The 72089-nt window shown below is 45.8% G+C and overlaps 1 protein-coding gene across 1 annotated transcript; it reads left to right on the forward strand.

The window, feature by feature from the left end:
* The first annotated feature begins 14652 nt into the window (after positions 1-14652).
* On the forward strand, positions 14653-15546 carry LOC137358349 (probable G-protein coupled receptor 139). Its single transcript, XM_068024291.1, has one exon. The coding sequence runs from the start codon at positions 14653-14655 to the stop codon at positions 15544-15546; it is 894 nt and encodes a 297-aa protein (XP_067880392.1).
* The last annotated feature ends 56543 nt before the right edge of the window (positions 15547-72089 follow it).

The raw sequence follows: 72089 nt of genomic DNA on the forward strand, positions 1-72089 counted from the left end.
TGGAAGACAGTGAGAGACAGAAGAGATAGCGAAATGAGAACTTGACGGAACCCCAGTAACAATCCCCATTGTCTGCCCAGTCCGGTATTTGGGGTTTAATGTAAGGGTTTTAGGGATGAGTGTTAGATGAGTGTTTGATATTTTCAAACTGCATTGACATTCCCAACAAAAGCAAGAGTCAAAGATTCAAAATTAACCAAACAAATGGCTCAAAGCATTGCTGTCCATGTATAGAGGGACAGAGGGATGGAGGGAGTGAGACACAGACGGACAGAGACACAGAAAGAGTGGGACAGAGAAAGGGAGAGAGAGAGATACAGAGCTAGCATGATAGAGAAAAAAAGGAGAAACAGAGACAGAGGGAGAAAGACAGAAAGGGAGGCAGGCAGATGCAGAGGGAGAGAGACAGGGAGAAAGTGAGGGAGACAGATACAGAGGGAGAGAGACAGATGCAGAGGGAGAAAGGCACGGAGGGAGAGAGAGAGAGGGAGGGAGACAAACAGAGGGAGAAACAGAGACAGAAGGAGAGACAGACAGAGAGAGAGGGAGTGCGAGATTATAGGAAAAACTTTACATCTAATAATGTTGAAAAAAGATAGAATTAAAAAGTAAAACTGGCTGTGTATAAGAACTAATTTTGAAAGGAATGATCAGGGGTTTAGTGTGAGTGTTTTGGGGGCAAGTGTTGGATCAGTGATAGATATTTTCAAACTGAAGTGACATTTAATATTATTGAAAAAAACAGTATTAAACACTGACAAACTTTAGAAGCAGGGGAAATGAGATACAGTGTGTGAGGGGACTTTGACAGAATCTCAGTAACAATCCCCATTATCTGCACAGTCCTGTATTGGGGGTTTAGTGTGAGAGTTTAGGGAGCGAGTGTTGAACAGTGTTTTGTATTTTCAAACTGCCGTGACGTTCCAAGCAAGGGCAAGATTTACAGGTCCAAAATTAACCAAGAAATGAATAAAAATATTTCTGTCCAAGGAGAGAGAGATGGTGTTACTGTCCCCTCTCACACCATCTCCATCTGCTGGTGTCCCTGTCTCGCTGCAGTTACTGTCCCCTCTCACCATCTCCATCTGCTGGCGTCCCTGTCTCACTGCAGTTACTGTCCCCTCTCACCATCTCCATCTGCTGGTGTCCCTGTCTCACTGCAGTTACTGTCCCCTCTCACCATCTCCATCTGCTGGTGTCCCTGTCTCACTGCAGTTACTGTCCCCTCTCACCATCTCCATCTGCTGGTGTCCCTGTCTCACTGCAGTTACTGTCCCCTCTCACCATCTCCATCTGCTGGTGTCCCTGTCTCACTGCAGTTACTGTCCACTCTCACCAGGCCCACCACTCTCTGGGTGAAGAAATTTCTCTTCATCTCAGTCCTGAAAGGTTTACCCCGAATCCTTAGACTATGACTCCTGGTTCGGTACTCGAACACCATCAGCAACATCCTTCCGGTATCTACCCTATCAAGTCCTGTTAGAATTTTATAGGTTTCTATGAGATTCCCCCCTCACTATTCTGAACTCCAGCGAATATAATCCTAACCGACTCAATCTCTCCTCATACGTCAGTCCCACCATCCCAGGAATCAGTCTGGTAAACCTTCACTGCACTCCCTCGATAGAAAGAACATCCTTCCTCAAATAAGGAAACCAAAACTTCACACAATATTCCAGTTGTGGCCTCACCAAGGCCCTGTATAATTGCAGCAAGAAATCCCTGCTCCTGTACTCGAATCCTCTCGTTATGAAGGCCAACATACCATTTGCATTTTTTTTTACCGCCTGTTGCACCTGCATGCTTACCTTCAGCGACTGGTGTATGAGAACGCCCAGGTCTCGCTGCATATTCCCCTCTCTCAGTTTATCGACGTTCAGATAATAATCTGCCTTCCTGTTTTTTCCAGCAAAGTGGATAACCTCACATTTATCCACATTATACTGCATCTGCCATGCATTAGCCCACTCACTCAACTTGTCCAAATCACCCTGAAGCCTCTCTGCACCCTGCTCACAACTCATCCTCCCACCCAGTTTTTGTATCATCTGCAAATTTGGAGATATTACAGTTAGTTCCTGTGTCTAAATTATTAATGAATATTGTGAATAGCAGGGGTCCTAGGACGGATCCCTGCAATACCCCACCAGTCACTGCCTGCCATTCGGAAAAAGACCCATTTATCCTAGTTATGGGGTTTATCTATTCCAGTTTTTTTTCTGAAAAGGGTTTGACATTGGTAAATCACTGCCTTCTCGTACCCCTTCCATTGCAAAAAGGCGATTGAAAGATTGTCACAGTGTCACTGCAATCTCCAACATTCTTTCCCTCAGCAACCTTCATACATCCCAACCATATTGCATAAAAGTTCGACTGAATAAAATTAAAGAAAAGGTTTTGAATTGAAAGGGGTTAACTAAACCTGTTTGTTCAGTGACTGCAATTAATGTCAATCTCCACGGACAATTCATTGTGTCACTGGAGGATTTCCCACTTCTATTAATAAGGATACACATTTCAATTTATCAGCGTGAACATCACCTCTGGCACTAACAGGGATTGTGGCTCCAGAGAGAGGGAGAGGATAGACTGGAATTTCAAAACAATGGATTGGAATGTTACAATGATGGATCAGAATCTGAGAACCATAGATTGGAATGGAACAACAGTAGGCAGGGATTTATTAAATTGGTTTCACCTGCTTACTGCAGATAATGATGTGCATTCATTAGCTGCACGGATCTATTACGCACTGAGACTGATTCAACACATTTACTATCCCACCCTTGCTATTGTCGGTATCCCTGGTAAGTCTCTCATTTCAGCTATTAATTCTATAAATATGTTTTAACTGTGTTACTGCTCTTGCCATTTATTCTCTCACTTTGTTGCAGTTGGTATTCTTGTTAAGTATATGCAGCTATTAGTGCTATAAATCATTGTTAACTTTATTACTGCAGAGGTAATTTGCTCCCTCATTTTTGCTGTTGCTGGAGTCCCTGGTAATCCTGAAGAATGCATTCAGGGGCAGAGAGACTTCATATACGTTGATCTTTGAAGATGGCAGGAGTTTTTGAAGGAGAAATTCAGAAAATATCTGGGACTTTGGGTTTCATAGATAAGTATTGATCCAAAACCAGGAAAGTTATGCAGAAACTTTATAAAGCACTGGTTCGGCTGCAACACGAGTATTGCATCCAATTCGTAACAGCACACTTTAGGAAGATGTCAGGGTATTTCAAAAGGTGCAGAGGAGATCTAACTGAAGGGTTCCAGGGTTGAGGTATTTTAGCTGTATAGTTAGAACAGAGAAGTCGGTGTTATTCTCTTTGGAACAAAGGAGTTTGAGGGGAGATTTGATAGAGTTATACACGATTCTGGTAGCTTTAGGTAAAGTAGGCAAAGTAAAGCTGCTCCCATTTCCTGATGTTACAATGACTAGGGGAGACAGAATTATGGTTTTGTGCAACAGATACAGGCAGATGGGAGGAAGTACATTTCCTTATGTGGCGAGTGACAATGACCTGGAACTCACTGTCTGCCAGAGTGATAGAGGCTGAGATGGTCAATTACATTGCTGTGGGGCAACTCAATCACCACAGGAAGTGACTCAGGTACAGGTTTTGATCATTTATTCGAGCATATGCAAGGAGCGTCCACCTCGAGCAGTCCCGAGATAGTGCTGTGATTAACACACGGGCGGCACATTGGTGCAGTGGTTAGCACCGCAGCCTCACAGCTCCAGTTCAATTCTGGGTGCTGCCTGTGCGGAGTTTGTAAGTTCTCCCTGTGTCTGCGTGGGTTTCCGCTGGGTGCTCCGGTTCCCTCCCACCTCTAAAGACTTGCAGATTGATAGGTAAATTGGCTGTTATCAATTTCCCCTAGTGTAGGTAGGTGGTAGGAGAATGATGGGGATGCGGTAGAGAATATGGGGTTAATGTAGGATTAGTATGGATGGGTGGTTGTTGGTCGGCACAGACTCAGTGGGCCGAAAGGCCTGTTTCAGTGCTGTATCTCGAAATAAATAAATAAAAATACTTGCATGGGTTTCTCACGCAGTATGGTCAAACAATGAAAGATTGATCGTGAACTTTAATGAATGCACCAAACTAGTCTTTATCAGTGCCCACTCCAGATGTATCCAGCCTGAGTCCATTAACCCTTTGTTTCACATTAGTCAAACATTCCATATTGTGAAGCCTGCAGCGATCCCAGCTCTCAACCTTCATTCCCGAACCCTGCAATTTGTCCTAACAGCGTGTCTGTTTCTTTTCTCACCCTGTCTTAATTATATACTGCTGAGCTGCTTTTCTAATACATTGCTTAATTCTGCTTAACCGCTTCAGTACTTCATTTTGGCGCTTGGCCTTGCCGAAGATGGCCAACAGACCTGAACAGTGAGGTGTTCAGCTCTCATTGCTCTCTGCCACTCATTGATACTGGCCAAGTATCGAGTTTGAGTTGCAAAGACAATTGGCTACATCATATTCATGGGTCTTCACTGCAGTCATGGCTAACAGACAACCTGTTTAGCCCCCACGTTCTCATGTCCCCATTAAGATGGCCTGTCATTGTGTGCCCCCCTGACCCTTTAACTTCGGCACGTCATATACAATAACCACCACTGCTTGGACAATGACGAAGATGTGAGAGTTGATCCTCGACCAGGGGTTTAGCTGTACATTCGAACCCCAGTTCCATTAATGCTCCCACCATGTGGTATCATCGATCTGTTCGACCTCCTGTTCCAATGCTCTACTTTGTTGTTGTAACGTATAATACACCCTATGTACCTGCTGTAATCTGTAACGGATGGCTGTGCGGTGAGTGGGCAGTGGCGAGATAAAATATGAGAACTGCCTCACGTACTGCGAGAGGTTTTCCTTTATACTCTCAGTTACCTGCAAGTTGACTGGCTCACTTTTTTATTTCTCTACCAGCTCCACCTTTCCCATCCTCACTGGTACCTGTGGGTGTAGGCACACTGTGTGATTCATTATTGAACTGGATTGGTTTTGTCCATACTAATACTCTCGTTGTGTCATGGTCAGACAAGATCTTCCTTTTCCCACTTAGGCAACGTGGGTCGGTTCCATTGCTGCCCATATAGCTTCCAGTGTACACTTAACAACTGCATCAAATTTACATGTTGCCTCTTTGGTCATATATATTGGATATGGACACACAATGGCAGAGGCTGCTACAGTACATCCATCTGTGGCAGTACCTATCATTTCCCCCACTATCTCTACAGCATACAGCAGAATATGATGATATGATTAGATTTTAGATTAGATTAGAGATACAGTACTGAAACAGGCCCTTCGGCCCACCGAGTCTGTGCCGACCATCAACCACCCATTTATACTAATCCTACATTCCTACCAAACATTCCCATCTGTCCCTATATTTCCCTACCACCTACCTACACTAGTGACAATTTATAATGGCCAATTTACCTACCAACCTGCAAGTCTTTTGGCTTGTGGGAGGAAACCGGAGCACCCGGAGAAAACCCACGCAGACACAAGGAGAACTTGCAAACTCCACACAGGCAGTGCCCAGAATCGAACCCGGGTCCCTGGAGCTGTGAGGCTGCAGTGCTAACCACTGCACCACTGTGCCTCCCCTAATAACCCCAGTATGTTCTACTTGGAATAACGTATCTCCAGGTGTTGACTGGTATAACTGGGATCACCAAGACCACACCTATCAATAGGTTATTATTAACAATACATTGTTCATCAGCTCTATATGTACATGTTAAACCTCTGAGGTTCCAACCAGTCAGGTGTTGGTTCTGATATCAGGACAATTTAGACAAGTGTATACTGGATATCCACAGTGGAACTTCACCCTCATGGAGTTGTCTCAGGTTTTCCCATGTCTGCTCAAGCAGCCAAGTATTGCAGACAATCGTTCCCAGCCGCGTCCTCTGAAATGATACACCCTTTGCCAATTAGTTCATTCATGGTCCATGCGTGACTCTCAAGGACAGCAACCAAATCCTGAACTGTCCATGTCAGGGATTTTTCCGCAGCGAGCTGTCCACTTTCGATTCTTTGTCCCTGTGTTAGGATGTTGTAAAATTGGGCGCTTAATGTCCGGACCTTTCGGTCCACCATGGCTAGATAGATTGAAGTTACCACTGAAGTTCCAGTGTTAAATACCATGGCGGCATCATTCATCAGGCTACATTTTTACTGGTACTGCAGCTGAACAGGGGGTAGATCCCTTGACCGCCCCCCTGCACAAAACCATGATGCCTGTCTTACTATTTCTTCTTACCAAAGCCCCATACAATGCTTGGATCTCCACCACTGTGGCAATTTAATGCCAGAGGTGTTTATGACAGTGGGTACCAGCTCATGGTGTAGATTATCATACAAGATTTTACTTGTTTTTATCATCACTAGTTCGCTCTCTGGCCCTGGCCTCAACGAAGAGCAAGAGGTATCCGTCAATTGTGTCCTTAGTGGTTTTGTGGGCTGAGGCGGCTTCGAGCGAACTCGCCTTGACCCATGTCCATCGCATTGTAAGAAACAATTGTCCTTATTCTCTGGCTTACCAGGCTACCTGATCCTTTTCTGCATCTAATCCTTACACAGTCTTGCAGTAGAGACCAACAAATACTAGCGGGCCGACCATCCTTGGGGCAGTCCTGCTATCAAAGCTCATAGTCCTCTTCTGGCTTATGTGTTCAGGCAACTGTTAAATTTAGAAATGTGATACAGCCCCACTGGTGGAAAATGACATATCTCATGGAGAGATTGCCCTTGGAGAAGATGACTAGACTGTTGCCCTGTTGAAGGGGACAAAAATCAATCCTCCCACATTACAGTGGAAACGTGTTGTCTGTCTTATGCTAAGCTCCAGGGTATTTGATTTCCCCTTGCATCCTGCAGTTGAGCTGTTGTGATATAATCCAGTCATCGCCTGGCGGTTTGAACCTGAGCTGATTCCCAGTTTTCGGAACAAGAGCATTGTGAACAGATTCTTTAAGATATAATGGGCCTTTCTAGTCGTCACTGGTTAGCTGTGATTAATTCTGCAAGACAAAATCATTCAGTTATATGTTTCAGTTGTGTCCAGTGTTCCCAGCATCCCTCCCCTCTAAATTCCACACTAGCAGAAGTATCGCTGGTCATTATTACCTCGTAGGGCCCTATCCATTTAAGCACAATCCATTTAAGCACAAACCCTGACCTCTCGGAATTTACTTTTACCATTACCCTATCGCCGACGCTATGCACCTTCGCCTGTTTATTTTTCTTGTTTGTTTCCATATCGTGTATCGTTTGCTGATCTCTAACATTCTGTCTTTGCTCATGCAGTTTCCTGCATACTCCTCTCACAAATCATTTATCCCTTTCTCTTGCAGTCCCTACCTCCTCCGTACTTACTACAACATCCCCTAGCAATTTCATCGCGCTTCCTATCATTACTAATATGTTTAATTTATCCTGATTATTGTCAAGTTATTTTCTCTATGGAGTAGGTGCCAATACCTTGGTGAAGTAAATTGTTGTCTCACTCTACTGGTTGCATTAATCAGTCATGCCATTCTGTTTGTCAAGTCGGGAAACATGTTTGAGACCCGTTCTTCAGTGCATTTCACCATGCATTTTGCATATGAGTTGCTCTACGTGTAACAGATTCCACCTGCACACTTCCATCGCTATTGCAATGTCATGGCACACATTGTCAACTCTCAGGTGATCTTATCAAAAGATCAAAATGTCGGGGGCCGGGCGGGAGGAACCGTTGGTGCCTGTCTGAGATCTTTGCTTACCTCCCCTGCATGATCATGATCTCATTGTCAAATTCCATTCATTATAATTCTACCTCATTTTGAGCCCTGGGAAAACTTTACAGCCCAATGTTCCTAATTCTTTCAAACAGTAATCAAACAATCCCATTTGATTCCAGGCGTTACTATATTTTATTTGTTTGTCTTTTTTTCCCTTCTATTTTAGATAATATTTTAATTTCTTAAAAGTAAATTGCTAAATTACACTGGATTTTCGACATCCCGAATTATTCTAGTTCAAATAACACTGTTGCTGGAGTGATAGGTTTCATTAATGATCATTTTAATATCTCCCCAAAAGAAATTGTGATTTTTGTTTATACTTAGGAACAATCTAAACAGTTTTTGCTTTTAGTTTCCTCAAAATCTGATTATCCATTAAATGTCAAATATACTTCCCTTTGCGTGCTTTAAATAACCACTCGGATCAATTTACTTTTGTTCATCGATTCCAATTTCTTATTCTCAAACTTTGTGGTATTGCATTTTTATCATTAAAGACAGAAGTGCCTGCAACTATCTCTCCTTCGCTAACATTCTTCACATCGATAACGGATGCTGTGACTTTTTTTTGTCTGCAGTCATGCTCTTAAATCCTTAAAGCTGCTGGATCTCTTGCTGTGGCATCGGAATCCACTGTGGTTCAGCTCCAAAGTCCAAGGGGCTCATTTTACACTCAGCAATGCAAATGTTGTGCGGTTGAGTAAATGGAAAGAGGAAGAAATAAATTCAGTGGAACCAGAACTGGATGTAGCGATGGGCCTGCCAGGACACTCCAGGTTGTGGATTTTGGGAAGGAGGTAGAAGTGGATTGTTCAGGTTGTGGGAGCTAATCGAGACACATTGTCTGTTTCTTTACTTGTACCATTACCACTGTCTTTGACGATGTACTGTGCAACATTCAGCCATTAAATTTTTCCCATCATCCACCCCATCACAGACTTTCATTGTTTTTCTTCATCCAGCTTTCTCCTTTCACTTGCTTAAATGCTATTAAATGTCGAACGTTTTTATCAGTTCTGATAAAACGCCAGCCAGGTCTGCGACGTTAACTCTTCCTGTTTTCATCTCCAACATTACTGTCTGACCTGCGGAGCATTTCCAACATTTCTGTTGTTATTTCGGATTCCCAACATCAACAATCATTTGTTTTGGTATTTTGAAGAGGAACAAGATCTCAGGCTTCCTGGCCAGCTCTTTCTGCATATCCTTGCACATTATCTTCTTAAAATATTTAGTAATTCCCTGCCAGAATCTAGTATAGAATGGGTATCCACCACCCTACCAGGCAGAGCATGACAAGGAGCCATAGAATCATTCGATGATATTGGTTCATGGGATGTGGCTGTCACTGGCTAGGTCAGCATTTCTTTCCCATCCCTAATTGCCCCTGAGAAGGTGTTGATGGGCTGCCTTCTTGAACCACTGCAGTCCATGTGGGATAGGCGCACCCATAGTGCTGTGAGGTCGGGATCTCCATGATTTTGACCCCGTGGCATTGAAGTCCGGATGGCCAGTGGCTTGGAGGGGAACTTGCAGGTGGTGGTGTTCCCATGCATTTGCTGCTCTTGTCCTTACAGTTGGTAAAGGTCGCTGTCTAAGAAGCCTCGGTGCGTTGCAGTCGTGCATCTTATAGATGGTACATACTGCTGCCACTGTGCGTCGGTGATGGAGGGAGTGAATGTTTTGTCAATGGGGTGCCAATCAAGTGGGCTTCTTTGCCCTGGGTGTTTTTTTTTTGATTAGAGATACAGCACTGAAACAGGCCCTTCGGCCCACCGAGTCCGTGCCGACCATCAATCACCCATTTATACTAATCCGACACTAATCCCATATTCTGACCAAACATCCCCACCTGTCCCTATATTTCCCTACCACCTAGCTATACTAGTGACAATTTATAATGGTCAATTCACCTACCAACCTGCAAGTCTTTTGGTTTGTGGGAGGAAACCGGAGCACCCGGAGGAAACCCACGCAGACACAGGGAAAACTTGCAAACTCCACACAGGCAGTACCCAGAATCGAACCCGGGTCCCTGGAGCTGTGAGGCTGCAGTGCTAACCACTGCGCCACTGTGTCGAGCTTCTTGAGTGTTGTTGGAGCTGCACCCATGCAGGCAAGTGGAATGTGCTTATTCACACTTCTGACATGTACCTTGTAGATGGTGGATAGGCTTTGGAGAGTCAGGAGGTGAGTTACTCGTTGCAGGATTCCTGGCCTCTGACCTGCCCTTGTAGCCACGGTGTTTATATGGCTATTCCAGTTCAGTTTCTGTTCAATGTTAACACCCAGGATGTTGATAATGGGGGATACAGCGATCGGAATGCCATTGAATGTCAAGGGGTGATGGTTGCATCCTCACTTGTTCCAGTTGGCACAGCGAGGCCATTCGGCCCATAGAGCCAATGTCGGCAATCCACGAATGTTTCCAGTCAGTTCCAGCACCACCAACTTGATCCCTGTAGCTCTGCAAGTTTATTTTATTCAAGTGGTCTTCGTATTTCCTTTTAAAGTCATTGATCATCTCTGCTTCTGCCACCCTAGTAAACTTCAACTTCCAGGTCATTACACCCAACTGTTTAAATACTTCTTCACTGGATTCCCCCTGTATCTCAGGCCAAAACGTTCAACTTGTGTCACCTAGTCCTTGCACCATTAGTTATTGGGAACAGTTTTCCCTTATCTAAGCCTTCCATAATCTTGTATACCGCTATTTAATCTCTCTTCAAACTCTTTTGTTCTGAGAACTATCCCAGATTTTACAACCTGCCCTTGCAATTAAAATTCCCTCACCTCGAGAAACATTCTGTTAAATCTCTTTTGCACCCTCCAAAAAACCCTCACATCATTCCTGAAATGGATGACCAGAACTGGAAGCAATACTTCAGTTGGGGCCTATCCATCGATTTTATAAAGTTTCTGAATACCTTCCTTTTGTAATCAGTGCCATACTTATGTAGTTCATGATCCCGTATACTTTACTGACCTCTCTTTCAATCTTTCTGTCCTCTTTCAAAGATCATGGTACATGCGAAGCCATGTCCCTCTGTTCCTGCACACTCTTTGGAACTCTGCTATTAAATATATCTCCCTATTCTTTCCGGCAAATGCTCACACTTGTCAGTATTAAATTCCACCCACCACCTGTCTGCTCATTCTGCTAGCCAATCTATGCCCTGTTGCAGGCTGTTCAAATCATCCTCTCTGTTCACCATCCCTCTACGTTGGATGTCATCGGCAAATTTTGAGATTCTACTTTGTATTCCAAGATCCAAGGCATTGATATAAAGTAAAAACAAACAGTTTTCCTCGCACTGACCTTGGGGAACATCGCTGTGTACCATCCTTCAGTCTGAGCAGAAACGTTTTACTACAACTCACTTTTATCCTGTTCTTGAGTCACATTTGTACCCAACATGATAGTGAGCCTCCTATTCCAACAACCTTAATTTTGTGAACCAGCCTTTCATATGGCACCTTCTCAAAAGCTTCCTTAAAATCCATAAAAACAACATCAACCACATTCCCTTCATCAATCTTCTCTCGTATTTCAACAGAAATTCATTGAAGTCAGTCAAGCATCATCTGTCTTTTACAAATCCTCGCTGGCTATCATCTGGCTGGCGGCACAGTGGCGCAGTGGTTAGCACCGCAGCCTCACAGCTCCAGGGACCCGGGTTCGATTCCGGGTACTGTCTGTGTGGAGTTTGCAAGTTCTCCCTGTGTCTGCGTGGGTTTTCTCCGGGTGCTCCGGTTTCCTCCCACAAGCCAAAAGACTTGCAGGTTGATAGGTAAATTGGCCATTATAAATTGTCACTAGTATAGGTAGGTGGTAGGGAAATATAGGGACAGGTGGGGATGTTTGTTGGGAATATGGGATTAGTGTAGGATTAGTATAAAATGGGTGGTTGATGGTCGGCACAGACTCGGTGGGCCGAAGGGCCTGTTTCAGTGCTGTATCTCTAATTTAATCTAATCTCCAACTGTCTGTTGATTTCTTCCCTTATAATTGTTTCCAATAACTTACTTACCACTAACGTTAAACCTAACTGGCCTGTAGTTGCTGCGACTGTCGCTACACCTTTTCTGGAATAAGATAGTCACATTTTCCAATCTCCAATCACCAGGTACCTCCTCCACATCCAGGAAGATTGGATGGTTATGGCACGCCTTTCTGCTCTCTGCATCTCCAGTTCCTTTTTCAACCTTGGATGCAAGCCATCCAGCCAAGGTGACGTATCTACCATATGCATAGACTGCCGTTTTAGTCCTCCCACCTCCTAATTTTGACCCAATCCAACGCCTCTACCCTCTCTACTTCGACAGATGTTTTGTCAGATGCCACTTCCTCAGTGAAAACTGATACAAAGTACTCATTATGTAAATTAGCCTGGCCCTGCGCCTCTACGCAGATATTAGTCTCCCTGTCCTTAAGCGCTCCAATCCACCTCTTACTACCAACTCTCCATTTACACGCCAGTAGAAGATTGTTCTGCTTTTCTATTCTCACATTCCCTGTTTGACAGTCTGACCTGCCTCGTCATCTTCCCTCTGAATTGATTATATTTGGCCTGCTTCTCACTCATTGTTTCATCATAATCTCTATCACCCGCGTCATTTCAGGAGCCTTGTTGCTGGTCTCCTAACGTCTTGGCCTTATTTGAATGTGCCTAGATTGTAGCTGAAGCCGCTCTTGGTTAAAGACAACACTTTGTCTGCCTGTTAGTTTTTGGTTCCATTTGAGCCTGGTCAGATCCCTTTCATCTCACTGAACGTTGTCCTCTTCCACTCCAGACGTTCTACCTTAATTCGTTCACGGCGCTTCTGCATTAATGGTCAAAATCCTTGCATGTGATAATCACTCTCACCCAAGTTCTCCCCCAAAGACACTTGGTCCACTTGTCCCACTCATTATGCAGCACCAGATCTAACACTGCCTCCTTTCTAGTTGGGTGGAGAACATACTAATCGAGGGACCTCTCCTGAACGCATTTCAGGAATTCCTCCACCTCCTTACCCTTCACTCTCGAATTATCCTAATAGATAGTTGAGTCCCCCAATATCACCATCTATAATTTTTGCGCATCTCTGTGATTTTCCTGCAAATTTAATCCTATCTCAATCTCACTATTTAGACGTCTATCGAGTATCATTATTTGTGTGGTCATACACTTGTGGCTTCTTAATTCTAACCAAATAAAGCCTGTCCTTTCTCCCTCAAGTACAACCTCCTTTTCCAAAACTGCAATGTCTCCCCTAATCACTGCTGCCTCCCCACCTCTCTTTCACTCCTTCCCTAACTTTTTCGAACACTTTATATCCTTGCATATTAAGCGCCTGGTGCTCACCATTTCTAAATTATGTTTCCATTTTTGCCACACAGTCCTATTCCCGAACTGCTTTTTGTGCTTGTAATTGACCAACCTTATTTACCACACGTCTGGCGTTTACAAATTTACATTGTAATCCTGGATTCACATTCCTCATAGTCCTTCTTAGTCCAATCCCATCGAAGACGGGAGCATTTCCTTCTATATTACTGTCCAACAGTCTCACAATATGCACCTTATTCCTCCTTTCTCCATCTACATGTTAGTGCCCATCCCCTGCCAATTTAGTCTAAACAGTCCCCAATCACATGAATGAATCTCCTCACGAGGATGTTGGTCCACTCCAGTTGAGGTGCAACCTGTCCCTTGTGATTAGGTGCCTCCTTTTTTTTTTAAAGAGATACAGCACTGAAACAGGCCCTACCGCCCACCGAGTCTGTGCCGACCATCAACCACCCATTTATACTAATCCTACACAAATTCCATATTCGTACCACATCCCCACCTGTCCCTATATTTCCCTACCACCTACCTATACTAGGGACAATTTATAATGGCCAATTTACCTGTCAACCTGCAAATCTTTGGCATGTGGGAGGAAACCGGAGCACCCGGAGGAAACCCACGCAGACACAGGGAGAACTTGCAAACTCCACACAGGCAGTACCCAGAATTGAACCCGGGTCGCTGGAGCTGTGAGGCTGCGGTGCTAACCACTGCACCACTCCTGCCTCATTACTGGTCCTAATTACCTCAGAGTTTGAAGCCTTCCCTCCTGCACCATCGTCAAGCTTCGCATTGATACACCTAAACTTCTACTTCTACTCTCACTAATATGTGGGACTGGGAGTAAGCCAGTGATGTTTGCCTTCGAGGTCCTCCTCTTTAACTTCCAAACTAGTTCCTGACCTAGGACTTCAATACCTGCTCTCTCAGTGTCATTGGCACCAAAGTGTATCATTACATCTGCCTCATTCCCTTCCCCTTGTAGAAAGTACTGCATGCTTTCTGTACATCCTTGATCCAGGCACCAGGCGTGCAAAATACTCTTTTGAAACCATGCTGACTGTCACGGGTCAGAGAATCTCTCTGTCAGTCTTTTTATACGAGAGCTAAGTGCTGTGTTATCTGCAAATCTGAAATAAATCCAGAAAATGCAGGAAACAATCAACAGGTCCAGCCGCATCTGTGGAGATACAAATAGAGTTAATGTTTCTGGTTGATGACCCTGCGTTAGAACTGGGAGTACATGGAGATGTCACAATTTGTCGGACACGCAGCCAAAGGTGGACGGGAGGATTATGATCAACAGTAAGTTCAACAATTTCAGTATCATTCGTTTGCCATTTAACTTCTCCTGCCGTCCACCAGATCCCTGACTATCCCCTGTGTTCTTCCAGATATAATCATTTCAATACATCAATGGGTAGAATAAAACATTTGCCTAAAGCTGGTTCCCAGCCTGATGTATAACTTCTCTTTTTATTTCCCATCCTCACAGCTAACTTGATGACGATTGTGATCCTGTATCGAGGAAAGTGTGGTCTTTCCAAATGTGTCACTCGCTACCTGGTGACCATGGCAGTGATGGATTTACTGGTTGTTTTCCTCGACCTGATATTAAGGCACATTCCAATTGTTTATCGGGAACATTTTCGTTTCATGAATTACATCCGTGTGTGTAATATCCACGCCGTCTTGCTTTATGCCATTACTGACTGTTCTGTCTGGGCCACTGTCACTTTCACCTTTGATCGTTTTGTAGCCATTTCTTGCCAGAAACTGAAGAGAAAATATTGTACTGAGAGAATAGCGGCTGTGGTTCTGGGAACAGTGATTGTACTGTGTTGTTTAAGCAACATTTTCTGGTATTTTGTGTTCAAAAATTACTATCCATTTATCAATTTCCCCTGGTTTTGTTTTATGCCAATTGTTGTTATGAGATCTTTCTTCTGGTTAATAGTGATAGCCATTCATCATCTTCTAAACCCCGCTCTCCCATTTATTTTGATTCTGCTGCTCAATGTTTTCACTGTCAGGAACATTTTAGTGAGTAGCAGAGCTCGCAGGAGACTCCGGGGGAAAAGCATTGGGGACCGTCCCAAAGACCCAGAGATGGAGAGTCGAAGGAAATCCATTATTTTATTGTTTGTTATCTCGTGGAATTTCATATTGTTATGGGCAGTGTTTGCATTGCATTCAATATGGTACCAAATGTTTGTTTTTGGGTATGATACGATATCGCCACCTGATACATTAAACCAACTGGGGTTCATGCTACAACAGCTGAGTTGCTGCACAAATACTTTTATTTATGCCGTGACGCAAACTAAGATCAGGGAGCAGATGAAGGATGTGGTCAAGTATCCCTTCAAACTAATTGTTAAAGTCATTAAAATGTGAGAAGAATTGAAAATCGTTCAACATCAGAACTCATTCCGACATTATATACTGAGAAAGAGTCCTTTCCCGTGGGCCCATTGATTTACATTAATATTGATACACATACTAACACACCAGTCAAAGATCCAGAATACTCAATGCCCTGGGTCACTGACCCTGAACCTGAATACCCTGAGAATGTAGCCTCGAAACCAGAATGTCCTGTGGCATTAAACCTCAACGCTCACTTCCCTGATCAATGACCCTGCACCAACAAGGCTCTGGGTCAGTGACCTAGCACCTGCAACGTCTGAGTCAGTGACGCTGAATCTGTAAAGCCCTGGGTCAATGACCCTGCATCAACAAGGCCCTGGGTCAATGACCCTGAACCTATAATGCCTGGAGCAGTGACGCTGAACTTGTAATGCATGGGTCAGTGACTCTCTGCCAACAATGCCTCGGTCAGTGATCCTGAAACTAAGCCCTAGGTCAGTGACTCTGACGCGATAATGTCTAGCTCAGTGTCCTTGAACCCCCGATGGCCTGGGTCAATGATTCTGACGGTACAGTGGCCTGGGTCAGTGATTCTGAAGGTACAGTGCCCTGGGTCAGTGACCCTGAGGCCACACTATCCCGTGTCAGTTACAATGAGCTTCAATGCTGTGGATCATTGACCCTGAACCACAAAGCCTGGATCAGTAATCGTGAAAACTCAATGCCCTTCGTCAGTGAGACTAAACTTCAATGATCTGGATCAGTGACCCTCAACCACAATACGTGTAACACTCGATGCCCTTGGCTAGTGACCCTAAACATCTAAGCCCTGAGCCAATGACCCTGAATCCATAATGCCTGGCTCAGTGTTTTGCCTCTTCGATGTTATTACAGCTGTGTACTCAAAGCCGGTGGGTTGTTGATCACCTCAAAGCTCCATGCACTCATCTTACGGATTTGGGAGGACAATAACTCCCTACAACTTCAGGAATGTGATATTGCAACTATCTTCAAGAAGGGATAGAAATCATGCAGTGGAAAGTTTGCAGTATTTCCCTCTTGTGCACAGCAGGGGAAATCCTGACACTCATTCGCCTGAATCATCTACTTCCTGTGATGGAGGAAATCTTCCCAGAGCCAAAATGTTACTCTCGACTTTCCAGAGGAACCTCCAACATGGTCTTTGTTGCCAGGCAAATCCAAGGACTGGGTGCCAGCGATGTACTGTCATAGTCCCCATACTATTTGCAATCTTCTTGACTGTGGCTATTCACCTCAACAAAGATCAGCTGCCCTCTAGTGTGAGTAGTAAATACCACCGAGATGGCAAAATCTTTAACCTGACTCACCTCCGTGCTTAAACTAAAAAGTGACCACCATAGGCATGCAGATCCACAGTTTGTGGATGACTGCAGTGTCGTTGCCCACACTGCACCAAATTTTCAAGCTGCGTTTGATCTCTTCAATACTGTATGCAGGAGGTTTGGCCTATCCTTGAAATTTACCAAAACAAACCTGATTTTTTTTTACCGACACCTGGTCGGCCAAATAATCCACCTCCCATCTAACTTGAAGGAGAGACTTTGGAAAATGTTGAGCACTTCCCATTATCTTTCTCAAAAGGCCACCATTGATGAGGAGATCAAACACCAGATCAGCTGTGCCAGCTCAGCCTTCTCGAAACTATGGCCGGGGGTGTTTGACAGCAAAGGCCTTGCAAGTCAAATAAAGTCCTAGTGCACAGAGCAGTTGTCAGCACACTCGTGTACTGCAGTGAGACTTGGACTATAGATCAGATAAACAGAAGAGTGTTGGAGCAATTCCAGCTGAAATGTCTCTGTCAGACACTCTGGATTCAATGGGAGGACAGTTGGACAAACTCTAGTGTACTTCTTGAAGCCAGATCCACAAGCATTCAGGCAAAATTCCTGAAAAACCAACTTCGATGGACTGGACACTGTAAAGATGACTGAACTGCGTCTCCCCAGCCAGGTTCTGTTTTGCCAACTCTCAAATGGCCAGAGTTTCCAAGGAAGGACAAAAATAACCCTTCAAGGAAAATCTGAAGCTCTCTTTGAAGTGCGGCAGCATTGACATTGATGGCTTGGAGGAGCTTGCTAAGACTGGTTCAATATGGCGACAACCTGTCCATCAAACTGTGTTATTTTTGTGTCCAAACGCTTTAATGATGAGACAGAGAAGCGGCAGAGAAGGAAAGAAAAAGAAGCAAATCCTACATCTAGTCAGCCATTCTTTTTTTCCAATTCAGTAAACGACTGGATATGCAAATACCTACACTCCTGAAGGTTCACTTCCTATGTCACATGCCCTCAGATCCTGCTTATTTGGAATATATATTTAAAATTAGAAGCAACTTTCTTATCATTCCTGACCGGCTCGTCAGTTGTTGGATGTCGGGGTGCGAGAGTCAATTACCCTTCAATTATTCTTTTGCACTATTGTTCCAAATTCTGAAGTGACTCGAATATAACAGTGGTTATATTCTATTCACTACAATTATGACTTCACACATGCAATGAACAGCAATATCAAAGAACAACAGTAATACCATTAAACACTGCGTAGAAGAGTGATTTCCATGTAATACTCGCTGCCCCAGGTACATTATGTCATTCAATGTGATAAATATCGCTACCATGCCTGGGCACACGAAAATTCCTTATATTTTCTTGACACAATAAATGCTATGGAGACCGATTTACCCCAATCACTCTCTCAAACCTATTACTTTTCTATCATTTAACAGCTCTGATGAAAGATCACAGACCTGAAACGTTAACTCTGTTTATCTCTGCACAACTGATGGCAGACCTGCTGAGTATTTCCATCATTCTGTGTTTTTAATTCAGCTTTCCAGAATTTGCAGAATTTTGCTTTTATCTTAAACAATCATTATCTCGTAATTACTTGAATGGCTCAATTACAAACAAACAAAAAAAATTGAACCATCTGTCATCCCGGGTCAGGTCAAACACTCACGGTTTCCCACGCAATGACCCAACTCGTAAATAATCCAATGTTAAGACTCAGGCAACGTAAGAAAAGCATGGCAGAATAGGCACCCAGGATTAGGACGACTGCTCATGTGGAGGATAAGCATCAGTAATCCCTCAGAGAATCAGAACAGACCAGCGAGACTCAGAAAAGGAAACTTGTGTTGAATTTGTGAGTCTCGCCTTCTGGAATGTTTTAGTATTTGGTGAGAATGTTGAGCCAGTGTAATTTTGCCCAAGTGGGATGAATAGATACTATATGACTTCATTACAACAGTAAGGTCCCGTGTGTACTGTAAATATGGACTGAAATCACAATGTAACTGATCAATTTTCAGCTGAATACTATGACTACAGTTATACCTGCTATCCTGTGAGAATATACATAAGACACGATGTGATTAAGTCAAAGTGGACACTGTTGAATTTGCTAGCTTGATCTTTGTGGGAACACAAGGGTTAACTAAGTTAAAAATATTAAATGGTCAATTCACTTGTACAAGTAAACACTCAACAGAAATGGGTCTGGAATGTCCTATGTGCTGCATTCCTGAGACAAGATATGGACAGTAAATGACCAAAGACCTGGAAATTACAAGAAGGCAGGATATGGAGAATAAAATGGAGTCTTTTAATGACAAGAAATTAGTTACGGGTGAGGCTTGGAATGTAGAAACAAGTGCAATGTGTGTGTGGGGTGGTCGAGGCAGTATAGGAAAAGATATTGATCACACACAGTGATTGATCATGCAGGGAAAGACCCTAACACTGAGCCCAGTGACATGGTGCACGAGGGGAGAGTGAGGGTCAGTCCTGGATATAAGGGGGTCCCTTTCCTTTATCTGACACTGCAGTCCAGATAGCTGGGCCAGCTAGTGGAAGAAAATCCCTCCTGAACGACTGATCATCGAACAGTGGGAACTTGGTGAGATTAAAGACACAGACGAGGTGAGAGTCTGTGGGGATCATTTGCAGCATTGATTTTTCCAGGAATATTCTCTGGGATTTTCGTGCTACTTTACTGGAATTCTATGAAACCTAACCTACGTGTAATCTTTAATCTTGTAGTGCACGTGTAATGTTTAATTTCTGAAAGACATACAGAGTAATGTTTCAGGTACTGCAACAAACTCAAGAGTGTTGGCAATGATTACCTCATCGGGTCGAATCTGTAGTTAAGTTGGACTAGACTTGTGAATAATCCTTTTTAAGTTGTTTTTCCGGCAGTATGATTGTAAATCGATTTGCAGCATCCCATCATATAATGTACACTCCTGTCTATATTGTCTGAATACAGACACAAAATAGCCACAAATTTTGCTATTTATACCGGGGCAGACAGGTGAAGTGTTTATTTTGTCTGTGATTTAACTCGACCCCTAAAGATAACCAACATGGTGGGAGAGAGTGATAGACAGAGAGAGGGACAGAGGTAGAGTAACAGAGAGACAGGGAGAGAGAACAGAGAGATAGTGAGGGATAGAGACAGAAGCAGAGAGATAGAAAGTGCCAGGAGATCCTGAGACACTTTAGAAGCAGGGAGATGGGGAGACAGGCTGTGCGGAGACCCTGGGGTAACATTATGGGACTAGTGACAGAGACACACACACTCTTCCCCTCTATTTATAAAATGTTGGGAGGAAGAGAGAGAGAGAGAGAGATGGTTGAGGGAGAAGGAGGAGGAATAAGAAGTCCGAAAGGTGCTACACAGGGTGCATTATAAAACAAAATCTGATGCCAAACCCACATCAGGTGAGATTAAGGATGATGACCAAATGTTTGGTCAAAGAGGTTAGTTTTAAGGAACGTCTTTAAGCAGGAATGAGAGATAGAGATGGAGAGGTTTAGGGAAGGAATTCCCCAGTGTTAACAGGCAGTGACATTAATTCCTGATTGCCGGTAGAGATTTGTTAGGAAAGGGTATTGATGTTTACGGAGCCGAGACAGCTCAATGTGGAGAAGGAGCAAATCAGCCATGACCTGAGTGAATGGGCAGGATAGTCTCGAGGGGCCGAATGGCCTCCTCCTGTCTTCCTCAGGGATTTATTAATATCACTGCCAATGTACTGATGGTTTCCTGTTTGAAAAAAGCTGACCAGGTCAGGGTTCTCTCTGGTCTCCCCTAAACCCTCCCGCCAGCCTTGGATCGACTCAAAGATTCATGTCTAATGGAACTGGTCAATGGAGAGAATGTCTGTCTTTGCTGATGGGTTAATAAAGCAGATGGGATCCTGAGCTTTATAAACAGGTATAGAGTGTAAATGTCAGGAAGTGATGCTAAACCTTTATAAAATAATAGTTTGTCCTCGGCTGCAGTATTGTGACCAATTCTGGGACCACACTTTAGGAAGAACATGGAGACTTTTGTGAATGTATAGAAGAGATTTACTGGAACGGTTCCTGGATGAGATTATTACAGTTACACTGATAGACTGGAGAAGCTGGGCTTGTTCTCCTCAGAACAGAGAAGATTAAAAGGAGATTTTCCTTTCGTGAAACCATGTTGACTTGGTTTGATGACACGATGACATATTTCCCAAGAGTGTGCAGGTACAGAGGGAGCTGGAGGTTCACGAGCAGTGATCTTTGAAGGCGGCAGGAGATAGGAAGAGAGTAATTAGCAAAACATATGCGATCTTGGCCTTCAGAGAGACACAGAGAGAGAGGGAGGGAGAGATGGGCAGAAAGAGGGAGGGAGAGATGGGCAGAAAGAGTGAGGGAGAGACAGGCAGATTGTAGGAGAACATTTACATCTAACTGCGATAATATCACAAATTGAAAGCAACAGTGCACTGAAAAAGCTGGCCACAGACAACAACTAAAGTCATTCACCATCCTGACTTGGAACGATATTGCACTGGGTCACAATCCTGGAACTCCCTTCCTAACAGCACTGTGGGTCTACCTACCCCACATGGACTGCAGTGGTTCAAGAACATGGCTCACCCACCTTCTCAAGGGAAATTAGGGATGGACAATAAATACTGGCCTTGACAGTGACACACACGTCACTCGAATCAATTTAAAAAAATAATAATTCAGCACCGAGCCACTTAAGGGGATATTAGACTAGACGACCAAAAACTTGGTCAGAGGTTGTTTTGAGGGAGTGTCTTTACATAGGAAAGAGAGTTAGTGAGACGGAGAGGTTTAGGAAAGGAATTCCAGAGTTAGGGCCTTGGCAGCTTGAAGGCACGGCCACCAATGGAATGATTCAAATTGGGGATGTTCAAGAGGCCAGAATTAGAGGATCAGAGATATTGGTGGATTGTGGAGCTGGAGGAGATTGCAGAGATAGGGAGGGGTCATTTGTGGAAGACAATTCCAAAATTCCACCACCCTTTGTGTGTAGAAGTGATAATAAATTTCACCCTGGGAAGGGTTTTCGACTAATGTTTGATTTTTCGACCGTGCCCCTCGTCCAAGACTCCCACAACTAGTGAGAAGATTTTCTCTCTATCTACCCAATCAGTTTCCTTTATTATCTTGTAAACTTTGATCAAATCACCCCTTAACGTTCTAAATTCCAGGGATACAGAGTAAAGCTCTGTCTAGACTTTCCCATCAAATGCTGCCAAGCCAAGTTATCTACAGAGTAAATCTCTGTCCTCTCTGTTCTATCAAACACTCCCAGGGCAGGTACGGTGTGGGGTTAGATACAGAGTAAAGCTGCCTCTATATATGCATCTCTTTCTCCTCCTCCATCCAGATGGAGAGAGTAAAAGTGAGAAAGACAGGGAAAGATATAGAGAGAGAATAACAGAGAGAGGGAAGGATAGCAATGGGGAGAGATTACCAGAGAGAAAGAGGAAGAGATTGGGATGGAGAGTGTCGGTCAGTGTTACTGCAAAGCTGTGTGCAGCAGCCTGGAAGGTACCACGCAGGTCCTGTTCCGTGATAAATAACACACGTCTGCAAAGATTCTTAAAAATTTAAAAGGACAGGGCACGGAAAAGATAACTGGCCCTGCACAACAATTAAATTTTCTGGGAACATTGGAGCCAGATGTAGCTCAGTGGGTAATAATCCTGCCTCTGAGTTATACGTTTGTGGGTTCAGGTCTGAACATAAAATCTAGGCTGATGCCACCCAACAGAAAATCAGAACAGACCAGCGAGACTCAGAAAAGGAAACTTGTGTTAAATTTGTGAGCCTCGCTTTCTGGATTCGGAGAGAAGAAAACAGCGGAGGCATTACAGTGGTATAGAAAGTGCAGCATGGTTCTTAAAGAAGTAATTAGGAGAGCGAAGAGAGGACATGAAGAAACATTGGCGGTCAATATAAAGGAATATCCGAAGCTGTTTTACAAGTATATTAAGGGCAAGAGAAGAACCAGGGAAAGAGTAGGGCCCATTACGGACCAAAGTGGCAATCTGTGTGTGGAGCCAGAGGACCTAGGTGTGGTTTTAAATGATTACTCATCTGTTTTCACTGTGGACAACGGCGATGTAGGTGTAGAGATCAGGGAGGGGTATTGCAATGTACTTGAACATATTAACATTGAAAGGGAGGAAGTATTAGATGCTTTAGCGGCATTAAAAGTGGATAAATCCCCAGGTCCAGATGAGATATATTCCAGGCTGTTATTTGAGGCAAGGCTCTGCAGGGGCTCTGACACAAATTATCAGCTCCTCTCTGATCATGGGAGAATGGGGCGGCACAGTGGCGCAGTGGTTGGCACCGCACTCTCACAGCTCAAGGGATCCGGTTTCAATTCTAGGTACTGCCTCTGCAGAGTTTGAAAGTTCTTCCGGTGACCACATGGGTTTTCGCCGGGTGCTCCAGTTTCCTCCCACAGCCAAAGACTTGCAGGTGATAGGTAAATTAGCCATTGTAAATTGCCCTATTGTAGGTAAGGAATATAGGATTAGTATAGGGTCAGTATAAATGGGTAATTGCTGGCACAGAATTGGTGCACTGGAGAGGCCTGTTTCAGTGCTGTATCTCTAAATTTAAAAAGTCCCTGAGGATGCGAGGAGAGCAAATGTAGTACCAGTATTCAAGAAGGGTTGCAGGGATAGACCAGGTAATTACAGGCCAGTGAGTCTAACATCAGTGGTTGGGAAACTGTTGGACAAAAGTTTGAGAGACAGAATTAATCTCCACTTGGAGAGGCAGGGCTAGTCAGCACGGCTTTGCCAGGGAGAGATCGTGTCTAACTAACTTGATTGAATTTTTCGAGAAGGTGACTAGAAGTGTAGATGTGGGTAAAGCAGTTGATGTAGTCTACATGGACTTCAGTAAGGCTTTTGATAAGGTCCCGCATGGGAGATTGGTCAAGAAGGTAACAGCCCATGGGATCCAGGGCAATTTGGCAAATTGGATCCAGAATTGGCTTGGTGGCAGAAAACAGAGGGTAATGGTCATGGGTTGCTTTTGTGAGTGGAAGGCTGTAACCAGTGGTGTACCACAGGGATAGGTGCTGGGACCCTTGCTTTTTGTAGTGTACATTAATGCTTTAGATGTGAATAATGAGAAGTAAAGCCTTAGATTGCATGACGATATAGATGGGCTGGTAAGATGGGTGGAGATGTGGCAAATGGAATTTACTCCTGAGAAGTGTGATTGATTACTTTTGGGGGAACTAACAAGGCAAGGGAATATAGAATAGATGTTAGGACCCTAGGAAGTACAGAAGGTCAGAGGGGCCTTGGTGTGCTTGTCCATACATGACTGAAGGCAGCAGCACAGGTCAATAAGCTGGTTGGGAAGGCACATGGGATATTTGCCTTTATTAGCCGAGGCGTAGAATATAAGAGCAGGGAGGTTACGATGGAGCTTTATGAAACACTAGTTCGGTCACAGCTGGAGTACTGTGTACAGTTTTGGGCACCACACTCTCGGGAGGATGTGACTGCACTGGAAAGGGTGCAGAGGAGATTCACCAGGATGTTGCCTGGGCCGGAGCATTTCAGCTATGAAGAGAGACTGAAAAGGCTTGGGTTGTTTTCCTTTGAGCAGAGAAGGCTGAGGCGGGACATGATTGGAGTATACAAAATTATGAGGGGCATGAATAGGTTGGATAGGAAGAGACTTTTTCCCTTAGCGGAGGGTTCAAGCACCCGGGACATAGATTTAAGGTAAGGGGTAGGAGGTTTTGAGGGGATTTGAGGAAAAATATTCACCCAGAGGGTGGTTGGAATCTGGAATACACTGCCAGAAGTGGTGGAGAGGAACACTCACAACATTGAAGAAATATTTAGATGAGCACTTGTAATGCCATAACATACAACAATCCGGGCCAAGTGCTGGGAAATGGGACTAGAATACTTAGGTACTTGATGGCCGACACAGACACAATGGGCCGAAGGGCCTGTTTCTGTGCTTTCTAAATCTATGCGTACCGACTCATCAGCTGAGGGAGGGTGGTAGGTACTATTCAGAAGGAGGCTTCCTTGCCCATGTTTGACCTGATACCATGGGACTTCATGGGGTGCAGAGTCGATGCTGAGGACTCCCAGGGCAACTCCCTTCCTCCTGTATACCACCGTGCCGTCACCTCTGCTGGGTCTGTCCTGCCAGTGGGACAGGCATACCCGGCGGGTAGTGATGGCATTGCATGGGGCATTGTCTGTAAAGTACGATTCCGTGAGTATGACTATGTCAATCTGTTGCTTGACTAATCTGTGGTTAGTTTTGGACTATGCTCTCCCAACTTTGACACAAGCCCCCAGATGTTAGTAGGGAGCACTTTGCAGGGTCGACAGAGCTGGGTTTGCCATCGTCATTTCCAGTGCCTGGGCCGATGCCGGGTAGTCGGTCCGGTTTTATTCATTTTTACTGACTTCATAGCGGTTAGATACAACTGAGTGGCTTGCTAGGCCATTTCCGAGGGCATGTAAGAGTCAACCACATTGCTGTGGCTCTGGAGTCAGATGTCGGCCAGACCAGGTAAGGTCATCAGATTTCCTTCCCTAAAGGGCATCAGTAAACCAGATTTTTTTTTCAACAATTGACAATGGTTTCACAGCAATTACTAGACTAGATTTTAATCCCAGATTTTTTGTTATGTGTGTTCAAAATCCACCTTCTGCTGTGGTGGGATTCAAACCCATGTCCCCAGAATAATACTCTAGGTTACTAGTCCAGTTACTAGTCCACGACGCCACCGCCTTCCCGCACAGACTTTTACTCTTGACAGTTTCCCCGTCCTGAGGTCTACTTGATGGACAGGTTTGGCTTCCAGTCGGGCAGGGAGGGCTCTGGAACATGCTTCAGCACTGGGATGGTCCAGAACCTGACCCCACGTTACTGGGGGAGGGACAGTGTGGAGCAGCCTGAGACAAGGAGGGGTCCAATTGCCAACAGCAGAGAGGGAGAGAGTGTTGACATCTCCGATCGTGGGTTGTGAATCCCCAACTCTGTGCAGGGGTTTACTATCCTGCAGCATAACCCGAGTCCAGAGAGGGGGAGCGGGAGAGAGAGGAGAGTCTGATTCCCAGCGCCAGGGAGTTGTTTCCTATCCTGGAGAGTCGTCTGATTCTGGAGAGGGAATGGGAGGTTTTGATCCTCAAGATCACGGAGGAGCTCCTTTACTGGAGCCTAGTCTGAATCTGGAAACGGGGATTGGATCGGGAATGTTTGGTAGTCGATCCCAGGGATGGGTCTCCTACCCTGGAATGTGGTTCATGTACTGGGGAAGGGGAGGAGTAGAGGAGGGGAGGGAAAAGTGTAGTGTCTGATCCTCAACCCCAGGGAAGAGTTTTCTATTTTGAAATGTACAACATTTCTGGGAAATGGAAGAGCAACTTTCTGATCCCCAATCTTACAAAGGAGTTTCCTATCATAGAACGTGATGTGTATCCATTGGGATGTCATCTGTATGGTATCCATCCCCAGGGAAGGGTCTCCTTTACTTGGAATTGGCCCTAGTCCAGTAGTCGGGAATGAGCGGGAGAGTGCTTGATCCTAAACACAATGGACGAACCTGATTTTCAATGCTTCTGGACCTGGGGGAGGGGGAGGGGGCTCAGATCATGGGAGTGGGGTCCTGTCAGGTTCGGGTCAGGAAGCAAACATTGAACCTGGAAGTGGACAAGTCTGAGGTGCGTTGGGGCCAGGTATGATAATTTTTAAAATGTTAATCACTGACACCCACCCCCACCCCCCACCCTCACCCCACAAAAAAATCACTTGTTTTGGTGCTAAAATTCTGCCTTTACTATTTGGGTCTGACATCGGGAATGCTTGATCAGTAATTTCCAGTCTCCTTTCCCGTCTCTCTCTTACAGTTAATTTATTGGCGATTGTGATCCTATCCCGGGGAAAGTGCGGACTCTCCACCTGCACCTCTCGCTGCCTGGTGGCCATGGCAACAGCGGATCTACTGTCCATTGTCAGTCAGGTCATACTATTCAGGATCTGTTTTAATTATTTGCTGAGCATCCCCCCTGTCTGTAGTGTTGACATTGTCTTGCTTCGTGCAGCCACAGACTTTTCTGTCTGGTTCACCGTCACCTTCACCTTGGATCGATTTGTTGTCATTTGTTGCCAGAAGCTGAAAACTAAATATTGCACCAAGAGAACTGCAGCTGTAGTTGTAGCATCTACCTGCATTGTGCTCTGCTTAAAAAATGTTCCCTTCTCTTATGCATACGAACCTGTAGAGATAATTGACAATGCTGTTTGGTTCTGTTATCCAATTCCAACCTATTATCCTCAGCCTGGATGGGTAGGATTTGATTGGTTTGACACAGTTTTAACACCATTCCTCCCATTCACTTTAATTGTGTTGCTCAACATTTTGACAGTCAGACACATTTTAGTGGCCAGTCGAGTTCGTAAAGGACTGAGGGGTCAGAGCAAAGGAGAGAATCGCAGTGACCCAGAGATGGAGAGCAGAAAGAAGTCTGTGATTTTACTCTTCACCATATCTGGCAACTTCATACTTCTGTGTTTTGTGTATGTTATAGAATTCTTATATTATAACATGACAGTAACAAATCCCAGGGATTACAATGATTCTGAATATATATTTAAACATGTTAGATGGATGCATGCGGAATTTAAGTTGCTGCACAAACACATTTATTTATGGAGCGACTCAGTCCACGTTCAGAGAACAGGTCACAACCATTTTGAAATATCCAGTTACTTCAATTATTCAATTAATTAATAAGCAAAACAACTGAGAGCAGGCCGGGGGGCATGATTAATCACCAGTCCTCCACTGACGAGGAGGATGTGGAGGATGTTAATGAGCAGGCAACACTGGATATTGAAACACTTGTTCAGGAGCCCAGGCACATTGAGAGATACGCCAGGGTGGCAAGAGACAATCTCAGATATACCTGTTCCTGACACAATAATGTCCTTTCAAAGTGAACTTAATAAAGTATTACATCACTGTAATCTGCCTGTCACCTCCATTCTATCTGGATTTTTTGCCTAGCTCCCAGCTTCACCGTCAGCATCTGAGCACCTACCAAACGCGGCCTGTGCCTACTCTGACAGCCTAATGAGGAAGCAAGGGTGAAGGCAGTATCTCACAATTAAGTAATGAAAAAGTGACCATTTGGCAACAATGATTGTGAATCGTAATAACAACAAAACTTTATAAAGCAATAAACATGGCAAATAGAAAGAAAAAGAACCCCAAGTGTGCTTACGTGGATTTTCCTAATACGTGTAAGAGTTCCTCTGCAAGATATGAGCCCTCCCCTGCAGCTGAGCTGCAGGCAGGCTTCTGATCAGGCTACCCATTCCTGGGATGGCTTTTGCGGCTGTCCTCTGGGTATCTGAGGCCTGGTGGGCCCCGGCACAGGTTTTATTCATGCTGGGCTCATTGGCGGAGGGCTGGGGAGCCATTGTCCACACTTAGAGCCCCCGCAGGTGATACCCAAGATGTGGAGGTCAGCCTCTCCTCTATTCTTTCAAGGCTGTATTCCACCTTCCTGCTCACCAGAGAATGAAGAGAAGACACCAGGCGCTTTATCCCACTCTTGTCTTGCCATTGCTGCATTGAGCTCATGGCCAAGGTGATGGAGTACAGGCCAGAATCCATCTGTGGAATCTGGCTCTATATGAGTGTCGCCCTCCTTTCAGTGGAAGAAGCCCTGCGCTCATATTCTGAGATATGGCAGCACTCATGGTATGAATGGGCTCCTGCATTATTCTCCCCTGACTGTGCATTGCCACTGGCAGCACCATCACATGTCTTACCTCTCTCTGCAACTTCAGCATACCCAGTGGTGGCGACATCAGAGGCTCATCATCAGGCTGGGGCTCAGCATGGGCCGGGACACCCACAGTCCTCCGACTGTGACCTGGCCTGTCGGAGCCTCAGCCAGGTGTGTCTGTGGTACTCTCACCAGTTCATGACCCTGAATCTAAAGCCGAGCGCACATCCACCAATGTGAACGTCTCTGCTCTGGTGAAAGGCACTGGAGAATCATGTGATGGTGCATCCTCTGACTGCATCTTCTCCTCAGAGTTTGACAGCTGCCCCCTTCCGCTGGAGGCTCCTGCAGATGCTGACCTGCATGAGAGAACACCAACATCTGTGGATTAGTCTGCGCAGATCTTCTCATGCCAACCATAAGATCTCCATAAGTGTTGCAGGTCAAATGAAGCCATTCCTCACTCTCTTTTGTGGAGCAATCCACCACGGCTCCTTAGAGAGCACCTTCCAAACCCGCAACCTCTACCGCCTAGAAGTACAAGGGCAGCAGATGCATGGGAATACCACCAACTGCAAGTTCCCCTCCAAGCCAGACCCCATCCAGACTTGGAACTATACTGCCATTACTTGACTGTTGCTGGGTCAACATCCTGGAACTCCCTTCCTAACAGCACAGTGGGTGTACCTACCCCACATGGACTCCAGCAGTTCAAGAAGGCAGCTCACCACCACCTCCTCAACGGCAATAAATTCTGGCCTAGCCAGCGTCGCCCACATAGATATAGACAGGTACAGCACTGAAACAGGAACTTCGGCCCACCGAGTCTGTGCCGACTAACAACCACCCATTTTATACTAATCCTACGTTAATCCCATATTCCCTACCACATCCCCACCATTCTCCTACCACCGACCTACACTAGGGGCAATTTACAATGGCCAATTTACCTATCAACCTGCAAGTCTTTGGCTGCGGGAGGAAACCGGAGCACCGGATGGAAACTTACATGGTCACAGGGAGAACTTGCGAACTCCACACAGACAGTACCCAGAACTGAACCCGGGTCGCTGGAGCTGTGAGGCTGTGGTGCTAAGAATGAATGCATAAGCATGAGTGCATAAGAATGAATACATCTCGGCCTGTGGCCGAGATGCAGCTAAGCATTTTTCAGTATGTGGTTATGCCTAACCTCCTTTTCAGTGCCTTTGTGGTCATTCCCTCCCCATGTCACACTGCCTCCTACCTAGCCACATATGAGCCCAAAGAGGAGATAGGTATGGAGGACTCACCTTGGCAAAACAAAGGAAGTGGATCACTTTCTTTCTGCACTGGACGCAGTTGTATGAGCTGACACCATGGCTTCTCATTTCCTCTGCAATCGCCATTACATTTGTTTAGTCAGGTGGGTGGACCTCCCGCATTTCCATTGCAGCCTGGTGGAAAATCTCCATTGAGGCATCGCCAAACCTTAGGGCCACAAGGTGACTTCCTTCAGACATAGTACCCAGTCACTCCTGCTCCGTCCCAATAGTGGTACGTCCTTCTTTGGGGTTGGGGGGACGTGCATTCTAGGAGCAGCTCCAACAGCATTCCAGAATCAGTACTTTAACCATGTGGGTTTGTGTATGTGTATTTATGTGTAATTCTATTTGTAATTCTGTGTGTGTGTATCTGTGCGATTTTGTGTGTATATGTGTGTGTGTGTATCTGTGTCTGTGTGATTATGTGTGTCTATCTGTTTGTGCATGATTCAGTGTGAGTGGGCTGGATTTTCTCAGCTGCGTCGGGACCTCAACATCAGCGTCAATTTCAGGTTGGGAACCCAGAAGTGACCATGGCGTGACACCTAAGCCATATCTCGGAGAAGCCCATTCATTGTTCAGATTTTAAAAGGTAGGTAAATGCTGAATTGTCTCAGTGTTTTGGTGTCTTCTTGCACAGCAGGCATTCATGTTTCAAATTTTCTAGTCAGATTAGTACACCAGCGCTAAATTATTTTTAATGCTGTATACCTCAGCATTCATACACTTAGTGATTACATCACTAGACTAGTAATCCACAGAGCTGAGTTCAATTCCTACCATCACAGTTTAAAAAATTGAATTCTCTTTAAAGATAACTGGAAATAAAATGCAGCAAAAGTCATTGAAGCTGTCAATGGAAATATGGATTTGACATTTACATTGTCTTCCATCTGACTTTCAGTCAATATTATATTCGCTTCTGAGCCACAAGTTTATGGGTTCAAGTCATACTCTGGAGAGCTCTGCAAAGAGTCTGGACTGCTAGATGTGTTGTCTTTCAATTGGATTGTTAAACCAAGGCCCCGTCCACCCTCTCAGTTGAGGACCGGTGATTAATCATTCTCTTCCCTGTGGTTGGACTGCTCACACCTGACATCATTCTGATCTATCTAATCGTAGTCATGGTGTCACTCCCAATGGCTTCTCCTCCTGCTTTTGCACGGTTATCTCTGCTGTTCCCTAAGGATCTGTCCATGGCCCCATCCCTCACTCAGACAACAGACCAAGATAAAGTCGACTGTTCACAATCTGGTGTCATATTTCAACCCAAGATGAACTTCTACTCACATATTTACGGCATCACTAACACTGCCAATTTCCACCTCCCTAACATTGCCCCGCCTCACCACTGACTCAGCTCATCTGCTGCTGAAATCTTCATCCTGACTTTCTTACCTCTAGATTGGACTATTCCAATCCATTCCTGGCAAACCTTCCACATGCTAATCCCCATTAACTTGATGTCATTCCAAAAAGCTACAGCCCGTGTCCTCACTCGTGCCAAGTCCCGCTCACCCAGCATCCTGTGCGAGCTGACCTTCATTGGGTCCCAGGCAAGCACTGTCTCAATTTAAAAAGTTTCATTCTTTTGGAGTTTTTGGAGGATGTAACAAGCATAATAGAAAAAAAGGAAACTCGTGGATGCGCTATATTTTAATTTTCAGAACGTTTTCGAGAAAGTCCCAAAGAAGAAGTTAGTCAGCAAAATTAGAGCACATGGGATTGGGGGTATTATAATGGAATGGATTGAGTATTGGTTAACGGACAGAAAAGAGAGAATAGGCTTAAACAGATCATTCTCAAGTTGGCAGGTTGTTGCGAATGGGGAGCCGCAAGGATCAGTGCTTGGGCCCCAGCTATTCCTACACTGCGGGGAACAAGGGTAGTATTTCCAAGTTTGCTGATGACACAAAACTTTGTGGGAATGTGAGTTGTGTGAGGAGGGTGCATAAAGAATTCAAGGAGATTTAGACAGGCGAAGTGTGTGGCCAAGAACATAGCAGATGGAATATTATATGGAAAGATATGAAGTTAACCACTTTGCTAGAAAAAAAAAGGAAATGCAGAATATTTCTTAAATGGTGAGAGATTGACAAGTGTTGATGTCCAGTGGGACCATAGTCTCCTTGGTCTTCATTCACTGAACGCTAACATGCAGATGCAACAAACAATTAGGAAGGCAAATGGTATGCTGATCTTTATTGCAAGAGGATTTGAGTACTGGAGTAAATATGTCTGGCTTAACTTTTATTGAGCCTTGGTGAGACCTCACCTGGAGTATTGTGTGTAGTTTTGTCTCCTTACCTAAGAAAGGATATGCTTGACACAGAAGGAGCTCACCAGGCTAATTCCTGGGATATGAGGATATATTGAGTAGGTTGTGCCTGTACTATCTAGAATTTATAAGAATGAGAGACGATTCACATTGAAACATACAAAATTCTTACAGGGTAGATGCAGGAATTATGTTTCCTCTGGCTGGGAGCCGAGAAGCAGGGGATAAACTCGAAGAATAAGATTGACCACTTCGGACTGAGATGAAGAGGATATTCTTCACTCAGAGGGTGGTGAATCCTTGGAATTCTTTACCCAGAGGGCGGTGGATGTGTCAAGGGGTATGGACAGAAAGCAGGAAAATAGAGTTGAGTTAGACGTTCAGCCATGTTCTGTTTGAATGGTGGAGCAGGCTTGAGGGGCCAAATGGCCTGCTCCTATTTCCTGTGTTCCTATGTTCAATCCATCTATGTCCTCGATCCAATCTCTTGAACCTCTTCGGCAATGTTATGGAGGTAGAAATAGGTGATGTTAGTGATGAAGTGGATATGTAATTGGAAGCTCAACTCTGTTATAACACCTCTGAGCATCAGGCGTATTTTAATGTAACTGCTTATTTAGAAGCTGTCAGAATCTGAAAATCAGAAGTTCAAAGACAGGAGGGATATGTTTGAATGTCATTCAGATTTCCCACCAGTTCTTAACTATTCAGCGTAGGTTCAAGTTACAATTCATAGGACTTACAAAGTATCCCTTTTGATAGACGGACATTGCATTATTTCCCTTGATCTAGATGTTGATCTTGTAAAGCCACATACACACCTGGAAGGACCCTGATATGCTGCAAAACCCCATACAAACCAGGCAGGATCCTGATTCACTGTGAAACCCCATACACATCTGGCAGGGTCTTGATACACGATGAAATCCCATGGAAACATGGTAGGATATTTCGTGATTTTTCCTAGAATTCTCCCTGTGCAGAAAATGAAATGCACTTCTGGCTCTCAGGTCAAGAGCAGAGTCTTGAGGCCAGATACCACCATAACCTAAATAAAAGCAAAAAACTACAGATGCTAGAAATCCGAAATACAAACAAGAAATGCTGGAAATACTCTGCAGGACAGGCAGCATCGGTGGAGAGAGAAGCAGAGTTAATGTTTCAGGTCAGTGACCCTGCATCAGAAGTGCCACTTCTGATCCAGTTCTGATGAAGGGTCACTGACCTGAAACGTTAACTCTGGTTCTGTCTCCACAGATGCTGCCAGACCTGCTGAGTGCTTCCAGCATTTCTTGCTTTTATACCACCATGACCTGCCGGGAATGAGCAGGAGAAATTTGAAACTTTAGAATGTTATCATTTTCGCAGCACAGAATAAGGCGTCAGAAAGTATTTGATCTGATCTGAGAAGGTGTACATATCTTCTCTCTCTCTTTGGCCTCCTTGTCTCAAGAGACAATGGGTAAGCGCCTGGAGGTCGTCAAGTGGTTTGTGGAGCAGCGCCTGGAGTGGCTATAAAGGTCAATTCTAGATTGACAGACTCTTCCACAGGCGATGCAGATGAAATTGGTCAGCGGGGCTTACACAGTTGGCTCTCTCCTTACGCTGTTATCTCTTTTCCTGCCAACTGCTAAGTCTCTTTGACTCGCCTCTCTGTAGCCCCGCCTTTATAGCTGCCCGCCAGCTCTGGTGGTCTCAGGAAACGGATTCCCACAACTTGTGGTTAATGTCGCAGGACTTCATGTTGCATTTGCAGACATCTTCTGAGCGGAGACATGGACGGCCAGTGGGTCTGATACCAGTGACGAGCTTGTTGTACAATACATCCTTGGGGATCCTGCCATCTTCCATGCGGCTCACATGGCCAAGCCATCTCAAACACTGCTGGCTCAGTAGGGCATATATGCTGGGGATGTTGGCCACCTCGAGGACTTGTGCATTGGGGATGCAGTCCTGCCACCTGATGCCAAGTATTCTCCAGAGACAGCGACGATGGAATGCGTTGAGACTCTTGGCTGACATATGTTGTCCAGGTCTCCCTGCTGTAGAGAAGGTACTGAGAACACAGGCTTGAAACACTTGGGCATTTGTGTTCTGCATCAGTGCGCCATTTTCCCACACCCTCTTGGCCAGTCTGGACATAGCAGCAGTCGCCTTTCCCATGTGTTTGTTGATTTCTGCATCGAGAGACAGGCTACTTACTGGTGATAGTTGAGCCTACGTAGGTGAACTCTTGAACCACTTCCAGAGCCTGGTCGACGATATCGATGGATGGAGCATTTCTGATGTCCTGTCCCATGATGTTCGTTTTCTTGAGGCTGATGGTTAGGCCAAATTCGTTGCAGGCAACCACTTTTTTTCAGGGGTAATGCCCTCCTTTCCAGGGCCTTTTCCACTGGATAGATAATCAATGGCATCACTGAGTTCCGATTTTGTTGGCTGTTCGTCCAGCTCATCCATTACTCGCAGAGACTGGGCTGCATTGAGGGCGGTATCAGTAACATCATTTTCCCTGGAGTACAATTCTAAGTAGTGATCCACCCAGCAGTCCATTCCTTGCTTTGGTCAGTGATCGTTTCCCACGATTTAGACTGGAGTTGGGGGTGTTCTTCTTGATGGTTGGCCCAAAAGCTCTTTTAATGCCATCATACATTCCTCTGATGTTTCTGGTGTCAGAGGCCAGCTGAATAGATGTTGCCAGTCGTCATTTGCACAGTGCCTGGCTGTTCTTTGCACGATGCTTCTGGCGGCTTTAAGTGCTAAGGATGTTAACTCACTGGGGGCTTTCTTGTAGTTCAGCAGTGTAATGGCTTAACGGCTATGACAGGTTCCGGCTCTTCAAAGTGAGATTGAAACCAGTCTGCATTCTGCTTCTCACGTTTGCCAAAGGTGGTCATTGCTGAGTCATAGATGGCATCTCTGATGTGGGCCCACTTGGTCTCTGCATCCACTGCAGGAGTGTTTTGAAGGACTTTTTCATGGGAATTAAGAAACTTTTGTGTCAGCTGTGGGTAAGGAATTCTGTTAGTGTTGATGCCCTTCTGCTTGGAGTGGTGTCGCTTCTTTAGTTTGAGTCTAAGCTTGCTGTAGTTTACTGGGCGCAGTACCCTTTTTTGCAGGTTCCTTTCTGGTCTTCATCAACCTGGATGAACTCTGGAATAAGCCCAGTGTGAAACTAACTCCTCTCCAGAATTTTGCGAATGGCTGACTGGCAGCAGTTGTTGCCCACACACTCTCCTTCCCTATTGAAACTGTTAAAACAAAGATGCAGGCCAGTCAGGGAATCATGCCACTTCACCTCCAATGGGGATGCCTGGTCTCTACGAGAGCTGGCGGGGAGCTGGAACCAGGATCCCAGCTCCTGAAGCCTGAAGCTGACTTGGCGTCGCTGGGCGGTGGCATTCAGGCTCAGCGTCACCAGCGGCCAGAACTGCTAAAGGATTGCATCGGAGCCAGAGCCACAGTGCCCGGACTGGGGCAACGATGAGTGCATGGCCTGCCTGTTCTCCGACCAGGGATAGTCCACATGTGCAAGCGATTACATCCCCTCGCACCCACTTCTGCCCCGCCACCTTCCTCCATCGCAGAGACCTTCCCCCCACCACCCCCACACCCTTGCACCTCCTTACGCCCACCGCCTATAGGCCTCGCACCCCTCCCCCCACCAGTACTGGCACACCTCCTTCTCCCACCACCTTCCCCCGCACTTCCTTTCCCCATCACCTCTTGCTCGTACCTCTTTCCCCCGACACCCACCCCACGCACCTCCTTTCCCCCTCCCCCTCCTCCTCACACCTCCCTGCCCCAACCTCTCACACCACCTTCCCCCAACCTCACTCTCTCGAACTCCCTTCCCCTCATACCCTCCCCCTCGCACATACCCGCACCCGTTCCTCCCTCGCACCTCCTCTCCTTCCCTCTTCCTCAATGAAATCGACAGTTTATTCGTTAGGGCCCCTGCTCGGGGATACAAATTAATAACCCCACTGCCTTGTGGGTGTCTCGGGAGAGACTAAGGCTAAGGGAGTGTACCCAAACAGAAAATCCGGAGCGGAACCACTAAGGTGGTCATGTGTCATCTTTGGCATGTTTTAGCATTTTTCTGCAGCCATACTGGTGCCAAACGTCGTGCTCTGCCCTCCTTTGGCCCCACTAGGAAGGCCGAGAGGGGGGTTTTGACACTTGGGCAACTCACAACCTCCATCCATTCCGCCCAGGCATATGCCATGGAGGGGTCACTCCATTATCACCTCACAGCGACCGAAACAGCACGGAAGGCAGCAGTTACGGGTTATAAGTCCAGCTCAATTGGCGCAGAGATTGGGCGCCATGGGTTGCCTTTGTCAGTGGGAGAGGTCATCGCATCTCACTGGAGCTACCGTCCACCTCTAATTGGCAGCCCCCGGTCAGAAAGGTTTTTTTCCCGCCACAGTGCACCTGCTTCAATGGGTGCTTGGTGCTCAGGGTCATTGCCCGACAATTGGACTGTAACACCACACCAAACAGCACGACAAAAAAATGAAAGAAGGTTAGAGCCCTTTGTTTTGCAAGCTGGAACATCAGAACTATGTGTCCTGGCCCGCCGGAAGATCTTACACAAATCCACGACTCCCGGAAGTCTGACATCATTAACAACGAGCTCAGTAGACTCAATATGGACATTGCAGCACTTCAGGAGACACGCCTCCCTGCGAGTGGATCTCTAACAGAGGAAGACTACACCTTCTACTTGCAGGGTAGGGATCCAGAAAAACCAAGACAGCATGAAGTGGGTTTCGCCATCAGAAACTCTTTGCTCAGCATGATAGAACCACCTTCAAATGGCTCGGAATGCATACTGTCCATCTGACTGCTCACCGCCTCTGCTTTCGTACACCTACTCAGCATCTCTGCCCCACCTGAAGTTAAAGGCCAGTTCTATGAGGAACTCCATAATATCATTATTAACATCCCTAATACAGAACATTTTTTCGTTCTGGGGGACTTAAACGCCAGGGTTGGGGCCGACCATGACTCATGGCCCTCCTGCTTTGGGTGCTATGGTATTGGAAGGATGAATGGGAATGGACAGAGTCTGCTGAAGTTGTGTACCTATCACGAACTAAACCCTGTCACCAGGTTTCATGGAGACACCCAAGATCACGTCGTCAGCACCAGCTGGTCCTCATCATCACAAGGCGAACCTACATAAACAGTGTTCAAATCACACGCAGCTTCCACATTGCGGGCTGCGACAGCGAGAACTCTCTGGTGTGCAGCAAAGTTAGATGTTCACTCAATGGAACATTAATCCATAAAGCAATGTGCAAAAAAGGCAATGTTCAGATTGACCAGAAAGATATTGGATGGTTTCCCAATTGCAGGGAAAGAGAAAACTTTATTCCACTCAAACAATAACCCTTTAATTCCGGAGTATTTTTCCACCCAATGTAATGACTAACGAAGCTGTATTTTTAGTTTTTAAACCTGCAGTATAGGAGACTCAGAACAACATGAAGCAGCATAGTATAATTATTGATAAAACAGTTGAAATGAACTGCAAATGTTTTCTGTTTTATCATTACACTGAGTGAAGTGGGCTAGAGTTCAAATTTCTGTTTCTTATTGGTGACATGACAGAACCGTTGAAACATATTTAATGAATGCATGTGCAAAACTGCTGAAAAACTGATCACAATTTCTGAAACACAATACGAAAATGATTAGGGACAGGGAATGTCCATTCAGCACAAAAAACATGTCCCTGTTAGAGATGAGTCCACCTACCTTTCCTCTTAGTGCGTCCACAGTGAAAGGTTCCATTGTCACTTAATTTCAACGAAAGACCATCGATCTGAAACGTTAACTGCTTCTTTCTCCACAGACGCTGCCAGACCTGCTGAGTTTCTCAAGCAATTTCTGGCTTTATTTATATTGTCACGGGACCCCACTTACACTGCCTCTTTAGTGTCATTCCCCAGTATACCTGCTCTATTACCAATTTGGTCTAAAGTTACCCTAATGGTCATTCTGATTCAGACTTTCATTTTTCTCCTATTAATCATTTCGGAAATTGTGCGCTTTTTTCCTTCCCGGATGTAATGACTTCAATTAAAATATTTTCAGACCCAAGACTCTTTCACAAACAAAATCCGTTAGACCTCATCCTTTCCTGACCTATTTCTAATAAAAATAAATAGTCTTTTGGAATCCCCTTTGTAATGACAGTAAACTTCATCTGTTACAATATGTCTATTAAAGAGCAGGTGATACACCAGGTAAACTACATGCGCCCCGAAACAGTAGCAATTAACCAATACACGGTCAGTCCCTCATTCAATGTGCACAAAACCCCAGATAACTTGACAGTTCCTGATACAATAACAGTGCCACATCCATTAACGATGGGCGTGGTGGTGGTTGGGGGAGGTGGGGGTGGGGGGTGGGGTGGTGGTGTTAAATCCAGAGTTGAGTCCTCAGGAACTGAAGGTGCAGCTGCCAATCAGGAGCCATGGTGGGAGGATGCACAGGGGGCCAGAATGGAAGGCATGGGAGGAGCACAGATAACTCTGAAGGCTGCATGGCTGGAGGAGAGCAGTGAGACTGCAGAGGTTTTCTGAAGACAAATTTACATTTTTGTCAAGACGTTGTCTGACCACCAGTCAATGTAGTGAAGGGAGCAAAGGTTTGAGCGTTGAATGGAATTGGTGCAAATTTGGATACTGGCAGCAAGATTAGTTGATCAGCTGCAGTTTAGAAGGGTTTGTGTTGCAGATGAGCTGAGGTGCAGTGGCGATGGGTGGTATTACGTAGGTCCAATAGATGTGATGGAGAGGATGTGGGGTTGGAAGCTCAGTTCAGGATCAACTGAGACACCGAGTGGAACCTCTATGTATTAACAGTCTATTATTCTTCCAGTGCACAAAATACCTTTCTAACCTGGTATAACCACAAAGTTTGATACAGTACGAGTGACCATCCACAGACTGTACCTCTTCTCTCTTATGAATAGGATCATGTTTGGATTTGTAATCAGATATGCACAATGCATAGCAGATCAAATAGTATTCGCCATCAGAGGGAAAATACCACTTACATAGCAATGACCATGTTCAGTCAATATTAGAATCAAGTGAGAACTTAAACATTTTTAATGTGAGGTTTCAATAACTGAGTTTTAATTTCATCACACACCAATATTTGAAGCTGTGAATTAAATCTTGTAAAGCTTTACAGAATAGTAAAATGTTATTGAGAAGTTATGTCATACAACTAACATTGAGACACGCGTTTTGCCTGTTCTCATTGAAGATGTTCAATAAAAGCACAAGGAAACACTCGGGGTACAAACTGAAACACTGAAGATGAGCACTATTCTAATACAGGAGAAGATTAAGATTTTCCAGCTGGTTGATCAATAGGCTGAGCTAATGCTCATTTCTACAGTTCGAGCTCGGATACTTGTCGAACATGAACTGCTGGCAAGAGGTCGAGACCATGAACAATGGATAGAGAAAAGATCCGAATTGATCAATTGATTTAGAGCAATTCTTCCCACAGAAAACACAATAATGGGTTTTTAGCAGCAGTGAACTGAGTCCTACGGATTGGAAAAACAACAATGTTGCACAAGACTGTTTATGACTGGGCCGCTGGAAAAAAATATCCACAGTTTCAATTTGTTTTCAGTTTTAAATTCCGTGAATTGAGCACAATTAAGTACAAAATAAACCCGTGGAACATGATATATCTTTACTATACATACTTGCAGAATATTTTGGAAGAGCTCTGCAACAGCCCTGAGGGATTGATGTTTATATTCGATGGTTTGGATGAATTCAAGGACAGGATTGTGTTCCATGACAATTGGAAAATGCAAAATTTCAGTATATGTGCACAGATCGTGAATTCCTGTGCATATTGTCTGATATTGTGTACAGTTTAATATATCTCACTGCATTACATTTAATGGAATAGGCTGAAATCAGTGTCTGCACTGAAATCTTGAGATCTGTTGGTGATGAATGGAAGGAATATTTCAACAAGATTGTTTGCATTCCGTGTAGAAATGCAGCAAGACCTGGACAACATCCAGGCTTGGGCTGATAAGTGGCAAGTAAACTTTGCACGACACAAGTGCACCACATTCAATGGCATTACCATCGCTGAGTCCCCCACTATCAACATCCTTGGGGCTCCCACTGACCAGAAACTGAACTGGATTAGCTATATAAATACCGTGGCTACAAGTGCAGGTCAGAGGCTCCCAGTCCTGCGGCGAGTAACTCACCTCCTGACTCCCCAAAGCCTGTCCACCATCTACAAGGCACAAGTTAGGAGTGTGATGGAATATTCTCCACTTGCCTGGACGGGTGCAGCTCCAACAACACTCAGGAAGCTCGACACCATCCAAGACAAAGCATCCCACTTGATTGGAACCCCATCTACAAACATTCACTCCCTCCACCACCGACAAACAGTGGCAGCAGTGTGTACCATCTACAAGATGCGCTGCAGCAATGCACCAAGGCTCCTTAGACAACACTTTCCAAACACGTGACCTCCACCAACTAGAAGGACGAGGGCAGCAAATGCATGGGGGTACCACCACCTGCAAGTTCCCCTCCAAGTCACACACCATCTTGGGTTGGAACTAAATCGCAGTTCCTTCACTGTCGCTAGGTGAAAATCCTAGAACTCCCTTCCTAACAGCACTGTGGGTGTACCTACCCCACATGGGCTGCAGCGGTTCAAGAAGGCAGCTCACCACCACCTTCTCAAGGGCAATTTGGGATGGGCAATAAATGCTGTCCTGGCCAGCGACTCCCACATCCCATGAATGAATAAAAAAAGGGAAGTTGGACAAAGAGAGATTCATTGTCAGTGACAGGAAAATCAGGCGACTAAGTTTCCTGAGGTTTTTTGCTTCGTTTTATATCCGACAGATATCTGACACATATCCATTTTATATCCGGTCAGTCTGCTTTTCAGTTAGATCATGGCTGATTCTCGGCTTCAACTCTGCTTGCACACCCACTCCACATATCCCTTGAATCCCCAAAAGACAAACATCTGTCGCTCTAAAACTTATATATATTCAATGATGGAACATCCACAACTCTCCGAGGTAGAGAATTCCAAAGATTAACAACCCTTTGGCTGAAGACATTTCTCCTCATCTCAGTCAGAAATGATAGGCCCCTTATTCTGAGACATTGTCCCCGTATTATAGATTCCCCAGCCAGCAGAAACAACCCCTTCAGAATCTTGCATGGTTCAATGAGATCACATCTCATTCTTTTAAACTCCAGAGAATATCGATCCAATTTGCTCAGCCTTTCATCATAGGAGAACCCTGTCATCTCACCGGCCAATCTTGTGAACCTTCGTTATAACACCTCCAATGCAAGTATATCCTTCCTTAACACTGGAGATTAAAAAAACTGCACACTAGATTCCAAAGCCCTATACAATTGCAGCAAGTTGTTACCTATTCTTGTACTCCTTGCACTAAAGGCTAACATTCCATTTGCTTTCCTAACTACTTGATGTACTTGCCTGCTAACTTTTCGTGTTCCTTGTGTGGGTAAACCCAAGACCCTCTGAACATCGACATTTTGAAGTTGCAGATCTTTGAAGAAATATTCTGCTTTTGCACGCTTACTATTCGGTGAATAATCTCACACTTCTCCACATTATACTCCATCTGCCCACTTGCTGCCCACATACTTAACCTGATTATATCTTGTTGTCGGCTCTTTCTGTCCTCCTCGCAGCTATCTCTTTGTCTAAGTCATGAATATAGATTGCAAGTAGCTGAGGCCCTAGCGCTGATTCTAGTCTCACTCCACTAGTCGCAGCCTGGCAACTTGAAAATGCCCCATTTATCCCTATTGTTTGCTTCCGTATTGTTAACCAATCCTCTATACATGCTCATATATTACTCCAAACTCTCTGAGCCCTTATGCTGTGCATTTACCTTTTGTGTGGCATCTTATCGAATGCCTTTTCGAAATCCAATTCGACTATATATACTTGTTCCTTTTTATCTAGATTACTAATGACATCCTCAAAAATCTCAAATAAATTTGTCAAACACGATTTCCCTTTCGTAAAAGACTGTTGACTTTGTCTGATCACACTATGATTTTCTAAGTGCATGGTTACGACTTCCTTAATAGGTTCCAACATTTTCCCGACTACTGATGCACGCTAAATGGCCTGTAGTTCCATGTTTTCACTCTCCCTAATTTCGTGAATAGCTGTGTTAGATTTTCTAACTTAGAGTTGCTGTTAATTATTATATTGGGCTTGATAACAATGCACGGCGGCATTAGGTTGCAGTTAATTATGATATTGGGCTTAATAACAAAATGCATGGACAGTAGGTTTCCGTTGATTGTTGTACTGGGCCTTTTACCAATGTACGGAGGCATGAGGTTGCAGTTAATTGTGATATTGGTTTGATACTGCACAGAGGCAATAAAGTTACAGATAATTGTTAAATTGGGCTTAGTAACAATAAACATGGAATAAAGTTGCAGTTAATAGTTTAAATGGACTTGCTAACCAATACGCAGGAGAATAATTTAAAATTAATTGTTAAATTGGTCCTGATATCAAGCTGACAGAACGCAGCGTTGGAGCTAATTACTATATTGTGCTTCATAGCAATACAAATGGCTCCATAGTGGTTCTTCCTGTGGCATTGAGAATCTTTGGTCAATGAGGCACTGCTTCGATGATCTCTTGTCCCTGTGGGAATCCCAGGACGGAGCCAAAAACAATTTCCGTCTGACCCTGGTTTTCAAAGTCCGTCCTGAAGTGAATATACTCACCAGCCCTCTGGTACAGGACATCAGTGATCTCCCTGATGCAGCGGTACATTGCTGACTGTGTGACCCCACAAAGGTCTCTGGTGGCCCCTCAAATGATGCAGAGGCGTATAAATTGAAAACCGCTGTCACTTTGAGGGCCACAGGCATAGGATGTCCCCCGAAGCCCCTGGGCTGCAAGTTACCATGCAGCAGGGCAGAGAGATGGCTCGACATCCGCAGTGGCCTCTGACACTGGTACTCAGATATCTGCAGGTATGTCATGTGGGACCTGTAGATGTGCAGTGATCTGTAGCCGTGAGCTTTCTTTGGGTGCTGCTGCTCATGACCGGAGGCCTCTACGTGGGCTATAACTGCCTGTTAGTTTCGTCTGCAGTGCAGTCTCGCAAGAAGCGAATCAAGTAACATAAGGTTAACCATCTCCATCTCCAAGTTGCAATTATACTCGGGTCCTTCACTTCTTCAAACGTCCCGACAGGGCAGAGATTGATGTTGAGTGGTATATCAGGTGCTTTCATGCAGCAGCTATGCGGCATGTCATGGAATTGCCCGTCTTATCTCCCACAAAGAGTGGAACCCATGACCACATAATGATTGCACAGACTGCATTGATTTGCCCACAAGACATATAAGCTTCACAGCTTGCCATCTGTGGCACTCTCCCCAAATAAAGGGTGACTCAAGTGCTGTTGGCTCTTCAGTGACAAAGGCAGTCAATGGAACAGAACTGACAACCACAAAGGAGGGGAAGAATCGCAGTGGCTCCCTTCCTGTATGCAGAATTGGACCCCGAAGTATTCCCCCTCCCTCCTTCCTTCCAGTATGCACAGAGACCCCTGAATTCCACCCCCCCCCCATCCTGACTTCCATTATGCAGGGTGAGACCCCTGAAAACAGAACTTAGCTTCGTTAGGGAAAATTTCTGCCTCTGATGGCCTTTTCTGTTCAGGAACGGGAAGGCCATGACGGCCACCTGTTTAAAGTCAAACCTGGAAGTGTAGAGTGTGAGGCAGCGGGCTGCATAATTTGCAGAGTTATGTACTGCTTTGAATATGGAAATTGGGGTGCAGACGCCGAGTGGCTTGGTGGGGGTGGGGCGCAGCGAGGTCTCCACAGTGCCATACCCTCCCCCCGCCGCTCCCCCGCCGCCGGAGAGGTGGGCCTCTCCCCGCAGAATTTTACCTGCCCGCGGACCGCGACCCCTGGCATTATATCAAAAAAGTGCAGGGAAGTATTCTCCAATGTCTTTGTCGGTATTTATCCCTCAATCAACCTCACATATAACAGAGTATCTGGTCATTATCACATTGTGGGAGTTTACTGTGTGTATATTGGCTGCTGTGTTTCCTGCATTATAACAGTGACTACACTTCGAAAAGTACTTCATTGGCTGTAAAGCGTTTTGGGTCGTTCGATGGCCTTGAAAGTCTCAATATAAATGTGATATATTCTTCCCGAACAGCAGCCACCAAGCTGAGGTGACAGCGCTGGAGACTCCTGTGCTGATCCTGGTTCTGCCTCTTCACCAAGCTCCCACTTACCTGGGCTTGTCCAGACAAAAAACCTACCAAACCCCACCACTGTCTGACTGATGGATCAAAAGAAAGATGGCAATGGGAGGATTGGCTGGGAGACAGGCTCAATAAAGTGTATCCAAACATAAGCAGACATAATAATAATCAATTGGCTCTTGTAGAATGCCAGCATCTACAGAATTTTGCTTTTATAAGGATAAGCTGTTTTTTTTTTGCTTTAATTTCAGAGCAGAAGTGAGCAGCTGAAAATCTAACCAGAAGGTAGAGGAGTGACAGTGAGTTCTGTTTCCCGTCCGGTCCTGCAAGTGGTACTGTGACACTCTGCTTGCACCGTTGACATTCAGTCCTCCAAATGCCACCTGTTGGACATGGCTTACTAATTTTTGGTCTATGTGATACATCCTGCTGCTCTGGGATTGGTTCTCCAACTGTCCGTCACTTCATGTCCGTCATTCACAGCTCTTAAATAGAACATAGAACATTCCAGCGCAGTGCAGGCCCTTCGGCCCTCGATGTTGCGCCGACCTGTGAAACCATCTGACCTACACTATTCCATTTTCATCCATATGTCTATCCAATGTCCACTTAAACGCCCTTAAAGTTGGCAAGTCTACTACTGCTGCAGGTAGGGCGTTCCACGCCCCTACTACTCTTTAGCCGTCTTTGATTATACAGGCCCTATCCTTCCGTTACCCCAGCCGTCAGCCCCTTACCCGCTGTGTCTTTGTCACGTACCTACTCCTCTGTCCACTGAAATAATGACTGTCCAAAGACAGTGACTTCTCCCCATCGCCAACACCCTGATACCCTCCCAAACACCAGGTGTATTTTCAGATCCCCAGCATTTCATGGTGTCATTCCGTTGATGGAAGTCTGGGGATAAATATTAAATTAATGGACTGGACTGATAGGAAACTGCCTCTAGGCTACTTTCAGTTATTTTGTTGATGAATTAATCGCGTTAATAAAGATAACCAGATATTTCACCATGTTCTTGAACTGCTCTCTGAACCTGGACTGAGTTGCCCCATAAATAAATGTGGTTTGCAGCAACTTAATTTCATCAGCATAAATCCGACTTGTGGAAATGTATGTAAAAAATCCTGATAATTATTGGGATACGTTCCTGTAATGCTATAATTTAAGAATTCTAAAACATGTGTATGAAGTATCAAGCTGCCAGATATGGTGAATAGTAAAATCACAGACTTCCTTCTGCTCTCCATCTCTGAGTTACTGCAATTCTCCCCCTTGCTCTGACCCCCTCAGTCCCTTATGAACTCGACTGGCCACCAAAATGTTCCTGATTGTCAGAGCTTTGAGCAACAGAATTAAAGTGAATGGTGTTAACACTGTATCAAACCCACCTACAAATATCAATCCCACCGAACCAGGCTCAGAAAAATAGTTTGGCTTTATACAACAGGCCCACGGTACATTGTCGATTAACCTTACATGTTCATACACGAAGTGGAACGGAATACATTTTAAACAGATCAGAATGCAGGTTATTGCTGGAACCACAGTTGCAGTTTTCTCGGTGCAATATTTATTTTTCAGCTACTGGCAACAAATGACCATAAATTGATCAAAGGAGAAAGTGACAGTGAACAACGCAGAACAGTCTGTGCTGCACGAAGCAGGGCAGTGATAACACGATAAACAGGGGTGATTTCCAGGAAAGATCCCAGGAAATAATAAAACATACTCGGTGTCTGAGCTCAGGCAGTCAGGGTTGAATTTTATCACGAGCAATATGTGGGTTGGTATTGTTTCTTAGTTTAAGAAATCTCAACCACGATTTCAACCTGCCTCCAGTTCACATATTGACACGTTTAAAAGAGACAGAACAGGGAAGGAGTTACAGAACGCTCCCAGGAGGCTAGTCAGTACGCTGGCAGCCTCTAATTAATATTAGTTTACAGATGGAACATTGGCTGGCTTGGATTCTCAGGCATCTGGAAACCAGGCAGCTACAACAAGCTGAGGACAGTTCAGAGAGAAGGTCATTCCCATTACAGCACTGCTTATGGGCCAGAAAGTGAAATATTGTTTCCACCTGTGCCCACAAGCTCACCCCCATTAGACTCACCCTAGGCAAAGAGCCCCGCCGTTGCGAATTTGGCTGTCCTGGATCCGTTATCGGATTCCCCAGGGACTGGGCACATCTTTCGGGTCCACAATCCGTCCTGATTCATCCTGTGGCCTTTTCCAGAGTCATCTCCATCAACTGGAAGCCAAGTCTGTCAATCAAGCTGTCTTTCTGGCGAGGAGCCTGTCAATGGGAAAAGGGGCACTGCGTGGAGTTCAAACTCCACAACATGTGGGGAAATCCGGAATTCCAAAAGTCCGACTCCCCCCTATCCCCAAACAATACCTATGTATCATTTCCCTGCTAATACCGAGGTCTAAGTACTTGAATAAATGTGAAATTTTGTAACAGTTGTCAATATATTGGAAAAAAAACAGAAAGTTGAATATACTCAGCATGTCAGGCAGAATCTGTAGAGAGAGATACAGAATTAATGTTTCTGGTCAATATTCTTTCATCAGTACTGGAAGATAGTAGAGATAAACATTTTTAAAGAAATACTAGAGCCAGTGAAGAGTGGGGTATAGTGGACAAAAAAAAAAGTAAAGGAGGAAGTCTGTGAAAGGATGGAGGGCAGAAAAGATTCAAAGACTCCAGTTATCATGATGAAAGGCGAATGGGACAATTAAATAAACAGATCGTGGGTCCAGATGAGGTGTAAATGCTGACAGCAGAATAACAGAACGCTGGCATCTATGGAAACTTTTGTCAAGAAGTGAAGGCGCCTGTGATCTGGGAATTAGGCAGAGAAATGTGGGTGGATGCCAGGGGTGTAGTACCAGCCTGTAGAACCAGCACTGATGGGAGTCCTCAAACCAAGCATCAAACTACACCCCCTCCACTCCCAGGGGCTCTTGCTTTGACATCGTCCATTATCAGCACATGCCAACCGAGAAAATGTGAGCGTTGTTTCTAATCAGCAGCTTTTCATCTCAGTTTTGGCTCCAGCAGGCCTAGTGGGAAAAATAAGTTGCTGCGTCGCTGTTCCCCATTGAATGTAAATGTGGAACAATGTAGGAGTCTAAGAGAGGCCAGAGCGGGATCAGGATGTGGAATTTTAGTGGGAATAGACAAGAAACTCTTAAAGGAAGTGTCTGGCATAGCACTGGCTCAACCTATGTTTAATCATGGTGACGGTACAGGAGACTACATCATGAGCAGTTCGGACAATAAATAAAAGAAAAGAAATACAAGTAAACCAATGTTTCATCTGCTGGGATAGTTTGATACCTTGGACGGTGAGAAGGAAGGAATTGAAAGGTCAGGCATTGCACCCCCGGCTCTTGCTTAGCAAGGTGCGAGGCGGGAAGGACAGCGGATGTTGGGAGTAACAGAAGAGTGATCTGGGATGTTGCAAGGGGCCAGGAGGGGGAGATGTAATTGGAGGTGTGACAGGTAAACCCGCACTGGTCAGGAATGCGGACAATTAGTTTCGCCACATAAACATTGATTTTAAAGTGCTGATGGACAAGAAAGAATTGTTTGAATAAACAATTGGAAACTTTGGCTGAAGAGAGACATCAGCACATCCACAGACAGTACTTCAAAGTATGAAGGCGCTATTCCCTGCTCCAATCTAATCCACAATAGAATTTTGATTCCCACACGGTGAAGGAGGAAAGGCTAGCATTCCAGGTTAACCGCTAGGATGGCCCAATATACAAACTGACCTTGGAACAATCTCCTGTGTCTAATAAAAATGAAGCAAGTCTCCAAAACGACTAAATAATTCAGATAAAATGCGAGAAAATGCCCGACCAAACCTCTCCACCCTCCACTTTCAAAAAGTCGCACCGAAACTTTGACGCATGCGCAGAGGCCAACCTGGCGCGTTGCCCGAGAGAGAGACGACGGAACGAGATGACGTCATCTGCGCATGCGGAAAGCGTCCGTGGCCAGCCGGACCGCAGCGCATGCGCAGAGATCAGGAGACCGTGTGCGCATGTGCGCACCGCGGCGCATCCTGATGACGTCGGCGATGACCAAGCGTTGTCATGAATCACTTTGATATACAAACAGGCGTGGGAGGAATGGTTTGATCACAGGGCTGGCTGACTCTTGGAGTTGCTTGTATTCTGAACTTGCTTGCCACAGAGTGTTTGAAAATCAGAAAGCACCTCCCTCCTGTCTGCTCTCATCCTGCTCACACCAGCACTGGAAACCATTGAACACCTATGAACCCGAAGAGAAAAAAGTGGCCTGCAGTGAGCAACGTTTAAGAAAAATATTGGGCCCCAGTGGAAAGTAATAGCTGTCTACAATCAAGGAATTTACAGTTAACTGTAAACACAGCACAGTAAACAAAAAGCACTTCTGAAATTGTCTCAGCCTCTTCATTTTATTTTCCTTCTCTTTTCTGTCCCTATTGCATGTGTGTATCGCATGTGCGTGGGTGTGTCGTATATTTATAGGTGTGAACTGTATGAGAGGTTAAGTTTAAGTAAGTTTCATAAATTTCACTTTCCTCCTTTAAACTAAAGAAAGCCTGTTGATGCTCATTTATGTGCCTTATAATTGGAAACTTGAGAACAAAGAGTCACTAAGTGGGAGGTTAAAACACACTGAGTTTAAAATGAAACCCTGTTACAATAAGACCAGATGAAGATAGTAACTGACCCCCTTCCCATCTGGTTGTGACATAAATTTGGGTGCTAGTGTCCGGAATTTTACCCACAGAGAAACGAGTGAAATTGGAAGTGGGAAGACAAACTGTTCCCAATCAAAAAAAGAGCAATCATCAATATAGGTTTTCTTGCGGGGGGCTGCCTAAGATTGAGGGTCTGCCTCAGTTTGAGCAGCTGCCTCAGATTGAGGGGCTGCCTCAGATTGAGGGTCTGCATTAGTTTGAGGGACTGCCTCAGATTGAGGGCCTGACTCAGATTGAGGGCCTGTCTCAGAATGAGGGGATGCCTTAGTTTGAGGGACTGCTTTAGTTTGAGGGGCTGAATTAGTTTGGGGGGCTGAATTAGTTTGAGAATCTGCATTCATTTGAGGGGCTGCCTTAGTTTGAGGGGCTGCCTTAGGTGAGGAGCTGCCTTAGTTTGAGGGGCTGCCTTAGTTTGAGGATCTGCATTAGTTTGAGGATCTGCATTAGTTTGAGGATCTGCCTTAGTTTGAGGGACTGCATTAGTTTGAGGGACTGCATTAGTTTGAGGGGCTGCCTTAGTTTGAGGGACTGCATTAGTTTGAGGGGCTGCCTTAGTTTGAGGAGCTGCCTTAGTTTGAGGGACTGCATTAGTTTGAGGGGCTGCCTTAGTTTGAGGAGCTGCCTTAGTTTGAGGGACTGCATTAGTTTGAGGGACTGCATTCGTTTGAGCATCTGCATTAGTTTGAGGGAATGCATTAGTTTGAGGGACTGCATTAGTTTGAGAGACTGCACTAGTTTGAGGGGCTGCATTAGTTTGAGGGGCTGCATTAGTTTGAGGGGCTGCATTAGTTTGAGGGGCTGTATTAGTTTGAGGGACTGCATTAGTTTCAGGATCTGCATTAGTTTGAGCATCTGCCTTAGTTTGAGGGACTGCATTAGTCTGAGGGACTGCCTTAGTTTGGGGACTGCATTAGTTTGAGGGACTGCATTAGTTTGGGGACTGCATTAGTCTGAGGATCTGCATTAGTTTGAGCATCTGCATTAGTTTGAGCCTCTGCATTAGTTTGGGGATCTGCATTAGTTTGAGCATCTGCATTAGTTTGAGCCTCTGCATTAGTTTGGGGATCTGCATTAGTTTGAGGGACTGCATTAGTTTGAGGATCTGCCTTAGTTTGAGGGGATGCCTTAGTTTGAGGGGCCGCATAAGTTTGAGGGGCCACATAAGTTTGAGGGGCCGCCTAAGTTTGAGGGGCCGGCTTAGTTTGAGGAGCCACCTTAGTTTGAGGGGCCACCTATGTTTGAGGGGCCGCCTTAGTTTGAGGGGCCGCCTCAGTTTGAGGGGCCGCCTCAGTTTGAGGGGCCGCCTTAGTTTGAGAGGCTGCCTTAGTTTGAGAGGCTGCATTAGTTTGAGGGGCCGCCTTAGTTTGAGGGGTCGCCTTAGTTTGAGGGGCTGCATTCGTTTGAGGGACTGCATTAGTTTGGGGGTCTGCATTAGTTTGAGTTTTGCATTGGTTTGAGGGTCTGCATGAGTTTGAGGTTCTGCATTAGTTTGAGGGTCTGCATTTGTTGGAGGGTCTGTATGAGTTGGAGGGGCTACATTGGTTTGAGGGTGTACATGAGTTTGAGGTTCTGCATTAGTTTGAGGGTCAGCATTAGTTTGAGGGTCTGCATGAGTTTGAGGTTCTGCATTAGTTTGAGGGTCTGCATTAGTTTGAGGGTCTGCATTAGTTTGAGGGTCTGCATGAGTTTGAGGTTCCGCATTGGTTTGAGTGTCTGCATTAATTTGAGGGTCTGCATTAGTTTGAGGGTCTGCATGAGTTTGAGGTTCTGCATTAGTTTGAGGGTCTGAATTGGTTTGAGGGTCTGCATGAGTTGGAGGCTCTGCATGACTTTGAGGGGCGACATGAGTTTGAGGTTCTGCATTAGTTTGAGGGTCTGCATTAGTTTGATGGGTCTGCATTAGTTTGAGGTTCTGCATTAGTTTGAGGGGCTGCCTTAGTTTGAGGAGCTGCCTTAGTTTGAGGGACTGCATTAGTTTGAGGGGCTGCCTTAGTTTGAGGAGCTGCCTTAGTTTGAGGGACTGCATTAGTTTGAGGGACTGCATTCGTTTGAGCATCTGCATTAGTTTGAGGATCTGCCTTAGTTTGAGGGAATGCATTAGTTTGAGGGACTGCATTAGTTTGAGAGACTGCATTAGTTTGAGGGGCTGCATTAGTTTGAGGGGCTGTATTAGTTTGAGGGACTGCATTAGTTTGAGCATCTGTATTAGATTGAGGATCTGCCTTAGTTTGAGGGACTGCATTAGTTTGAGGGACTGCATTAGTTTGAGGGGCTACATTAGTTTGGGGACTGCATTAGTTTGAGGATCTGCATTAGTTTGAGCATCTGCCTTAGTTTGAGGGACTGCATTAGTTTGAGGGACTGCCTTAGTTTGGGGACTGCATTAGTTTGAGGGACTGCATTAGTTTGGGGACTGCATTAGTCTGAGGATCTGCATTAGTTTGAGCATCTGCATTAGTTTGAGCCTCTGCATTAGTTTGGGGATCTGCATTAGTTTGAGCATCTGCATTAGTTTGGGGATCTGCATTAGTTTGAGGGACTGCATTAGTTTGAGGATCTGCCTTAGTTTGAGGGGATGCCTTAGTTTGAGGTGCCGCATTAAGTTTGAGGGGCCACATAAGTTTGAGGGGCCGCCTAAGTTTGAGGGGCCGGCTTAGTTTGAGGAGCCACCTTAGTTTGAGGGGCCACCTATGTTTGAGGGGCCGCCTTAGTTTGAGGGGCCGCCTCAGTTTGAGGGGCCGCCTCAGTTTGAGGGGCCGCCTTTGTTTGAGAGGCTGCCTTAGTTTGAGAGGCTGCATAAGTTTGAGGGGCTGCCTTAGTTTGAGAGGCTGCCGTAGTTTGATAGGCTGCCTTAGTTTGAGAGGCTGCATTAGTTTGAGGGGCCGCCTTAGTTTGAGGGGCCGCCTAAGTTTGAGGGGTCGCCTTAATTTGAGGGGCTGCATTCGTTTGAGGGACTGCATTAGTTTGGGGGTCTGCATTAGTTTGAGTTTTGCATTGGTTTGAGGGTCTGCATGAGTTTGAGGTTCTGCATTAGTTTGAGGGTCTGCATTTGTTGGAGGGTCTGCATGAGTTGGAGGGGCTACATTGGTTTGAGGGTGTGCATGAGTTTGAGGTTCTGCATTAGTTTGAGGGTCTGGATTTGTTGGAGGGTCTGTATGAGTTGGAGGGGCTACATTGGTTTGAGGGTGTGCATTAGTTTGAGGGTCTGCATTAGTTTGACGGTCAGCATTAGTTTGAGGGTCTGCATGAGTTTGAGATTCTGCATTAGTTTGAGGGTCTGCATTAGTTTGAGGGTCTGCATGAGTTTGAGGTTCTGCATTGGTTTGAGTGTCTGCATTAATTTGAGGGTCTGCATTAGTTTGAGGGTCTGCATGAGTATGAGGTTCTGCATTAGTTTGAGGGTCTGAATTGGTTTGAGGGTCTGCATGAGTTGGAGGGCATGCATGAGTTGGAGGCTCTGCATGACTTTGAGGGTCTGCATTAGTTTGAGGGTCTGCATGAGTTTGAGGTTCTGCATTAGTTTGAGGGTCTGCATTAGTTGGAGGGACTGCATGAGTTTGAGGGACTGCATTAGTTTGAGGGACTGCCTTAGTTTGGGGACTGCATTAGTTTGAGGGATTGCATTAGTTTGGGGACTGCATTAGTTTGAGGATCTGCATTAGTTTGAGCATCTGCCTTAGTTTGAGGGAATGCATTAGTTTGAGGGACTGCCTTAAGTTTGAGCATCTGCATTAGTTTGAGCCTCTGCATTAGTTTGAGGGACTGCATTAGTTTGAGGGACTGCATTAGTTTGAGGGACTGCATTAGTTTGAGGATCTGCCTTAGTTTGAGGGAACGCCTTAGTTTGAGGTGCCGCATAAATTTGAGGGGCCGCCTAAGTTTGAGGTGCCGCCTTGGTTTGAGGGGCCGCCTTGGTTTGAGGGGCCGCCTACGTTTGAGGGGCCGCCTTAGTTTGAGGGGCCGCCTTGGTTTGAGGGGCCACCTTAGTTTGAGAGGCTGCCTTAGTTTGAGAGGTTGCATTAGTTTGAGGGGCTGCCTTAGTTTGAGAGGCTGCCGTAGTTTGAGAGGCTGCCTTAGTTTGAGAGGCTGCATTAGTTTGAGGGGCCGCCTTCGTTTGAGAGGCCACCTAAGTTTGAGGGGCCGCCTTAGTTTGAGGGGCTGCATTCGTTTGAGGGGCTGCCTTCGTTTGAGGGGCTGCCTTCGTTTGAGGAGCCGTTTTAGTTTGAGGGGCTGCATTCGTTTGAGGGACTGCATTAGTTTGAGGGTCTGCATTAGTTTGAGTTTTGCATTAGTTTGAGGGTCTGCATGAGTTTGAGGTTCTGCATTAGTTTGAGGGTCTGCATTTGTTGGAGGGTCTGTATGAGTTGGAGGGGCTACATTGGTTTGAGGGTGTGCATTAGTGTGAGGGTCTGCATTAGTTTGAGGTTCTGCATTAGTTTGGGGACTGCATTAGTTTGAGGATCTGCATTAGTTTGAGCATCTGCATTAGTTTGAGCATCTGCATTAGTTTGAGGGACTGCATTAGTTTGAGGGACTGCATTAGTTTGAGGGACTGCATTATTTTGAGGTTCTGCATTAGTTTGAGGGTCTTCATTAGTTTGAGGGTCTGCATGAGTTTGAGGTTCTGCATGAGTTTGAGGTTCTGCATTAGTTTGAGGGTCTGCATTAGTTGGAGGGTCTGCATGAGATGGAGGGGCTACATTGGTTTGAGGATCTGCATTAGTTTGAGGGTCTGCATTAGTTTGAGGGACTGCATTAGTTTGAGGGACTGCCTTAGTTTGAGGGGATGCCTTAGTTTGAGGGGATGCCTTAGTTTGAGGGGACGCCTTAGTTTGAGGGGACGCATAAGTTTGAGGGTCTACATTAGTTTGAGGGACTGCATTAGTTTGAGGATCTGCCTTAGTTTGAGGGACTGCATTAGTTTGAGGCTCTGCATTAGTTTGAGGGACTGCATTAGTTTGAGGGGCTGCATTAGTTTGAGGGGCTGCATTAGTATGAGGGACTGCATTAGTTTGAGGCTCTGCATTAGTTTGAGGGACTGCATTAGTTTGAGGCTCTGCATTAGTTTGAGGGACTGCATTAGTTTGAGGGACTGCATTAGTTTGAGGGACTGCATTAGTTTGAGGGACTGCATTAGTTTGAGCATCTGCATTAGTTTGAGCATCTGCATTAGTTTGAGGGACTGCATTAGTTTGAGCATCTGCATTAGTTTGAGCATCTGCCTTAGTTTGAGCATCTGCATTAGTTTGAGGGACTGCATTAGTTTGAGGGACTGCATTAGTTTGAGGGGCTGCATTAGTTTGAGGGACTGCATTAGTTTGAGGGGCTGCATTAGTTTGAGGGGCTGCATTAGTTTGAGGGACTGCCTTAGTTTGAGCATCTGCATTAGTTTGAGCATCTGCATTAGTTTGAGCATCTGCTTTCGTTTGGGGATCTGCATTAGTTTGAGGGACTGCATGAGTTTGAGGGAATGCATTAGTTTGAGGATCTGCCTTAGTTTGAGCATCTGCATTAGTTTGAGCATCTGCATTAGTTTGAGCATCTGCATTCGTTTGGGGATCTGCATTAGTTTGAGGGACTGCATGAGTTTGAGGGACTGCATTAGTTTGAGGATTTGCCTTAGTTTGAGCATCTGCATTAGTTTGAGCATCTGCATTAGTTTGAGCATCTGCATTCGTTTGGGGATCTGCATTAGTTTGAGGGACTGCATGAGTTTGAGGGACTGCATTAGTTTGAGGATCTGCCTTAGTTTGAGGGGACGCCTTAGTTTGAGGGTCCGCCTAAGTTTGAGGAGCCGCCTAAGTTTGAGGGGCCGCCTAAGTTTGACGGGCCGCCTTAGTTTGAGGGGCCGCCTTATTTTGAGGGGCCGCCTTAGTTTGAGGGGTCGCCTATGTTTGAGGGGCCGCCTATGTTTTAGGGGCCGACTTAGTTTGAGGGGCCGCCTTAGTTTGAGGGGCCGCCTTAGTTTGAGGGGCCGCCTTAGTTTGAGAGGCTGCATTAGTTTGAGGGGCCGCCTTAGTTTGAGAGGCCGCCGTAGTTTGAGAGGCTGCCTTAGTTTGAGAGGCTGCATTAGTTTGAGGGACCGCCTTAGTTTGAGGGGCCGCCTTAGTTTGGGGACTGCATTAGTTTGAGGGATTGCATTAGTTTGGGGACTGCATTAGTTTGAGGGTCTGCATTAGTTTGAGTTTTGCATTAGTTTGAGGGTCTGCATGAGTTTGAGGGTCTGCATGAGTTTGAGGATCTGCATTAGTTTGAGGGTCTGCATTAGTTTGAGGGTCTGCATGAGTTTGAGTTTCTGCACTAGTTTGAGGTTCAGCATTAGTTTGAGGGTCTGCATTAGTTTGAGGGTCTGCATGAGTTTGAGGTTCTGCATTAGTTTGAGGTTCTGCATTAGTTTGAGTGTCTGCATTAATTTGTGGGTCTGCATTAGTTTGAGGGTCTGCATGAGTTTGAGGTTCTGCATTAGTTTGAGGGTCTGAATTAGTTGGAGGGTCTGCATGAGTTGGAGGGTCTGCATGAGTTGGAGGCACTGCATGAGTTTGAGGGTCTGCATGACTTTGAGGGTCTGCATCACTTTGAGGGGCTACATTGGTTTGAGGGTCCGCATTAGTTTGAAGTTCTGCATTAGTTTGAGGGTCTGCATTAGTTTGAGGGTCTGCATGAGTTTGAGGTTCTGCATTAGTTTGAGGGTCTGCATTAGTTTGATGGGTCTGCATGAGTTTGAGGTTCTGCATTAGTTTGAGGGTCTTCATTAGTTGGAGGGTCTGCATGAGTTGGAGGGTCTGCATGAGTTGGAGGGGCTACATTGGTTTGAGGATCTGCATTAGTTTGAGGGTCTGCATTTGTTTGAGGGACTGCATTAGTTTGAGGATCTGCCTTAGTTTGAGGGGACGCCTTAGTTTGAGGTGCCGCATACGTTTGAGGGGCCGCCTAAGTTTGAGGTGCCGCCTTGGTTTGAGGGGCCGCCTTGGTTTGAGGGGCCGCCTACGTTTGAGGGGCCGCCTTAGTTTGAGGGGCCGCCTTGGTTTGAGGGGCCGCCTTAGTTTGAGAGGCTGCCTTAGTTTGAGAGGCTGCATTAGTTTGAGGGGCCGCCTTAGTTTGAGAGGCTGCCGTAGTTTGAGTATCTGCCTTAGTTTCAGGGACTGCATTAGTTTGAGGCTCTGCATTAGTTTGAGGGACTGCATTAGTTTGAGGGACTGCATTAGTTTGAGGGGCTGCATTAGTTTGAGGGGCTGCATTAGTTTGAGGCTCTGCATTAGTTTGAGGGACTGCATTAGTTTGAGGGACTGCATTAGTTTGAGGCTCTGCATTAGTTTGAGGGACTGCATTAGTTTGAGGCTCTGCATTAGTTTGAGCATCTGCCTTAGTTTGAGCATCTGCATTAGTTTGAGGGACTGCATTAGTTTGAGGGACTGCATTAGTTTGAGGGGCTGCATTAGTTTGAGGGACTGCATTAGTTTGAGGGGCTGCATTAGTTTGAGGGGCTGCATTAGTTTGAGGGACTGCCTTAGTTTGGGCATCTGCATTAGTTTGAGCATCTGCATTAGTTTGAGCATCTGCATTCGTTTGGGGATCTGCATTAGTTTGAGGGACTGCATGAGTTTGAGGGACTGCATTAGTTTGAGGATCTGCCTTAGTTTGAGCATCTGCATTAGTTTGAGCATCTGCATTAGTTTGAGCATCTGCATTCGTTTGGGGATCTGCATTAGTTTGAGGGACTGCATGAGTTTGAGGGACTGCATTAGTTTGAGGATCTGCCTTAGTTTGAGCATCTGCATTAGTTTGAGCATCTGCATTAGTTTGAGCATCTGCATTCGTTTGGGGATCTGCATTAGTTTGAGGGACTGCATGAGTTTGAGGGACTGCATTAGTTTGAGGATCTGCCTTAGTTTGAGGGGACACCTTAGTTTGTGGGTCCGCCTAAGTTTGAGGGGCCGCCTAAGTTTGAGTGGCCGCCTAAGTTTGAGGGGCCGCCTTAGTTTGAGGGGCCGCCTTAGTTTGAGGGGCCGCCTATGTTTGAGGGGCTACCTATGTTTTAGGGGCCGCCTTAGTTTGAGGGGCCGCCTTAGTTTGAGGGGCCGCCTTAGTTTGAGAGGCTGCATTAGTTTGAGGGGCCGCCTTAGTTTGAGAGGCCGCCGTAGTTTGAGAGGCTGCCTTAGTTTGAGAGGCTGCATTAGTTTGAGGGGCCGCCTTAGTTTGAGGGGTCGCCTAAGTTTGAGGGGCCGCCTTAGTTTGAGGGGCTGCATTCGTTTGAGGGGCTGACTTCGTTTGAGGAGCTGTTTTATTTTGAGGGGCTGCATTAGTTTGAGGGTCTGCATTAGTTTGAGTTTTGCATTAGTTTGAGGGTCTGCATGAGTTTGAGGGTCTGCATGAGTTTGAGGTTCTGCATTAGTTTGAGGGTCTGCATTAGTTTGAGGGTCTGCATGAGTTTGAGTTTCTGCACTAGTTTGAGGTTGAGCATTAGTTTGAGGGTCTGCATTAGTTTGAGGGTCTGCATGAATTTGAGGTTCTGCATTAGTTTGAGGTTCTGCATGAGTTTGAGTGTCTGCATTAATTTGTGGGTCTGCATTAGTTTGAGGGTCTGCATGAGTTTGAGGTTCTGCATTAGTTTGAGGGTCTGAATTAGTTGGAGGGTCTGCATGAGTTGGAGGGTCTGCATGAGTTGGAGGGGCTGCATGAGTTTGAGGGTCTGCATGATTTTGAGGGTCTGCATGACTTTGAGGGGCTACATTGGTTTGAGGGTCCGCATTAGTTTGAAGTTCTGCATTAGTTTGAGGGTCTGCATTAGTTTGAGGGTCTGCATGAGTTTGAGGTTCTGCATTAGTTTGAGGGTCTGCATTAGTTTGAGGGTCTGCATGAGTTTGAGGTTCTGCATTAGTTTGAGGGTCTGCATTAGTTTGAGGGTCTGCATGAGTTTGAGGTTCTGCATTAGTTTGAGGGTCTTCATTAGTTGGAGGGTCTGCATGAGTTGGAGGGTCTGCATGAGTTGGAGGGGCTACATTGGTTTGAGGATCTGCATTAGTTTGAGGGTCTGCATTAGTTTGAGGGACTGCATTAGTTTGAGGATCTGCCTTAGTTTGAGGGGACGCCTTAGTTTGAGGTGCCGCATAAGTTTGAGGGGCCGCCTAAGTTTGAGGTGCCACCTTGGTTTGAGGGGCCGCCTTGGTTTGAGGGGCCGCCTACGTTTGAGGGGCCGCCTTAGTTTGAGGGGCTGCATTAGTTTGAGGGGCCGCCTTAGTTTGAGAGGCCGCCGTAGTTTGAGAGGCTGCCTTAGTTTGAGAGGCTGCATTAGTTTGAGGGGCCGCCTTAGTTTGAGGGGCCGCCTAAGTTTGAGGGGCCGCCTTAGTTTGAGGGGCTGCATTCGTTTGAGGGGCTGACTTCGTTTGAGGAGCTGTTTTATTTTGAGGGGCTGCATTAGTTTGAGGGTCTGCATTAGTTTGAGTTTTGCATTAGTTTGAGGGTCTGCATGAGTTTGAGGGTCTGCATGAGTTTGAGGTTCTGCATTAGTTTGAGGGTCTGCATTAGTTTGAGGGTCTGCATGAGTTTGAGTTTCTGCACTAGTTTGAGGTTGAGCATTAGTTTGAGGGTCTGCATTAGTTTGAGGGTCTGCATGAATTTGAGGTTCTGCATTAGTTTGAGGTTCTGCATGAGTTTGAGTGTCTGCATTAATTTGTGGGTCTGCATTAGTTTGAGGGTCTGCATGAGTTTGAGGTTCTGCATTAGTTTGAGGGTCTGAATTAGTTGGAGGGTCTGCATGAGTTGGAGGGTCTGCATGAGTTGGAGGGGCTGCATGAGTTTGAGGGGCTACATTGGTTTGAGGGTCCGCATTAGTTTGAAGTTCTGCATTAGTTTGAGGGTCTGCATTAGTTTGAGGGTCTGCATGAGTTTGAGGTTCTGCATTAGTTTGAGGGTCTGCATTAGTTTGAGGGTCTGCATGAGTTTGAGGTTCTGCATTAGTTTGAGGGTCTGCATTAGTTTGAGGGTCTGCATGAGTTTGAGGTTCTGCATTAGTTTGAGGGTCTTCATTAGTTGGAGGGTCTGCATGAGTTGGAGGGTCTGCATGAGTTGGAGGGGCTACATTGGTTTGAGGATCTGCATTAGTTTGAGGGTCTGCATTAGTTTGAGGGACTGCATTAGTTTGAGGATCTGCCTTAGTTTGAGGGGACGCCTTAGTTTGAGGTGCCGCATAAGTTTGAGGGGCCGCCTAAGTTTGAGGTGCCACCTTGGTTTGAGGGGCCGCCTTGGTTTGAGGGGCCGCCTACGTTTGAGGGGCCGCCTTAGTTTGAGGGGCCGCCTTGGTTTGAGGGGCCGCCTTAGTTTGAGAGGCTGCCTTAGTTTGAGAGGCTGCATTAGTTTGAGGGGCCGCCTTAGTTTGAGAGGCTGCCGTAGTTTGAGAGGCTGCATTAGTTTGAGGGGCCGCCTTCGTTTGAGGGGCCACCTAAGTTTGAGGGGCCGCCTTAGTTTGAGGGGCTGCATTCGTTTGAGGGGCTGCCTTCGTTTGAGGGGCTGCCTTCGTTTGAGGAGCCGTTTTAGTTTGAGGGGCTGCATTCGTTTGAGGGACTGCATTAGTTTGAGGGTCTGCATTAGTTTGAGTTTTGCATTAGTTTGAGGGTCTGCATGAGTTTGAGGTTCTGCATTAGTTTGAGGGTCTGCATTTGTTGGAGGGTCTGTATGAGTTGGAGGGGCTACATTGGATTGAGGGTGTGCATTAGTGTGAGGGTCTGCATTAGTTTGAGGATCTGCATTAGTTTGAGCATCTGCATTAGTTTGAGCATCTGCATTAGTTTGAGGGACTGCATTAGTTTGAGGGACTGCATTATTTTGATGTTCTGCATTAGTTTGAGGGTCTTCATTAGTTTGAGGGTCTGCATGAGTTTGAGGTTCTGCATGAGTTTGAGGGACTGCATGAGTTTGAGGGACTGCATTAGTTTGAGGATCTGCCTTAGTTTGAGCATCTGCATTCGTTTGGGGATCTGCATTAGTTTGAGGGACTGCATGAGTTTGAGGGACTGCATTAGTTTGAGGATCTGCCTTAGTTTGAGCATCTGCATTAGTTTGAGCATCTGCATTAGTTTGAGCATCTGCATTCGTTTGGGGATCTGCATTAGTTTGAGGGACTGCATGAGTTTGAGGGACTGCATTAGTTTGAGGATCTGCCTTAGTTTGAGGGGACACCTTAGTTTGTGGGTCCGCCTAAGTTTGAGGGGCCGCCTAAGTTTGAGTGGCCGCCTAAGTTTGAGGGGCCGCCTTAGTTTGAGGGGCCGCCTTAGTTTGAGGGGCCGCCTTAGTTTGAGGGGCCGCCTATGTTTGAGGGGCTACCTATGTTTTAGGGGCCGCCTTAGTTTGAGGGGCCGCCTTAGTTTGAGGGGCCGCCTTAGTTTGAGAGGCTGCATTAGTTTGAGGGGCCGCCTTAGTTTGAGAGGCCGCCGTAGTTTGAGAGGCTGCCTTAGTTTGAGAGGCTGCATTAGTTTGAGGGGCCGCCTTAGTTTGAGGGGCCGCCTAAGTTTGAGGGGCCGCCTTAGTTTGAGGGGCTGCATTCGTTTGAGGGGCTGACTTCGTTTGAGGAGCTGTTTTATTTTGAGGGGCTGCATTAGTTTGAGGGTCTGCATTAGTTTGAGTTTTGCATTAGTTTGAGGGTCTGCATGAGTTTGAGGGTCTGCATGAGTTTGAGGTTCTGCATTAGTTTGAGGGTCTGCATTAGTTTGAGGGTCTGCATGAGTTTGAGTTTCTGCACTAGTTTGAGGTTGAGCATTAGTTTGAGGGTCTGCATTAGTTTGAGGGTCTGCATGAATTTGAGGTTCTGCATTAGTTTGAGGTTCTGCATGAGTTTGAGTGTCTGCATTAATTTGTGGGTCTGCATTAGTTTGAGGGTCTGCATGAGTTTGAGGTTCTGCATTAGTTTGAGGGTCTGAATTAGTTGGAGGGTCTGCATGAGTTGGAGGGTCTGCATGAGTTGGAGGGGCTGCATGAGTTTGAGGGTCTGCATGATTTTGAGGGTCTGCATGACTTTGAGGGGCTACATTGGTTTGAGGGTCCGCATTAGTTTGAAGTTCTGCATTAGTTTGAGGGTCTGCATTAGTTTGAGGGTCTGCATGAGTTTGAGGTTCTGCATTAGTTTGAGGGTCTGCATTAGTTTGAGGGTCTGCATGAGTTTGAGGTTCTGCATTAGTTTGAGGGTCTGCATTAGTTTGAGGGTCTGCATGAGTTTGAGGTTCTGCATTAGTTTGAGGGTCTTCATTAGTTGGAGGGTCTGCATGAGTTGAAGGGTCTGCATGAGTTGGAGGGGCTACATTGGTTTGAGGATCTGCATTAGTTTGAGGGTCTGCATTAGTTTGAGGGACTGCATTAGTTTGAGGATCTGCCTTAGTTTGAGGGGACGCCTTAGTTTGAGGTGCCGCATAAGTTTGAGGGGCCGCCTAAGTTTGAGGTGCCACCTTGGTTTGAGGGGCCGCCTTGGTTTGAGGGGCCGCCTACGTTTGAGGGGCCGCCTTAGTTTGAGGGGCCGCCTTGGTTTGAGGGGCCGCCTTAGTTTGAGAGGCTGCCTTAGTTTGAGAGGCTGCATTAGTTTGAGGGGCCGCCTTAGTTTGAGAGGCTGCCGTAGTTTGAGAGGCTGCATTAGTTTGAGGGGCCGCCTTCGTTTGAGGGGCCACCTAAGTTTGAGGGGCCGCCTTAGTTTGAGGGGCTGCATTCGTTTGAGGGGCTGCCTTCGTTTGAGGGGCTGCCTTCGTTTGAGGAGCCGTTTTAGTTTGAGGGGCTGCATTCGTTTGAGGGACTGCATTAGTTTGAGGGTCTGCATTAGTTTGAGTTTTGCATTAGTTTGAGGGTCTGCATGAGTTTGAGGTTCTGCATTAGTTTGAGGGTCTGCATTTGTTGGAGGGTCTGTATGAGTTGGAGGGGCTACATTGGATTGAGGGTGTGCATTAGTGTGAGGGTCTGCATTAGTTTGAGGATCTGCATTAGTTTGAGCATCTGCATTAGTTTGAGCATCTGCATTAGTTTGAGGGACTGCATTAGTTTGAGGGACTGCATTATTTTGATGTTCTGCATTAGTTTGAGGGTCTTCATTAGTTTGAGGGTCTGCATGAGTTTGAGGTTCTGCATGAGTTTGAGGTTCTGCATTAGTTTGAGGGTCTGCATGAGTTGGAGGGGCTACATTGGTTTGAGGATCTGCATTAGTTTGAGGGTCTGCATTAGTTTGAGGGACTGCATTAGTTTGAGGGACTGCCTTAGTTTGAGGGGATGCCTTAGTTTGAGGGGATGCCTTAGTTTGAGGGGACGCCTTAGTTTGAGGGGATGCATAAGTTTGAGGGTCTACATTAGTTTGAGGGACTGCATTAGTTTGAGGATCTGCCTTAGTTTGAGGGACTGCATTAGTTTGAGCATCTGCATTAGTTTGAGCATCTGCCTTAGTTTGAGCATCTGCATTAGTTTGAGGGACTGCATTAGTTTGAGGGACTGCATTAGTTTGAGGGGCTGCATTAGTTTGAGGGACTGCATTAGTTTGAGGGGCTGCATTAGTTTGAAGGGCTGCATTAGTTTGAGGGACTGCCTTAGTTTGAGCATCTGCATTAGTTTGGGCATCTGCAATAGTTTGAGCATCTGCATTAGTTTGAGCATCTGCATTCGTTTGGGGATCTGCATTAGTTTGAGGGACTGCATGAGTTTGAGGTACTGCATTGGTTTGAGGATCTGCCTTAGTTTGAGCATCTGCATTAGTTTGAGCATCTGCATTAGCTTGAGCATCTGCATTCGTTTGGGGATCTGCATTAGTTTGAGGGACTGCATGAGTTTGAGGGACTGCATTAGTTTGAGGATCTGCCTTAGTTTGAGCATCTGCATTACTTTGAGCATCTGCATTAGTTTGAGCATCTGCATTCGTTTGGGGATCTGCATTAGTTTGAGGGACTGCATTAGTTTGAGGATCTGCCTTAGTTTGAGGGGACGCCTTAGTTTGAGGGTCCGCCTAAGTTTGAGGGGCCGCCTAAGTTTGAGGGGCCGCCTAAGTTTGAGGGGCCGCGTTAGTTTGAGGGGCCGCCTTAATTTGAGGGGCCGCCTTAGTTTGAGGGGCCGCCTATGTTTGAGGGGCCGCCTATGTTTTAGGGGCTGCCTTATTTTGAGGGGCCGCCTTAGTTTGAGAGGCCGCCTTCGTTTGAGAGGCTGCATTAGTTTGAGGGGCCGCGTTAGTTTGAGAGGCCGCCGTAGTTTGAGAGGCTGCCTTAGTTTGAGAGGCTGTATTAGTTTGAGGGGCCGCCTTAGTTTGAGGGGCCGCCTAAGTTTGAGGGGCCGCCTTAGTTTGAGGGGCTGCATTCGTTTGAGGGGCTGCCTTCGTTTGAGGAGCTGTTTTATTTTGAGGGGCTGCATTAGTTTGAGGGTCTGCATTAGTTTGAGTTTTGCATTAGTTTGAGGGTCTGCATGAGTTTGAGGGTCTGCATGAGTTTGAGGTTCTGCATTAGTTTGAGGGTCTGCATTAGTTTGAGGGTCTGCTTGAGTTTGAGTTTCTGCACTAGTTTGAGGTTGAGCATTAGTTTGTGGGTCTGCATTAGTTTGAGGGTCTGCATGAGTTTGAGGTTCTGCATTAGTTTGAGGTTCTGCATGAGTTTGAGTGTCTGCATTAATTTGTGGGTCTGCATTAGTTTGAGGGTCTGCATGAGTTTGAGGTTCTGCATTAGTTTGAGGGACTCAATTAGTTGGAGGGTCTGCATGAGTTGGAGGGTCTGCATGAGTTGGAGGGGCTGCATGAGTTTGAGGGTCTGCATGACTTTGAGGGTCTGCATGACTTTGAGGGGCTACATTGGTTTGAGGGTCCGCATTAGTTTGAAGTTCTGCATTAGTTTGAGGGTCTGCATTAGTTTGAGGGTCTGCATGAGTTTGAGGTTCTGCATTAGTTTGAGGGTCTGCATTAGTTTGATGGGTCTGCAGGAGTTTGAGGTTCTGCATTAGTTTGAGGGTCTTCATTAGTTGGAGGGTCTGCATGAGTTGGAGGTTCTGCATGAGTTGGAGGGGCTACATTGGTTTGAGGATCTGCATTAGTTTGAGGGTCTGCATTAGTTTGAGGGACTGCATTAGTTTGAGGATCTGTCTTAGTTTGAGGGGATGCCTTAGTTTGAGGGGACGCCTTCGTTTGTGGGGACGCCTTAGTTTGAGGGGACGCATAAGTTTGAGGGTCTACATTAGTTTGAGGGACTGCATTAGTTTGAGGATCTGCCCTGGTTTGAGGGACTGCATTAGTTTGAGGCTCTGCATTAGTTTGAGGGACTGCCTTAGTTTGAGCATCTGCATTAGTTTGAGCATCTGCATTAGTTTGAGGGACTGCATTAGTTTGAGGGACTGCATTAGTTTGAGGGACTGCATTCGTTTGGGGACTGCATTAGTTTGAGGATCTGCATTAGTTTGAGCATCTGCCTTAGTTTTAGGGACTGCATTAGTTTGAGGGACTGCATTAGTTTGAGGGACTACATTAGTTTGAGGGACTGCATTAGTTTGAGGATCTGCATTAGTTTGAGCATCTGCATTAGTTTGAGGGGCTGCATTAGTTTGAGGGACTGCCTTAGTTTGAGCATCTGCATTAGTTTGAGCATCTGCATTAGTTTGAGGGACTGCACTAGTTTGAATGGCTGCATTAGTCTGAGGGGCTGCATTAGTTTGAGGGACTGCCTTAGTTTGAGCATCTGCATTAGTTTGAGCATCTGCATTAGTTTGAGGGACTGCATTCGTTTGGGGACTGCATTAGTTTGAGGATCTGCATTAGTTTGAGCATCTGCCTTAGTTTTAGGGACTGCATTAGTTTGAGGGACTGCCTTAGTTTGAGCATCTGCATTAGTTTGAGCATCTGCATTAGTTTGAGGATCTGCAGTAGTTTGGGGATCTGCATTAGTTTGAGGGACTGCATTAGTTTAGGGACTGCATTAGTCTGAGGATCTTCATTAGTTTCAGCATCTGCCTTAGTTTGAGCATCTGCCTTAGTTTGAGGGACTGCATTAGTTTGAGGGACTGCATTAGTTTGAGGGACTGCATTAGTTTGAGGATCTGCCTTAGTTTGAGGGGCCGCCTTAGTTTGAGCATCTGCATTAGTTTGAGCATCTGCATTAGTTTGGGGATCTGCATTAGTTTGAGGGACAGCATTAGTTTGAGGGACTGCATTAGTTTGAGGGACTGCATTAGTTTGAGGATCTGCCTTAGTTTGAGAGGCTGCATTAGTTTGAGGGGCCGCCTTAGTTTGAGAGGCTGCCGTAGTTTGAGAGGCTGCCTTAGTTTGAGAGGCTGCATTAGTTTGAGGGGCCGCCTTCGTTTGAGGGGCCACCTAAGTTTGAGGGGCCGCCTTAGTTTGAGGGGCTGCATTCGTTTGAGGGACTGCATTAGTTTGGGGGTCTGCATTAGTTTGAGTTTTGCATTGGTTTGAGGGTCTGCATGAGTTTGAGGTTCTGCATTAGTTTGAGGGTCTGCATTTGTTGGAGGGTCTGCATGAGTTGGAGGGGCTACATTGGTTTGAGGGTGTGCATGAGTTTGAGGTTCTGCATTAGTTTGAGGGTCTGGATTTGTTGGAGGGTCTGTATGAGTTGGAGGGGCTACATTGGTTTGAGGGTGTGCATTAGTTTGAGGGTCTGCATTAGTTTGAAGGTCAGCATTAGTTTGAGGGTCTGCATGAGTTTGAGATTCTGCATTAGTTTGAGGGTCTGCATTAGTTTGAGGGTCTGCATTAGTTTGAGAGTCTGCATGAGTTTGAGGTTCTGCATTGGTTTGAGTGTCTGCATTAATTTGAGGGTCTGCATTAGTTTGAGGGTCTGCATGAGTTTGAGGTTCTGCATTAGCTTGAGGGTCTGAATTGGTTTGAGGGTCTGCATGAGTTGGAGGGCATGCATGAGTTGGAGGCTCTGCATGACTTTGAGGGGCGACATGAGTTTGAGGTTCTGCATTAGTTTGAGGGTCTGCATTAGTTTGATGGGTCTGCATTAGTTTGAGGTTCTGCATTAGTTTGAGGGTCTGCATTAGTTTGATGGGTCTGCATGAGTTTGAGGTTCTGCATTAGTTTGAGGGTCTGCATTAGTTTGATGGGTCTGCATGAGTTTGAGTTCCTGCATTAGTTTGAGGGTCTGCATTAGTTTGAGGGTCTGCATGAGTTTGAGGTTCTGCAGTAGTTTGAGGGTCTGCATTAGTTTGATGGGTCTGCATGAGTTTGAGTGTCTGCATGAGTTTGAGTTTCTGCATTAGTTTGAGGGTTTGCATTAGTTTGAGGGTCTGCATGAGTTTGAGGTTCTGCATTAGTTTGAGGGTCTGCATTAGTTGGAGGGACTGCATGAGTTTGAGGGACTGCATTAGTTTGAGGGACTGCCTTAGTTTGGGGACTGCATTAGTTTGAGGGAATGCATTAGTTTGAGGGACTGCCTTAAGTTTGAGCATCTGCATTAGTTTGAGCCTCTGCATTAGTTTGAGGGACTGCATTAGTTTGAGGGACTGCATTAGTTTGAGGGACTGCATTAGTTTGAGGATCTGCCTTAGTTTGAGGGGACGCCTTAGTTTGAGGTGCCGCATAAGTTTGAGGGGCCGCCTAAGTTTGAGGTGCCGCCTTGGTTTGAGGGGCCGCCTTGGTTTGAGGGGCCGCCTACGTTTGAGGGGCCGCCTTAGTTTGAGGGGCCGCCTTGGTTTGAGGGGCCGCCTTAGTTTGAGAGGCTGCCTTAGTTTGAGAGGCTGCATTAGTTTGAGGGGCCGCCTTAGTTTGAGTGGCTGCCGTAGTTTGAGAGGCTGCCTTAGTTTGAGAGGCTGCATTAGTTTGAGGGGCCGCCTTCGTTTGAGGGGCCACCTAAGTTTGAGGGGCCGCCTTAGTTTGAGGGGCTGCATTCGTTTGAGGGGCTGCCTTCGTTTGAGGGGCTGCCTTCGTTTGAGGAGCCGTTTTAGTTTGAGGGGCTGCATTCGTTTGAGGGACTGCATTAGTTTGAGGGTCTGCATTAGTTTGAGTTTTGCATTAGTTTGAGGGTCTGCATGAGTTTGAGGTTCTGCATTAGTTTGAGGGTCTGCATTTGTTGGAGGTTCTGTATGAGTTGGAGGGGCTACATTGGTTTGAGGGTGTGCATTAGTGTGAGGGTCTGCATTAGTTTGAGGTTCTGCATTAGTTTGGGGACTGCATTAGTTTGAGGATCTGCATTAGTTTGAGCATCTGCATTAGTTTGAGCATCTGCATTAGTTTGAGGGACTGCATTAGTTTGAGGGACTGCATTAGTTTGAGGGACTGCATTATTTTGAGGTTCCCCTATCAGAGGAGATAGGGGAAGCGTTAAATGAATATTTTTCGTCAGTATTTACAGTAGAGAAAGAAAATGTTGCCGAGGAGAATACTGAGATTCAGGCTACTAGGCTAGATGGGATTGAGATTCACAAGGAGGAGGTGTTAGCAATTTTGGAAAGAGTGAAAATAGATAAGTCCCCTGGGCCAGATGGGATTTATCCTAGGATTCTCTGGGAAGCCAGGGAGGAGATTGCAGAGCCGTTGTTGTTGATATTCAAGTCGTCATTGTCGACAGGAGTAGTGCCGGAGGACTGGAGGATAGCAAATGTTGTCCCCTTGTTCAAGAAGGGGAGTAGAGACAGCCCTGGTAATTATAGACCTGTGAGCCTTACTTCGGTTGTGGGTAAAATGTTGGAAAAGGTTATAAGAGACAGGATTTATAATCATCTTGAAAAGAATAAGTTCATTTGCGATAGTCAGCACGGTTTTGTGAAAGGTAGGTCGTGCCTCACAAACCTTATTGAGTTTTTCGAGAAGGTGACCAAACAGGTGGATGAGGGTAAAGCCGTGGATGTGGTGTATATGGATTTCAGTAAGGCGTTTGATAAGGTTCCCCACGGTAGGCTATTGCAGAAAATACGCAAGTATGGGGTTGAAGGTGATTTAGAGCTTTGGATCAGAAATTGGCTAGCTGAAAGAAGACAGAGGGTGGTGGTTGATGGCAAATGTTCATCCTGGAGTTTAGTTACTAGTGGTGTACCGCAAGGTTCTGTTTTGGGGCCACTGCTGTTTGTCATTTTTATAAACGACCTGGATGAGGGTGTAGAAGGGTGGGTTAGTAAATTTGCGGATGACACGAAGGTCGGTGGAGTTGTGGATAGTGTCGAAGGGTGTTGTAGGGTACAGAGGGACATAGATAGGCTGCAGAGCTGGGCTGAGAGATGGCAAATGGAGTTTAATGCGGAGAAGTGTGAGGTGATTCACTTTGGAAGGAGTAACAGCAATGCAGAGTACTGGGCTAATGGGAAGATTCTTGGTAGTGTAGATGAACAGAGAGATCTTGGTATCCAGGTACATAAATCCCTGAAAGTTGCTACCCAGGTTAATAGGGCTGTTAAGAAGGCATATGGTGTGTTAGCCTTTATTAGTAGGGGGATCGAGTTTCAGAGCCACGGGGTCATGATGCAGCTGTACAAAACTCTGGTGAGGCCGCACCTGGAGTATTGCGTGCAGTTCTGGTCACCGCATTATAGGAAGGATGTCGAAGCTTTGGAAAGGGTGCAGAGGAGATTTACTAGGATGTTGCCTGGTATGGAAGGAAGGTCTTACGAGGAAAGGCTGAGGGACTTGGGGTTGTTTTCGTTAGAGAGAAGGAGGAGGAGAGGTGACTTAATAGAGACATACAAGATAATCAGAGGGTTAGATAGGGTGGATAGTGAGAGTCTTTTTCCTCGGATGAGGATGGCAAACACGAGGGGACATAGCTTTAAGTTGAGGGGTGAAAGATATAGGACAGATGTCAGAGGTAGTTTCTTTACGCAGAGAGTAGTAGGGGCGTGGAACGCCCTGCCTGCAACAGTAGTAGACTCGCCAACTTTAAGGGCATTTAAGTGGTCATTGGATAGACATATGGATGTAACTGGAATAGTGTAGGTCAGATGATCGGCGCAACATCGAGGGCCGAAGGGCCTGTACTGCGCTGTAATATTCTAATTCTAATTCTAATTAGTTTGAGGGTCTTCATTAGTTTGAGGGTCTGCATGAGTTTGAGGTTCTGCATGAGTTTGAGGTTCTGCATTAGTTTGAGGGTCTGCATTAGTTGGAGGGTCTGCATGAGTTGGAGGGGCTACATTGGTTTGAGGATCTGCATTAGTTTGAGGGTCTGCATTAGTTTGAGGGACTGCATTAGTTTGAGGGACTGCCTTAGTTTGAGGGGATGCCTTAGTTTGAGGGGATGCCTTAGTTTGAGGGGACGCCTTAGTTTGAGGGGACGCATAAGTTTGAGGGTCTACATTAGTTTGAGGGACTGCATTAGTTTGAGGATCTGCCTTAGTTTGAGGGACTGCATTAGTTTGAGGCTCTGCATTAGTTTGAGGGACTGCATTAGTTTGAGGGACTGCATTAGTTTGAGGGAGCATTAGTTTGAGGGGCTGCATTAGTTTGAGGCTCTGCATTAGTTTGGGGACTGCATTAGTTTGAGGGACTGCATTAGTTTGAGGCTCTGCATTAGTTTGAGGGACTGCATTAGTTTGAGGCTCTGCATTAGTTTGAGCATCTGCCTTAGTTTGAGCATCTGCATTAGTTTGAGGGACTGCATTAGTTTGAGCATCTGCATTAGTTTGAGCATCTGCATTAGTTTGAGGGACTGCATTAGTTTGAGCATCTGCATTAGTTTGAGCATCTGCCTTAGTTTGAGCATCTGCATTAGTTTGAGGGACTGCATTAGTTTGAGGGACTGCATTAGTTTGAGGGGCTGCATTAGTTTGAGGGACTGCATTAGTTTGAGGGGCTGCATTAGTTTGAGGGACTGCCTTAGTTTGAGCATCTGCATTAGTTTGAGCATCTGCATTAGTTTGAGCATCTGCATTAGTTTGAGCATCTGCATTCGTTTGGGGATCTGCATTAGTTTGAGGGACTGCATGAGTTTGAGGGACTGCATTAGTTTGAGGATCTGCCTTAGTTTGAGCATCTGCATTAGTTTGAGCATCTGCATTCGTTTGGGGATCTGCATTAGTTTGAGGGACTGCATGAGTTTGAGGGACTGCATTAGTTTGAGGATCTGCCTTAGTTTGAGCATCTGCATTAGTTTGAGCATCTGCATTAGTTTGAGCATCTGCATTCGTTTGGGGATCTGCATTAGTTTGAGGGACTGCATGAGTTTGAGGGACTGCATTAGTTTGAGGATCTGCCTTAGTTTGAGGGGACGCCTTAGTTTGAGGGTCCGCCTAAGTTTGAGGGGCCGCCTAAGTTTGAGGGGCCGCCTAAGTTTGAGGGGCCGCCTTAGTTTGAGGGGCCGCCTTAGTTTGAGGGGCCGCCTATGTTTGAGGGGCCGCCTATGTTTTCGGGGCCGCCTTAGTTTGAGGGGCCGCCTTAGTTTGAGGGGCCGCCTTAGTTTGAGGGGCCGCCTTAGTTTGAGAGGCTGCATTAGTTTGAGGGGCCGCCTTAGTTTGAGAGGCCGCCGTAGTTTGAGAGGCTGCCTTAGTTTGAGAGGCTGCATTAGTTTGAGGGGCCGCCTTAGTTTGAGGGGCCGCCTAAGTTTGAGGGGCCGCCTTAGTTTGAGGGGCTGCATTCGTTTGAGGGGCTGCCTTCGTTTGAGGAGCTGTTTTATTTTGAGGGGCTGCATTCGTTTGAGGGTCTGCATTAGTTTGAGTTTTGCATTAGTTTGAGGGTCTGCATGAGTTTGAGGGTCTGCATGAGTTGGAGGTTCTGCATTAGTTTGAGGGTCTGCATTAGTTTGAGGGTCTGCATGAGTTTGAGTTTCTGCACTAGTTTGAGGTTGAGCATTAGTTTGAGGGTCTGCATTAGTTTGAGGGTCTGCATGAGTTTGAGGTTCTGCATTAGTTTGAGGTTCTGCATTAGTTTGAGTGTCTGCATTAATTTGTGGGTCTGCATTAGTTTGAGGGTCTGCATGAGTTTGAGGTTCTGCATTAGTTTGAGGGTCTGCATTAGTTTGAGGGTCTGCATGAGTTTGAGGTTCTGCATTAGTTTGAGGGTCTGCATTAGTTTGATGGGTCTGCATGATTTTGAGGTTCTGCATTAGTTTGAGGGTCTTCATTAGTTGGAGGGTCTGCATGAGTTGGAGGGTCTGCATGAGTTGGAGGGGCTACATTGGTTTGAGGATCTGCATTAGTTTGAGGGTCTGCATTAGTTTGAGGGACTGCATTAGTTTGAGGATCTGCCTTAGTTTGAGGGGACGCCTTAGTTTGAGGGGCCGCCTTAGTTTGAGGGGCTGCATTCGTTTGAGGGGCTGCCTTCGTTTGAGGAGCTGTTTTATTTTGAGGGGCTGCATTCGTTTGAGGGTCTGCATTAGTTTGAGTTTTGCATTAGTTTGAGGGTCTGCATGAGTTTGAGGGTCTGCATGAGTTGGAGGTTCTGCATTAGTTTGAGGGTCTGCATTAGTTTGAGGGTCTGCATGAGTTTGAGTTTCTGCACTAGTTTGAGGTTGAGCATTAGTTTGAGGGTCTGCATTAGTTTGAGGGTCTGCATGAGTTTGAGGTTCTGCATTAGTTTGAGGTTCTGCATTAGTTTGAGTGTCTGCATTAATTTGTGGGTCTGCATTAGTTTGAGGGTCTGCATGAGTTTGAGGTTCTGCATTAGTTTGAGGGTCTGCATTAGTTTGAGGGTCTGCATGAGTTTGAGGTTCTGCATTAGTTTGAGGGTCTGCATTAGTTTGATGGGTCTGCATGAGTTTGAGGTTCTGCATTAGTTTGAGGGTCTTCATTAGTTGGAGGGTCTGCATGAGTTGGAGGGTCTGCATGAGTTGGAGGGGCTACATTGGTTTGAGGATCTGCATTAGTTTGAGGGTCTGCATTAGTTTGAGGGACTGCA

Source organism: Heterodontus francisci, chromosome 49, assembly GCF_036365525.1.
Source record: "Heterodontus francisci isolate sHetFra1 chromosome 49, sHetFra1.hap1, whole genome shotgun sequence".
NCBI lineage: Eukaryota > Metazoa > Chordata > Chondrichthyes > Heterodontiformes > Heterodontidae > Heterodontus > Heterodontus francisci.

Coding starts and splice junctions, on each gene's coding strand:
- LOC137358349 (XM_068024291.1), top strand. CDS start 14,653: ATGACGATTGTGATCCTGTATCGAGGAAAGTGTGGTCTTTCCAAATGT.